Raw genomic sequence first — 64,365 nt, 5'->3', positions numbered from 1 at the left:
ACAAGCCATTGATTTATGTTATGACCGTTGGTCATTAAATCTTTTCATGACAGTTTTGTTTTTCTCTAATTCATGACAGTTACAACATCATTCTATATTCATGCCACAATTTAATAGCACAAATCAATAGCCCACAAAAATGTTTTATATGAAGCCACCAAAGAGCACTATAAAATATATATTCTTATATAGTTTTTCATGATTTGTATACTTGGTTATATATACATTATAGCCACATAGAATTAGTGGCAATGTCCACATATTTTGTCTTCTATTTCTTGTATTTTCTCTATGTGATTTTTCATCAAGAAGATCAAAGGGTTCTTCTACTAGTCTTCGTTATTGGAAGTACGTCCTTAACGAAGGTAGGCGCTATAGTCTAATCTTGAGAGGTTGCATGTCAATGGATCCGATCGCACCGAGTTATACACCCCGGGAGGCACGAATCAACCTTTAAGGACAATGCTCTTGCGTGATTCTATAGCATTGTGAGATCTTGTCATACTCTATTTTTCATCTCTTATATTTTATTTATTTTATTGTTAATTTTCATATTGTAATTATTTTATATCAATAAAAATTTGTGCACCATCCAAAATTATTTCCAACAGTACCTATAAAGAGAAAGATGAGGGAGAAAGGAGGCTACTCTTGAAGGATGGTTTCTTTAAAGCTTGGAGGACTCCTACCTAAGGGTAACTGATCTCTAATGTCTTGGTTTTTATGGCGGGCACAAGTTTATATAGCCTTTGCCCTGTGGTCAACGACAGTGGCAAAGCTAGGATCTTCTTGTTGTAGGAGCGGGTTGCTGGATTAATAATTAATATAAAATAATTTTATAATTTTATTACGGTTACTCAAAAATCAACATAAAGACTTTTTTATTTCAAACGCTTCAAAAAAACTTATTGTATGCTCAATTAATTGCTTTCAAGTATTTAATTATCTATCCATGGTATGCAATTATTTTGAAGTTATTTTTGTTCATAATAACATCTAATACCTTTTTTTAGTTTGCTTCCCTAAAGAAGAGTAAAATTATTTTAAATTTATTTTTTCAAATTTATTGTAGTCTTTACCATATCTGTTGGTAATTTTTATTTTTTTTATTTTTTGATAAAAAATCTAAGCAAAAATCACTTCAGGGAAGAGTTAAAGTGAAGTTAGTATTTTTACCTCACATTTAGAGAATATATTCTACATTTTCTAATAAACTGTAGTATTCTTTATTGCCCACTTAAAAAAATTTAGAGCAAGAAGATAAAGTGGTCGAATAAGCATTGTGTACAATATATATATATATATATATATATAAGAGTGGACAGTACTGCTGAAATGCCCAAAGATCCAGTTGCCACGTGCAGTGGATTCACCCCCAAGAAAAGAAGGAAAGTGGGTCTTCGAGATTCTTATAAAGAAACAATGGGGAAATGTGAGAAAAAGAGAGGAAAAGTATGAGAAGAAGAAGAAGGCATGAGGAGGATGATAGTAGGGGCAAGGGGATAAAAAAAATTAAAAATCGACCGGTGAAAATTTCATTTCATGATTTTTGTATGGGCAGGCAGCTTATCTCCACCATTGGTTAACAAGATTTACTTTTATTGTTTGGTATTAGGTCTAATGATTATTTGTGATGGGTTCACCATTAAAGGATACGTCACCATTACGGCTTTATGGACCACCTAATGTCATAATCGGTCGGGCTGCTATTATACAACAGTATGCGGCAATATTCGAGGCACTGGTATTGTACTACAAGTCTTTCAAAACATCAACATCCATACCAAAAAGGGTTAAGGGTTTGGATAGACCATACATATAAAAACTATTATTATTATTTATTAATACGTATATAAATATAATTCATGATTTATCTGCATTAAAGTACAAATGATTGTTATTTATTTTTATTTTTTTGCGAAAAGGTATCTGTCATTGCTTTCAATAATAGGAAATATCTAGAACCCAAAGGTCCTAAATTACAAGAGCTTGTCACTTTGCAAACATGATGTCAAAAATACAGGCCGGCAAATCATTATTCCAAATTCTAGCAGATGTTCGTTTCAGGCCTTCTTTGGCAAGGCAGTGTGCTACCCGATTTGCACCTCTTCTTACATGTTGGACCATCTAGCTGCTGCATGTACTGAGGAGGGCCCTAGCATCATCCACAATATGCCCATATGTTCTCCAATTGGTGCCCTTCTCCTTCATAGCTTGCACTACCTGTAAGGAATCACCTTCAAGAATATAAAATCCAATAGATTGAATTTGCTTGCTGCCTTACCTTTAACGTAGACTAAGACTTTGTATTTATAATTTAGTTTGTTACAAAGAGATAGAATCAAATACTAAAGCAAATATAATTTGAAAGCTATTCTATCAAGTATAATTTGAAAGCTACACAAGATAATAAGAGTTATCTATTTATCTTATTATTTGAATTACTATCATTTGAATTGTTGTGATCTTCATCTTCATTATCTTGAAGAGAGTTGGATAAGGAGATGTCTTTAACACGCCTCCTCAAGCTCAGTTGTAACGGAGTGATGTTGAGTTTGTCACGAAGAAATCCGAATCTAATTGAGGACAGTGGTTTTGTGAAAATGTCTGCTAGTTGGTATTTCTGGACAAAAATCTGATGGTGAGTTTCTTATGCGCGACCGTGTCACGTACAAAATGAAAATCGATCTCAATGTGTTTTGTGCGTGCATGAAAACTGGATTCGAAGATAAATATGTGGCTCCTATGTTATCACACCACAAGGTAGGGACTTGTGTGAATTGCAGACCGAGTTTAGAACACAAAGAAAGTATCCATAGGAGTTCAGTTGTTGTGTTTGAGAGTGCTTTGTACTCAGCCTCTGTACTAGACCGTGCGACTATCTATTATTTTTTACAATTCCATGAGACCAGATTTTTTCCAAGAAATATACAGTAACCACCGGTGGAACAATGATCATCCCGGTTGCTAGCCCAATCAGCATCTTTGTAGGCTTAAATTGAATTTGAAGATGAGTTGTGGAACTGGAGACCAAACTGAATTGTGTGTTTGAGGTGCCAAAGCAGCCGCTTCACCGATTGCCAATGAATGTCTGTAGGTTTATGCATAAACTAAGATAGTTTGTTCACATTGAAGGAGATGTCGGGCCTTGTAATACATGAATATTGAATAGCTCCAATTGTGCTACGATATAGTGTTGGATCTAAAAACAAACTGTCTTCAAAAGCTGAGAGATTCGTGGATGTGGCCATGGGAGAAGTTGCTGGTTTTGCCTCAAACATTTTTGTCCTCTTCAGAATGTCCAAAATGTAACGATGTTGGGATAACAGAACACCATGACAGCAGGGAATCACTTCAATGCTAAGGAAGAAATTTAATTTTCCCAAATCTTTGACAGCAAATTCAGTGTGAAGATTTTCAAGTAGGTTAGATATAGCAGCAGGTTTAGAAGAAGTAATCAGTATATCATCTACGTAAATAAGCACAATCATAGTATACAGTTCACTCTTGAATATAAATAAAGAGGTGTCTGATTTTGACCCATAGAAGCCGAGACTCGGGAGTTTATTGCTAAGTCTAGAGAACCAAGCCCTGGGGCTTGTTTTAAACCATATAATGCTCTTTGTAATTTACACAGGTGAGAGGGAAATTGAGGGTGTACAAACCCTGGTGGTTGGGACATATAGACTTCCTCAGATAAATTTCCATGTAAAAAAGCATTTTGAATATCAATCTGGTGTATTGGCCAGCCAGCAGAGATAGCAATAGAGAGCACAATGCGTACCGTTGTGGGTTTAATGACTGGACTGTAAGTTTCTCCATAATCCATTCCATGCTACTGATGAACACCTTTTGCTACAAGCCATGATTTGTAACAATCAATTGATCCATCCGCCTTCCTTTTCAATCGAAAGACCCATTTGCACCCAATAATGTTTTTGGCTGTCGATAGTGGAACAAGTACCCACGTTTGGTTCCTGAGAAGTGCATCAAACTCCACATTCATAGATTTCCTCCAATTTTCGTCTTTGACAGCTGATGAATAGCAAGTGGGTTCAACCAAAGATGGAGTGGATTCGGCAATGAGAGCTCGAGGAAGAGGATACCGAACAGTTCCATCTGTGAATTGTTTTGGTTTGAAGATGTTGTGTTTGGCACGAGTGATCATTTAATGAAGAGAGTTGGATTGAAAATTGGGTGAGGGTGATTCGGTGGGTATCGCAACTTGTGAGAGAGATGGAGGTGAGGCGATAGAAACAGTGGATTAATCTGGAAGAGATTGTGAGTAGGTGGGTGATGTGGGTGAAGATGATGTAGTGGATAAAGATGGAGTACTTGATGACGTAGGTGCAGGAAAATTTTGGCTAGACTCTAAGGCTGAATTTTGGCTGGACTCTAAGACTGAATTTTTGGGAGAGTGAGATGGGCCAACCGGAGGTATGAATTGGGCTATGGAAAATGGCCGGATCTCTTGATTTTGTGTGGGTAGTTCTAAAGGGGCCTCAATTTCACAAGGAAAAATTGATTCATTGAAGCGGACATCTCTGGAAATATAAATTCTGCCAGTGGATAAATGTAAGCATTTGTAACCCTTGTGTAAAAGACTATAACCTAGAAAAAGGCATTGAATAGATCGAGCTTGAAATTTGTTGGAATTATATGGACGAAGGTTTGGCCAACATGCACACCCGAAAGTGCGAAGAAAAGTGTAATCGGGAGAGCATTTAAAAAGAATTTCAAATGGAGAATTATTTTTAAGAACGGATGTTGGCATACGATTTATGAGGTAGCATGCAGTAGAGAAAGCATCATCCCAAAATTTTGAGGGCATTTTTGCATGAGATAATAAGGCAAGACCAGTTTCGACAATGTGTCGGTGTTTGCGTTCAATTGAACCATTTTGTTGGTGTGTGTGTGGACAAGAAACACGATGAGAGATGCCAAATTGAACAAGAATTTTATTTAATGGACGATATTCTCCACCCCAATCAGATTGAACAGATTTGATAGTAGAGTTAAAATAACATTCCACATTAGATTTGAATTTCAAGAAAATAGAGCTAACATCACTCTTACACGACATTGGATAAAGCCACGTATATTTGCTAAAAGCATCCAAAAAAGACACATAATATTTGGAGCCAGATCTAGAAAGAACTGGAGCTGGACCCCATACATCGGTGTATATTAATTCTAGAGGACACGTGGCTATGGAATGTGAAGAATGAAAGACGAGCTGCTTGCTTTTGGAACTTAGACAAGCGGGACAAGGAGACATCGATTTATTTGACGCAACTGGAAGACGAAAATTTGAGAGCACACGACGGACCACACGTAAGGCAGGATGACCTAGCCGGGAGTGCCATTGAGAAGTAGAGACTCGCTCACCAACATGGACAGATGCAGGGAGCTTATTTGTGGAATTTGAAAATTGATAAAGGCCATGTTTATTCAGGCCGTGGAGCAAGATTTTCCCAGATTTGCGATCCTTCAAAAGAAAGTAATGAGGATGGAATTCAAAAAAAGTATTAGTGTCTTTTGTGAATTTATGAACAGAGATTAAGTTTTTGGAGATAGCAGGGACATGTAAAACATTGAAAAGATCAAAGTTTTGAGATGGAGTAAAAATGCGAGTGTTTCCAATGTTTTTGATTGAAAGCCCATTACCATTGCCGACTCGGATTTGATCAGACCCCTTGTATTCATCAGCTGTGAGATTCAGATTGTCAATGTCTGAAGTGAGATGATGGGTAGCACCGGAGTCAGGGTACCAAGCAGGATCCATTCCACCGGAAGGAGCGGTGTAGTATGCATGTAATGAGTTGGACTGATCTCTGTGAAGATCTCTGGGATATGCTTGATTGAATCGATTATAACAGTCGAATGCAATATGACCCATTTTATTACATACCTGGCAGATTGGGCGGTGAGACTGCGACTGAGAATAATTGTTTGAGGTGCCACGGCGTGAAGATGCCCCATGTGAGGATCCACGCCCCCTACCTCGAAACGGATGTGATGATGACCCAGATTGGAAACCACGGTAGTTGTGGCGTCCTCCACGACCACGTGAGGGATAGCTACGATCAGCAACATTAACTCCAGCAATTGATAAGTCAATCGAATTGTGGTGTTGTTCTAGGCGCATTTCATGCGAGAGAAGATGGCCATAAATTTCTTCAACCGAAAGAGGTTCAATCCGTGTGGTAACGGAAGTAACGAAGGGATCATATTCAGATCCTAGACCCCCAAGGAGAAAAGATTGCATTTGAACGTCAGTGAGAGGTTGGCCGATACTAGATAACGTATCAGTGAGAGCCTGGAATTTATGGTAATAATCCGCAATGGAGGAGTTGCCTTTCTTGAGAGTATTCAGTTGATAATGCACCTGCATTGAGCGTGCCTTAGACTGAGAAGAAAATAAATTCTTCAGAGTGGTCCATGCTTCCATGGAGGTGGTGCACCGTGTGACATGGGAAAGCATCTTGCTGGATAGAGCAGATGTTATAGCACCAAGAATAAGTTGATCTTGCATATACCAATGCAAATAGGCAGGATTGGAGGATGTGGTCTCAACTCCATCTGTTGTGGTGGTAATTGTTTCTGGAGGGCACTTGTAAGTGCCATCAACATAGCCATAGAGATTTCCTCCCTTGAGATGAGGAACAACTTGAGGTAGCCATATAGGATATGTATCTTGAGTGAGCTTAATAGGATTGAAGTTGGTGAAGGTCACCAAGGGTGGCGTTTGGTGGGTTGTGATGGGTGGTATGGGTGGTGGTGTTTGTTGGGTTGGGAGGAGTGGTATTTCTGCCATTGAGGAAAGAAAGAAAAAAAAAAAAAAAAACGTAGAGCAGGGAAAAAAAAAAATTGACGTGAGTCACTAGGGCTCTGATACCATATAAAATCCAATAAATTGAATTTGCTTGCTGCCTTGCCTTTAACGTAGGCTAAGGCTTTGTATTTATAATTGAGTTTGTTACAAAGAGATGGAATCAAATACTAAAGCAAATACAATTTGAAATCTATTCTATCAAGTATAATTTGAAAGCTATACAAGATAATAAGAGTTATCTATTTATCTTATTATTTGAATCTTCATCTTCATTATCTGGAAGAGAGTTGGATAAGGAGATGTCTCTAACAAACAGGCTCAAATAACTCTTTTAACTTTTCTTGTTTTTATTTTTATATTTGGTTATTTTTGTTATTTCAGTGTTTTTTTCTAATTAATTAATTAATTTGTTATATTGTGGGATGAAGTCGGACGTAATTAACGGTGAAGAAAAAGCTATTTAGTCAAATAATTTTATTTATAATTTTTAAAGACCGAAAAGTTTTTCAAATTTATATATATATATATTTTTTTTTACATGTCTCCACAAGAGAGGGATGAGAGATTTGAGTTAATAACTTCCATTTTATGAGACGTGATCCTCAGTCGATTGAATTATTCTTAGTACTATATTATATTATTTCTTATATAAAAATAAAGAGAAACTTCATTTAATTCCTTAATTTTTTTAGCTAAAATGAAAAATAAATTTAAGGAAAAAATGCAGTTTACCCCCATGAAATTTTATGAGTTTTTTAATTTTAACCTCAAAGTTCAAAAATTGACAATCTACCCCCTTAAAGTTTCAAAAATTGGCAATTTAAACCTTCCGTTTAATTTTTTCGTTAAATTGGACGGAAATTTTTTTAAAAAAGCCTGAGGGCAATGATGTAATTTCATAGATTTCCGTCCATTTTGACGGAAAAATTAAACGGAATGTTTAAATTGCTAATTTTTGAAACTTCAGGGGAGTAGATTGTCAATTTTTAAACTTTGAGGTTAAAATTAAAAAACTCCTGAAACTTCACGGAAGTAAACTGCATTTTTCCCTAAATTTAACCAGCGGGAGCAAAAAGCTTTTCCATGGCACCTCATGGACCGTAGTAGCGGCATTGCTAAATGGATTATTAAAGCTTGATTTGATTTTGCCTTATTATATCCTTGTGGAATGTTTATTATACAAGTATATCCTCGTGGAATGTTTATTATATTAAAAATAATTTTTATCTTCTTAATAATTTAACATTTTGTTTCTATAAGTATGTTAAAAAATTTTAATTTTCTAAAACCCATCGAGGGTTCTTTTAGCTTTATATTCTTATATGGTAATTAGACTATGATTTATGAAATATTTTGTGCTTTTACATGATTTTATAATTATTGTATTTATTTCTTCTATAGCTTCATCTAATTATAAATAGATCATTCTATTATACAATTAAACACACATCAAATCTGCAACAACCGAAAAAAACTCCCCGCAGTTATTTCAAAAGTTCAGTATAGTGGTTAATGGTTAATTTGCTTCCCCTTCTTGCTTTCTTTCTGTTCATTTCATTTCATTTTTTTTTTTGTTGGTTTAAATAGATGAGATAGTACCAAAACAGCAAAATAGTGCATAATGTAATGTCGTGGATATGTTATGCTAAGGAAGAGAGCAATTGGCAACATCGTGGGTATGTATTGGACAGAGTAGAATTTGAATTATGTTGAAGTATGAGTATAAAATTATATAAAGTAATTTAAATTTAATTTATTTAATTAAATAAGTCAAACACTTAAATTATAATCCATTAATTTCGTGTCGAATTTATAAATCGTTTCAAAAATTTTTGTCTTAGACCATTTTAGTCGGAATAGTGAGTTCACTTTGTAACAATTAAAGGAAGGGGACCCCAGAAAGGTGTGATTCTGGAAATTGACAAGGAAGCCTACCGATTACCGAGGGTCTAACCAAACCGCGTTTCTTGCTTTTTGAGAAGTCAAGAAACCCACGAATTTTCTTAGCCGAAAGCTCATGTTCATCGGTCTTACTCTCCGGATGAATTATTGATTTCATCAACTCTTCAATTTCATGTTGTTCGGGTGTATCCTGTTACCCCCTCCAATGAAAATTTCCTTCTTTCCATGGCTTTTCTTGATGCCCATATGTTCACTTCTCCTCCACTTTTGTATCTCTGTGGCATCTGGTCAATATCTTGGTGATCAGCAATCCAGCTTGATGCTCCAATTGAAGAACAGCCTCGTATTCGACAGTGGTCGGTCCACAAAACTGGTGCACTGGAATCATAGTGTGGATTGCTGTTTGTGGGAAGGTGTAACTTGCAGCGAAGGGCGTGTTATTGGTGTTGACCTAAGCCGTGAGTCCATCTTGGGTACACTTGACAATACGAGTAGCCTCCTCTTCAGTCTTCAATATCTCCAATTTCTTGACTTGAGTTATAATTCACTAGAAGGAAGTATTCCAATTTCTCTGTTTTCCCTTCCATCACTGCTGGAATTACAACTTTCTAATAACCAATTTTCTGGTCAACTCAATGAATTTTTTCCAAACGTTTCTTCTTACTTGCTTGACACCCTTGATTTGAGCAGCAACAACTTGGAAGGGCCAATACCCATGTCTGTTTTTGAGCTCAAAGGTCTTAAGATCCTCTCACTTTCTTCAAACAACTTTAGCGGCTCCTTGCAGCCTAGAATGATTCAAAAGTTGACTAGTCTTTCATATCTTGATCTTTCAAACAACAGCTTTTTGACTGAATATGATAAAACTAATTTTTCTTTATCCTCCCTTCCTTGGTTATGGACGTTCAAATTGGCTTCTAACAAGTTGAAAACAATTCCTGATTTCTTGAGAAACCAATCTGAATTAGTTAATCTAGACCTTTCTGACAACGAGATTCAAGGGGAGATACCCATATGGATATGGGGACTTCATAATCTTTACTCATTGAATCTTTCTTGTAACTATCTGGAGACTCCAAATTTCCCTTTACTCAACATGTCTTTTGTGAGTGTCGTAGACCTTTCCTCCAACCAGCTCCAAGGGAAACTCTCGGTTCTCCCATCATATGCTATATACTTGGATCTCTCGGAAAATAACTTCAACTCTGTCATACCAACTAGCATTGGTAACTCCCTTACTTACACTTATTTCTTCTCTCTTTTGAGTAATAAATTTTATGGGAGTATTCCTACATCAATATGCAATGCTACAAATCTTCTTACTCTATATTTGTCTGATAATTTCTTGAGTGGCATGGTTTCCCAGTGTTTAATTGAGATGAGCAAGACTTTAGGCGTGCTGAATCTAAGGAGAAACAACCTCATTGGCGCAATTTCTAATTCGTTTCCTAGCAATTGTGGCTTACAAGCTTTAAATCTCAATGGAAACCAACTAGAAGGAAAGCTACCGAATTCTCTGGCCAAATGCACATATTTGGAAGTTTTAGAGCTCGGGAACAACCAAATCGAGGATGTCTTCCCATGTTACTTGAACAACATATCCATGTTGCGAGTCCTTAATTTGCGATCTAACAAATTTTACGGTCCCGTTGATTGTCTAGATCCTAATACCACATGGTTGATCCTTCAAATTCTAGACCTAGCCTCAAACAATTTTGTTGGTAAGTTTCCTATAAAATACTTTTCTAGTTGGAAGGCAATGATGGAAAACAAAAATAAGACCCCATCTCAGCTCAATCAACTCCGATTTAAAGGTGTTCTTTTGGATGTTTATTATGAAAATAAGGTTACAGTTACCGCCAAAGGTTTACATGAGGAGCTAGAGAAGATCCTAACTATCTTCACCTTCCTTGACATCTCATGCAACAATTTTTACGGGCCAATACCTAGAGAAATAGGAGAACTCAAATTACTATATACCCTCAACTTGTCTCATAACGCTTTCACAGGCCAAATCCCACTATCTTATGGAAAATTGAGTAATCTTGAGTCACTAGACTTGTCAAGCAATGAGTTAACGGGTGAGATTCCATTCCAACTTGCAGATGGTCTTATTTTCCTATCGGTCCTTAACCTTTCATTCAATCAATTGGTTGGAAAGATTCCACAGATAAAACAATTTGCTACATTCTTGGAAACTTCCTATGAAGGGAATATAGGATTATGTGGATTTCCTTTGAAAGAAAAATGCACACATGAAGAGCTTGGGTCATCACCACCAACATATGGAGAAACTCATTCACATTCTAAGAATGCAATTGATTGGAACTTTTTAAGTGCTGAATTGGGATATGTTTTTGGTTTAGCAATTGTTATTGGTCCTCTTATGTTTTGGAAGAGATTGAGAATATGTTACTACAAACATGTTGATGACATTTTTTTCAAGATATTCCATTGGCTTTATATTAGAATAGAAAATCACCAAAAACAAGCACACAAGAATCATGGATGGCGAGCACATAGAAATCAAGGACAGAAGCATTAGTGATCGATATGACGAGTACTTTAGTCAGGTTTGAGTTTTCTTGTTTCTTTCAACTTAAAGTTAAACGAAAAAAAAAAAAAAAAATTATCCATGCAATGGGATGTGAATTTTGTCTTCTGAAGTGACTTTGTACTTATATATAATATTGAAATACTTTTCTGACAGCAGGTGACTTGTGAGACGCTTATGGGGATGTGGAAGCAAAACGGACTATGTTGTTACACTTGCCTAAGTTTCCTTGATCACTTTTGTATGTTTGTTTTTAGCCTTTATTGTATGATTTGAAATAAATGAGCCTATTTTCATATAAGGCTACATTAATTTACACTCTTTTTTTTTTTTTTTTTTTTTTTAATTCCTTTTTTCTTTTGAAGTTTTCATTGGATTGTGTCTATATCCTTCATTGAGGATTGTGATTTTTTATAATTGGGGATATGCTGTAGTTTAAGGTTTTGTTAGTTTTTATATTTCCAATTGCGTTCAATGTGATCACTGTCTTGGAGGAAATTAATTAATCTTGGGTACTGTTAAAGTTGACACATGATTGAAAATTGTTTCTTCACTTACTCATCTGATTGGGCTTTCATTAGCTCAAATAGAAATGTAGATTACAACCGTTGGAATGAGAGATCAATTAATGAAATGCAATCTGTACATGTTACTGTGCGTGCAAGTGCGAGGTCGAACCCACAGAGAATTGTATTTTTGAAAGAGCAATTTAAATCTAAACTAATTAAATCCTAACCTAGTTTCAAAAGGGTTTTAAATTTTGGTTTTTTAAAATTAAAAGACAAACATAAACTAATTAAAATAAACTAAGAGATAAAATACTAAGGTTTGAGAATTCACACTCACTGAATCATAACAACATACTTCCATGTTTATCAATATTAATATGACGTTCTCACAATTAAAATCTTAGATATGTTTTACTATGCTTCAAACAATTAATCAAAGCCATCATATGTATCCATTCATTGCACAAATCACAAGAGGAATCCAATTAAATCATCAGATGTATCTGTAAATCATAAAAGATATCCAATCTTAATTGAAACACCAAATGTATCTATAGAACAAATCACAAGGGATATCCAATTATTTAGGCAAATAAAATCAAGTAATCAATTATGTGAAATTGTCTTAAATCATCAAATATATCCTTGAATCACAAAAGATATCCAAGAATCACTCCACACATTGAAAAGAAGTAAAACAATTGAAATATTAAACCCAATAAAATCATATAAACAAAGACTTACATGAAAGTATTGGTATTCTTCATCGGTGAGGCTTCATCCCCAACCTTAGTTGAGAATTTAGCTCCATATAAAAACAAAACCTAAATCTAAAGAAAACCTAAACTAAAAAGAGAAAAACTGTAGAATTTTGCTCTCTGGAATTCTATCTTTTCTTGAATGTAAAGGGGTCTATTTATAGGCTTAGGAAAGTCTTAAAAGCTCTATTAAACCTAGATAATTCGGAGGTTTGTCTCCCAGCCAAAATAGCAGTCTGAAATTGGAATAGGATTCGTTCAGATTTGTGTCCTTTAATTGCGGGGAGATTTTGGCATAGTAACCATCCGAATTAGGAAAATCCTATTTCACAATGAATTGTAGTATTTTTAGTTCGCTTTCCAATGCTGTTTGAATCACTTCAATATGATATTTGAGAAGAAAGTTATGGTCAAAATACTGAGACATATACAGAATCTGAATTAGAATCCGATCCGAAATCTTATCCAATCTGATCTTTTATCCAATTTAATTTGATTTAACCTTTCTCTTGGATTTGGTTGGACTTAACCACATCATCTAGGTCTTCTCAAAGTATGCTTTCTTCCAAAATTTGCATTTTTCCTTTTGAAGCTGTAGTTTTTCTTTAATGACCTACAAAACACTAAAAATACAAAACTAACACAAAATATTAAATAACTACACAGCTAAAGGATCAACTAATGTAAATAAAGGGGTTCAAATATGTAACATTTGGCATTTATCAGTGAGCTACTTATTACTACCTACGTTACTAACATCCAGCTATATACATTACAACAGTTAGAATATTTTATATTATTCTAGTTTATTATATTACCTTATATGTTCTAGGGTTTAGTCTATGGTTTTTTCCCCACTACTTCTTCTCTCTCTATAAATAGAGAGTTATGTAAACATGTCATAATATAGAAGATAATAATACAATATAGTCCATTGTATGCTTCCGCTCTCTCTCGCTTTCTTCCGCTCCAATATACTCTACAATATATTTAACATGGCATCAGAGCCACTTTCTGTGGCCTCCCATAAACGTCTTTAATGTTTTCCGGCGCTCCCTCCGGTAACCTCCCTTTTTCGGTCGTTCACCCCCTGCCAAGCAATTTTCTGCTAAAAATCTCTACCATGCCTTCAACACAACCTCATTTGGGAAATTTATCCAAGATTCATGCTTGCGAGGCATAGATCTACAGTTCTGTGGAAGATTCGCTGCCATTAACCCTCCGACGTGCTGCCATGCACCTTTGCCAGTTTTTGCCTGCGCTTCCATACGCTGCCATTACCTTGCCAAATCTACATGCTCCACTCTAGACGATAAATAAGATGCCTCCGAGTCCAGATCCAAAGAGATCTCAACCGTCCAAGCTTCCACGCGCCTCTAGAAGATTCTATTGGTCTTTCATGCACTTCCCATGGTGTCCCATGCGCTTCCACGCCCCAAGAGGGTCCCACCACACGCCGGTATCACCTCCCACACACCGGCCACCTTATAGCGCGTGTGATCCATGCACTTCACGCGGCTGCAGCCCTAGTGTGTGCACCACACGCTCCAGACACTCTTCTCCTCTCCTCAGCTGCCATGTGTCCTCTAGAGAGCCCGCCACGTCAGCCTTAGCATTTGCTACGTGTCAAAAAAAAAATATTTTAAAAATCAAACTCATTCGGATCCAATATTTTCGACCCGATTCAATGGGTTAAAACCGGATTGTCTCTTTCGGGCTAGACCGACCCATTCAACGGTCAACGGGTTTCGGCCATTTTGGTCCATGTCACCGGCCCACTTGCTAAACCGGTCCAACCGGATCCATTCAAGGCGCTCCACTGGGTTTTACAACCTGAACCGGATTCATCTAAGGCACTCCAAAACCGGATTCTAATCGGGTCATTAGGTTCAAATCCAGTCATATGCAACCTGATCCAAAACTGGAAGTCATCTCCAACCCAATCCAAAGCCAGTTTCTAACTGGGTCATCAGGTTCTAAACCGGTCCAACGAGATCAAGTTATCCAATCGGTCCAAATTAGTCAACCTGATTCAATAGGTTAGACCCGGTTTATATTATTTTGGGTCAACCATATTCAATGGTCCATGAGTTATAGCCAAATCTTGCCCTATGTAATGAGCCCAATCTAGCCTATAAGGCTTTTATCCAAGTTCAAATCCAACATTTTGGGCCCAGCTGCCTCCATCAGCCACCAACAGTCAGCTGCCGCCTCGCCCTCCGTCTACCGCCACTAGCCGCCCAATTCCGGAAACCATTCCAGCGACCAAAAAAAAAGTCTCTTTCTTTCCCTTTCTTTTTCCCAAATTCAAGCTTGCACTTCGAGTTTGAGTGGGGAAGTTAGAATATTTTATATTATTCTAATTTATTATATTGCCTTATATGTTCTAGGGTTTAGTCTAGGGTTTCTTGGATCTAGGGTTGATGTGTCGCACTAGAAGGTTGATATGTGGCAGGCAGAAAGTGGGAAATCATCTGGCGGGTGTTGTACACGCACTTTTCACTGTGCCGTGCTGTGGCACGTGAAGCCCACGCGCAGAGACTTTTGCCAGCGCGTGGAGGCGCATGCAGTGTCGGTTGGTTGATTTTCTGAAGGCTCCTGGACAGCCAGAGACAAATCTCCCGAATGGTGCGGAAACCAGGTTGATCCACCTGATGTGGTGTGCGTGGTGGAGCGGCAGCGGCGCGTGATGAGCATTAGAGATCCGGTAGTTTCTGCTGGTGGCGCGTGGAGGCGCGTGCAATGCCAAAATATGCTGAAATTGCAAAGATCCATCGATATGGGGCTGAGACACCGCTTTTGGTGGTTATTTGGCCGAGAAGAGTCACAATGGAGGCACATGGTGGCGCGAGCAGAAATTGACGGAGGCGCGTGGTGGCGCATTGACTCTTCTCGGCCAAATAACCACAAAAAGTGGTGTCTTAGCCCCAGATCGGTGGATTTGTGCAATTTCATCATATTTTGGCATTGAACGCGTCTCCATGGACGTTACAATTGAATGTCTACATTACAAGCATTCATGCCTCAACATAAAATAGGAACGCCAATAGTTACTTTGTTTATCATGCCATAATTGCCATTTGTTGTTGGTCCGCGATGACAACCCACAACTTATTTGGTCATTGTATGCTTTATATGTTGCACAGCTTTCCGATGCATAATAAAACATAGATATATGGTACACTCTCTGACTCTCGTACTACTGTCATACAACTATAATGATGTGTTAGTAAAAATTAGTTATTGTATCAATGAGGGCTTATAACAAGAAAAAAATTAATGGCTGATTTTTATTGCCACATCACCATAGTTGTATGGTAGTAGTATGAGAGACAAAAAAGAGAGACAACAAACAAATTCTTCAAAAAAATGTAAAATATGCTCTATCATTCTCTCTTCTAAACCTCCAAACCAGCCAAAATTTCCAACTATCAAAAGGTCAAAGATGTCATTATTCATCAAGAAAAATATGACATGTGAGGAAGAAACCTAACATGCAATCTCTAGGTGAAGCTTGGATCATAAGGGTTTTGATAAGTGCCGAATGTTGCACATTCAAGCCCCTTAATTTACATATGTTAATTCCTTAGCATTGTTATTTGTTTGATTTTGTTTTGTTTTTGTGTTTCAGATCTTATTTGACAAACCATTGAAAATTAGGCTTAAAAGGGCAAAAAGCGGAGCATTCTGGATTTAGGATCGAGCGCACTTGCGCTCGAGCGTCTGCAGCCAGGGATCGAGCGCATGCATGTGCTTGTGCACACAACAATTAAGCTCGAGCGCACAAGACTTCAGATCGAGCACACTTGGGCGTGTACTGCATGGCAGCAATCCTTTTCCAGCGTGGATTTGGTTTTCAGTCTCCCAATTGGACTGGGAGACTGACCTCCGGTTTTCTGAAGATTTCTAGGGTTTTTAGGGTTTTCCTAATCCCTGTAAATACGGCTCTAAACATTGCAAACAGACACACCGCTTTCTAGAGTAAAAATTCAGTAAATTGTCTTTGGAACTTAGAAGATCATGAGCGGCTAAACCCCTTCATGGGGTGTTGATGTAACCCTATCCAAGCACAATGGTTTGATTGTATTTAATTTCTAGATTTTCAATTTATGCATATTGATTGTATAACTATGAGGATTGCTACAATTGATTTCTGTTCTTCATATTAAATGCAATTGTTCTTTGATTTCAAAATCAATATTTGTGAAATTCTTCTCTTGTCTTAGAATGTATTTTACTTTTATTGATCTCAAATCATTCTTGTTTTTTGTGATTATGAGAATGATGGTTATACAATGGGTTTAATTGACATATGATCAATAGGATTTGATAGGTCATGCCTAGGGAAGATGGATTGTACTACACCCTAGTTTAGTATAATTTAGGTAGACAATCCATGCCAACCGAAGATGGGTTATACTTATTCATTGATTATATGTATCCTATTAACGAATTTGATAATTTATACCTAGGGAAGACGGGTCATTCCGCATCTGAGTGGTTAAGTGGACGATCTGTGCCAACCGAAGATAGATTATGCTTATTCTTTAATAAGGTTGTTTCTTGTTTATTTATAACATGCATAGAATGAATTTTTAGGATTAATTATGATTAACCATTGTTGTGCGGATAGAGGTGAAGTCAATACCCTACACTCTCTCTCTTATTTTAAATCTCTTTTATTTTCATGCACTTTAGTTTTAAAGAAAATCGAATCAAATATCTTTTTAATTAAGTTAGTTTTAATTTTTCAAATTTTGATAATAAAACCCCTGTAGTCCTTGAGATTCGACACCCTCTCTATACCCGTATCCTACAAAGATTCGTCCTATTGCGAGTGGTTATTTTTATAATTGATATTTTTGGTCACAAACATACCACATCAATTTTTTGCGCCGTTGTCGGGGACAACTTAACGGTTTCATTATCTCAATTTAAGGATTGATTTTAGCTTAAAAATTTATTTTTCTGTTTTAAGTGCTAAAATTTAATTAGGTTTTGTGTTTTGTTTTGTTTTTTTTTTTAAAAAAAAAAAAAATTTGCAAACAAGTCCGTAAGCTGCCTTCTCTGTGACTGCGATCGAGAGCACAGACGCATTCCAGCAGGAACCAAGTCAGCAGCGCTCGAGCCCTCTTCTCCTGCGCTCGCACCCATCTGAGGCAGTATGCTCGAGCGCACCTTGCCGTGCGATCGAGCGCACTTGCAGCAACCTGCATCCAGAACCCTAAGTGCATCTAAGGGCCGTTTGTGAGCTTTACTTTTCTGTTTTAGCTTAGTTTTTCTTTCTTTTCTGTTTTGTTTATGCTCGGTCGCCGTTCTTTGTCTTTTCCATTAATTTCTTGCGACCTTGAAATTGAATGCACTCTTAGACACAATATCCTTTAATTTCTTGCTACCTAACAAGGCAGCCTATCGAATGAATCCAAGAGAGCATGAAGAGTTACAGAGACAAGTTGATGAATTGATCACCAACGGCCTTGTGAGAGCAAGCATGAGTCCTTGTGCTGTTCCAACACTTCTAGTACCAAAGAAGGATGGTTCTTGACGTATGTGCATCGACAATAGGGCTGTGAACAAGATCACCATCAGGTATCGCTTTCCCATTCCACAACTAGATGATCTCCTTGATCAGCTTCATGGAGCCACAATCTTCCCCACTTGGGTCTTCGTAGTGGATACCATCAAATTTGCATGAGAGATGGTGATGAATGGAAGACAGCTTTTAAAACTAGAGATGGTCTTTATGAATGGATGATCATGCCATTTGGACTCTCTAATTCTCCTAGTACATTTATGCGTCTCATGAATCATATTTTTAAACCATTTATGGGAAAATTTGTTGTTGTTTACTTTGATGATATCTTAGTTTACAACAAATCTTCAGAACAACATTTGGAGCACCTTCAACAAGTCTTTCAAACTCTACGAGAGCAGAAGTTGTATGTCAACTTGAAGAAGTGTCGTTTCTTCACAAATAGCCTAGTATTCTTAGGCTATGTTGTTTCTAAGGAAGGAATCATGATGGATCCCCGCAAAATTGAGGCTATCACCAGCTAGCCTATTCCCAAGTCCCTTCATGACATCAGAAGCTTTCATGGACTTTCATCATTCTACCGGCGTTTCATCAAAGGCTTCAGCACCATTATTGCTCCCATCACAGAATGCCTTAAGGGAGGAACGTTTAAGTGGATGGAAGAAGCCCAAAAGAGCTTTGAACTTCTCAAGCAATAAGTAACAGAGGCACCAATCCTTGTGCTTCCAGATTTCTCCAAAGTGTTTGAAGCCGATTGCGATGCTTCTAATCTAGAAATTGGTGGTGTTCTCAGCAAAGAAGGCAAGCCAATTGCCTTTTTCAGTGAAAAGCTCAATGACTCCCGAAAGAAGTATTCCACCTATGACAAAGAATTTATCTACTCTCCAAAGAATTTTTCTATGCTCTTGGTCGTGCATTGGAGCATTGGAGTCATTATCTACTCTCCAAAGAATTTATACTTCATTCTAACCATGAAGCTTTGAAGTACTTGAGCAGCCAGTAGAAGCTCAACACACGACATGCGAAATGGAGTGAGTTTTTGCAAGCTTGTTCATTCTCAATCAAGCACAAGGCAGGCAAACTCAATCAAGTAGCTGATACTTTAAGTCGAAGACACTCTTTACTTAATACCATGCAAGTGCAGGTTGTGGGTTTTGAAGTTGTCAAACAACTTTACAAAGATGATCCTGATTTTGGCTGTGCTTGGAAGGAATGTTCTAATGGTCCTAACAACCATTTCTTGCTGCAAGATGTTTTTTTTTTTTCAAAAACAACCATTTATGCATTCTCCAATGTTCATTAAGAGAAGCCATTATCAAAGAAGCCCATGGTGGAGGTCTTGCTGGTCATTTTGGCAGAGCAAAACTTTAGCTCTTGTGCAGGAGAATTTCATTTGGCCCAAGATGGTACGAGATGTTGTGCGGCACGTGAAGCAATGTCGAATTTGCCACCTCACAAAGAGTCGCAAACAGAACACCGGACTATATATCCCATTGCCTGTTCCAAATGCTCTATGGGAGGATATTATTCTTGACTTTGTTGTGGGTTTACCTAGAACTCAAAGGAACAAAGATTTCATTATGGTGGTGGTTGATCGATTCTCAAAGATGGCCCATTTTGTCCCTTGCAACAAAATTCTTGATGCATCTCATGCTGCTGATTTGTATTTCAAGGAAATAGTCAAGCTCCATGGCATTCCCAAAACAATCACTTTCGACCGTGATTCCAAGTTTATTGGTCATTTTTGGCATACACTTTGGCGAAAGCTTTGGATTATCCTCCAATTCAGCTCTGCATACCATCCCCAAACAGATGGTCAAACTGAAGTTGTTAATCGAAGTTTGGGAAACCTCTTGAGGAGTTTTGTGGGAAAGAACATTCGTCAATGGGATCTTCTCCTTGCCCAAGCTGAATTTGCCTATAATAGGTCTACTAGTCAAACCACTGGTTGTAGTCCATTTGAATCTGTCTATGGCCTAAACCCCATTAGCCCTCTTGATTTGGCTCCAATTCCTACAACCATTCAATTTAGTGGCAATGCTAATGAACGAGCCAAGGAAATCAAGAAGTTGCATGAGCAGATTCGAGGTCATATTGAGAAGCAAAATGAGAAGTATCGAACACAGGCCAATAAGCATAGAAAGCCAATGGTTTTCAAAGAAGGAGATTTGGTATGGATTCATCTTCGAAAAGAACGTTTTCCAACGAAACCGAGATCTAAGCTCCTACCACAAGCAGATGGTCCTTTCAAAGTGCTCCAACGCATTGGAGAAAATGCTTACAAGATTAAGCTCCCTGGAGAGTATGGTGTATCTGCCACTTTCAATGTATGTGACTTAGCACCATATGAAGAAATTGAAGAGACCACGGACTTGAGGGCAAGTCCTCATCAACCCGGGGAGTATGACACGGGTGTGTCCAGCAAGAGTCCATTAACAATCTCCCAAACTTCAGTCCAAATAAGTCCACAAGCCCAACAGAATGCCAAGGCCCAAATTGAAGAAATCCTTATGCAGTCTAGAGAGTTCTAGTGAGTTCAAAAACATCATAGCCGTCCATTACTTCATTATTTCGAACACATGCCTAGGTCTAACTTGAAGTTCAAAATCTTATCTTTCCAACTAAAAACGTTTCAGATCATTTGGAGTTGGGAGCCAAAAGTTATGACTGTTTCAAGTGGAGTGGTCAGCCTTCTCGAGAATGCGCATTAAGGTGGTTGTTTGTCCCCTTGTCTACTGCCCCACGAATTAATGATTGTTCTATGCCACTATTACTTGTTAATTTCATTAGATGCTTATCCTATACTTAGAGGGTTGTTCTAAGCTTATATAATACTTATGTGTGCAAGTGTAGGTCAGACTAGAGTATTGTGTTAAAAAAAAACCACCCTTTAGCTTTTAAGAGGAGAGTTCTCCTTGTATCTCTGTATCTCTGTATCTCTTTGGTGTGAGCCTTAGAATGGTGAGTATTCTAGTTCTGTATCCCTTGTTATAATCCTTTGGGTGGTGATATTCTATATCCCTTTGGTGTTATCTCTTGGGTGGTGAATTTCTATCTGTCATTTGAGTGTAAATTTCTGTACTTGTTTTCCATCTTCTTTTCTGTCCTATATCAGTAGTGTCCGAGACTCCATTTTATAGACTAGATCGCTTAGGACAAGCATAGACTGTGCAGCTTTTGTTTATGTATACTGTACAACTTTTGATCTTTTGTGTACCATATAGTCCTATGTATAAGAGGACACTGACACCTACGAAGAATATGACCTCCCTATATTAGTATACTTTTGTTTGTACCTCATTTTGGAAGAACATGTTTTGTATTATGGATTCCGAGTTTATATATATTATGGATGATGGTTTAATTATATCAAAATTTTATTTATACTAGTTGCCTCTCCTACTTTTCCTTGGGCTTCCTTGTGTTTGTTTAATAAATATTTTCTTAATAATTACTATTGTGCCAAATACCCACATAAATTAATAGGCGAATACTAGGTACATTTTAACTCGCAAGTGCACAAGATCAAACGATAGTATACTGCGGCAAATACAAGATCATTTCCACGAGGATTGTTGATTTTGTTTAGAATTGTTTTTCTAAATTAAAATACCAAAATTGTCACAAAATTGATATTATGAAAAGAAATAAAGATAAATGAAAGTGTTAGGGATTCAATATCCACCACTAATCATACTCATTAAGATAACAATATGCCAATGCGCCAATCATACCGGTATATTTAATGTTTGCCAACCTAAGGGCATGGGTGTATACTCCTTAAGCTATTGATCTTCCTAAGCAACGAATTAGGCATGGGTGTATACTAAGTTGTTCCTTAAGAAAGCATAAATCTATGGAAATCGACAAACATATGAGGCCTAGGGCATGGGTGTATACTCCTGGTTCCTCATGTTGATTACGCCAAGAGCCCGCAAAGGTATCTTTTGTCACTTTATTAAGCCCAGGACTCAATCATCCAAATTGACTTAAATAACTAATCCATACCACATGCATATGTTGATCAAACACATTCATATAAGGAATTCAATTAAGCAGGAAATAATCAAGTTAAATACACCAAAATATGATTGTAGCAAAGGAGCCAATACTGAAATCCTAAAAAGACATGATTACAGCTTCAATCTAGCCCCTAACTAAAGAGTTAGTTACACATAATTAAAATAAAGACTAAAAATAAAAGGGAAAGAAGAAACCGAAAAGCTTTTGTAAGTAGCCTCCAAATTCTCCTCTCTAAAGTTGTGTCTGGAATTATGAGGCTTCGAGGTCTATTTATAGGCTTAGGAAAACCCTATAAGCCCTAAGAATCCTAGAAAAATCGTAGGTCTAAGTCCTAGTTCAACTAGGATTTGGGAAACCTAGTTTGGGAAGGACAAGGAGTCTTGCCTCATGTCTGAATTTTCTCCAGCGCCCGAGTGCGCTCGATCGCACTCCTGCGATCGATTTCTGGTGTTGGGCGCTCGAGTGCATATGCGCTCGGGCCTAGGCAATGTGCGCTCGAGCGCACCAGCTGCATGGCTTGAGTCTGGACTTCCTTGCTTCCAGAATTTCCCAAAATTTCCCTTTAAGCTTGAATTTTCCAAAATGCTTCCTTTTCCTCAAAAACTTATAAAAAGACATAAAACACAAAAATGAAGTAAAATTGCACAAACTAACAAAACTAAGGGATTAACAAATATAAATTAAGGGGCTAAAATATAAAATTACATATTCATTTCGTTCATGTTTCCCCTGTTAACCATAAACAGGAGTGTAACATTATATGACCTGGGTGAGTACAAACTCACATGATACTAGCCGTTACTTTTTCGCATTGCACATCTATTTTTGTGTACCAAAACATGCATCTATACAACTTTCATGAAATACATTTGTGAAAATGTGCTACTTAACAAGATAATAGACATGTTAGGGTTGTAAGAGTATGCATATAAAATACGGACAAGACTAATTGCATTGTATAACATGATACACCGGTATGTGAGGGATAACAGTCATGGGCTTATTATACATGTTAACTCTATAGTCAAATGTGTGTATGGATGTGTTATATGGGCCTTGGATTCAATGGTTATTTCGTGACCGGCGTAGCCTTAATTGGTGGGTCACTACAGGACGTACATCATTACTAGCGTGGGCCACCCGATGTTGGACTTGGTCGAGCTACTAGTGTTATGGGCAATAGCGTACAATGGTCGGGGCACTGACACTGTATTACAGGTCCATCGGGACAACTCCAACTCTGCTAAGAAAGTTTAATATCTCAGATAGACTATACAATTGAACTATCATTAATTCACATGGTTATAGCATGTACTATATCTATATTGCATTCATAAATAGCTAGCTATCATACCAAAATGCTGCATACTTTATCAAACGGAGTTTATCATTAACTGACATAAGTATTATGTGCATTTTCACTCACTAAGTCTTTAGACTTACCCCTTGTATCTTTCCCCCTCTATTATGTATAAACTGCGCGGTTTTTAGTTGAAGATGAATTCGAAGAACCAACTTGTAGTGGCGAGGGACTTGATTCAGGTCATCTTTGAGGATCTGGACCATATGTGGTTCAAATCCATGTGGGACAATGGAGGATCTACCAGGTTGGAGATGATCGAGATCGTAATTATGTTAGCTCTACTTAGGCCTAGGTGTTGATGTTATCTTCAAACAATTACTTATGATTTGTAATATTTGATGATTGGTCTTTGACTAGCACATTTGAGGATCTATGTATGCTATGATGCTTTCTTGTTACTCTACTTATTATGTTTATGGCTTTTAGTTATTGCTATCTTTATCTTATGGTTGAAAGTCTTCCACTATAGTCTCTCTTAGAAGAGATTATGATCCCTAAGTCTTGTTCTGTAAGGGACAAGGCTAGAAGGTGAACCATAAAGTCAATTACCAGTTAATTGATTTTCACAGGGTGTTACATATATGTTGTAAATGTAATAGGCCTTTGGATTACATTGAATATGGACTATGGGTTTAAGTAACGGGGTTATCATACATGGTCTTATTCCATAATCCTTGTAGTTTTAAACTTTGAGATAAATTCGCAGTCGGTACCAAAACTGGGCATTCTATTTGCGAACCTAAATGATCTATCTGATTCAAGTGAAGCTGGGGGCTTCAAGTTGATGTGCAGGTGTTATTCACCGAACAAATCAAAAATTTAAATTTCATGGTGGAATCAAAATTCAGGATTAAGTAATTCAAATGGATTAATTGTTTATCCTACTCATAGGTAGACTATTCCTACAGTTGATACTAGAAGATTCCAATTATTTGTTGCTCTTACTTTAGATTTTATTTGGTTGTGTAGGAACTAGTTGATCAATGATGCCATTCAACCTGATCCAGGTAAGGCAATTTTGCAGCTAAAGGTCTCACCTCTCAGCTTGGCACGATGCAAACCCTTCTTTCTCTTTGGTTTCCCCCTCGGTTAGGCAACATCAAAGGGAATTTTGACATTGCAATTTTACGTTGGCAGCTGCAGCGATCAATGATTCTTTAGGGAATATTATTCTTGTAGTTACGTTAAAACTCCACTCTTCTAATGTTCTTTTAGGTGAAGCCTTTGCTGCTCTCCTTGCCACTCGGCTTTGGGTCTTTTGCTTTTGAAAGAGATGCGCTACTAGTGATCCTTGCCATGAATGAGCCTCATCTTTTTCCTCTTGATAGTTTGCTTCTATTGTTTCTGACACTTGTCTTGGTCTCTCTTTCTTTCAAAGCTAGAGTGCTTTGAGAGTGTCTAGATATGCCAATTTTCATTCACACACACACTTTAGTTAAATGGGCTGCTACTAACCTAGTATTTGTTAGCATTCCCATAGGATCTCCATTCTCTTTTCTATCCAGATCAATAATGAAAAAGATCATTCCCTGTATTCTTTTTTCCCTTTCAATTAAAAAAAGAAAAAGAAAAAAAGTATGATCAAAACTCTTTATAAAAATACGCTAGAGCTAAGGGCCAACAAGTTCTAAGAGATTACAACCCATTTGATACCCTCTTCCTAACAATACAGGCTTCTATACTATACACACAAGCCCAATCCTTCTACCAAATCTGACAGCTCAGCTCACGTGTAAGCCCAAGCCCATTACTCACGCAAACTGCCTTCAGCCCACTTGCATTATAACAGCCCACGTGCCTCTTGTTCAACAAGGCTTTGCCATGTAATCCATCCGACACACAGACATATTACAGAAGCTCAAACCTTTTTTTCCAGCCAAAAACTATTACCAACTATATTAGACGATAGCGAGGAGACATGAATATAGAAAGATTTGTTATTTATTTATATTTTTGAACTTGTTTTAAGAAGTAGATATTAATTTTAAAGGTAAACTATTTTTTTTAGGTCAAGTTTCAAACGTTCATTAAAATCTTAATAACCCATCACTTTCTGCTATTACAATATTATGACTAAAAAGCAGGATAATCTTTCATCCATATTTACTCCAATAATTGCTAGGTTACCACATTCGCTAGATAATGAGCTGACATATTTGCTTCCCTTTTAATTTGCCACACATATCACGATTAGATACTTTAAGCATTGTCTTCGCATAATCAATCAATTGTCCATATTGATTCAAGATTGTCATTCCCTTCACAGCGCATGTAATATCTCCAAAACATCGCCCTCTAATATAATATTAGGGGTAACTTCACTTTAGATCGCTAAATTATTACGCGATTTAACAAGTCTCTCCAAACTTCAAAACCTCTCAATTTGAACCCCTCAACTTTTAATTGCAGTCAATTTGAACCTCTCTGTTAGTTCTAGTCGTTAACTTCTAATGACAGTAACTAAAAAGACCAAAATACCCCAAATTTTGGTTTTTTTTTTTTTAAAAAAAAAAATTATAATTTGGAATTGAGATTAAATTTGAAATTTTATAAAAAAGTCAGGGATATAAACATCATCTCACTTTTAACGTTTAAAATCTGACGAAAGGTTCAAATTAACTGCAATTGAAAGTTGAAGCGTTCAAATTAAGAGGTTTTAAAGTTTGAAGAAGCTTGTCAAATCACATAGTAATTAAAGGGTCTAAAGTGAAGCTTACCCCCAAATATTATCAATATCCAAACCTCTCTTAAATTCTGCATCCTTCCATGTGCATAGGCCTTTGCTTCAGTTAGGTCAATTATATAAAGTTTGGAGGAGCACATGATTGCCAAGAAATTCACTAAAAAAAAAAATTATAATTTGGAATTGAGATTAAATTTGAAATTTTATAAAAAAGTCAGGGATATAAACATCATCTCACTTTTAACGTTTAAAATCTGACGAAAGGTTCAAATTAACTGCAATTGAAAGTTGAAGCGTTCAAATTAAGAGGTTTTAAAGTTTGAAGAAGCTTGTCAAATCACATAGTAATTAAAGGGTCTAAAGTGAAGCTTACCCCCAAATATTATCAATATCCAAACCTCTCTTAAATTCTGCATCTTTCCATGTGCATAGGCCTTTGCTTCAGTTAGGTCAATTATATAAAGTTTGGAGGAGCACATGATTGCCAAGAAATTCACTAATTTTGTTGTGTTTCACACGTTAAAAAATGAAATCCCCCCTCCCTCTCTTATGTGGACATGTTAAAAAAAAACAAAAAGGGAATGGACAATGCTAGCATTAAAAAAGCAAACAAACAAAACCGCCGCTGCAATCATTGACGCTTTATTCAAATTTTCATTCTATAAATAAATATACAAAAATAAATAAATAAATAAAAAGAAAAACTCTCCTCCCCAAAAGACCCAAAGAAGGAAAACCAATGGAAATACAAACTAAGATATTACAATCATTTGAATTCTATACACAACATATCAAATTCTAGATGAAACACAATGGAACAAGTCAACTTGGTAAGGACACCCTGATGCCCCCAATGAGTCAATTGTATTGTTAGCTACACCTTCACAACGCCCTGTACACAGACTCCCCTAAATTCTCCTTCCAATTATTTGTTCCGAGCAAAGATCATATTTATACAATTTATCCAATGAATGCCTTTGAGCCAAACATTCCAAGCTACAAGCTAATTAGATACCTAAAAACTGGAAGGAAGCACATAATTCTTGAAGCAAACATTAAAATCAAGACGACACGTGCTTCATCCAGCAGCAACCTCCACAACTATTACTCCATGTTTGTTTCCTTCAAAACGAAAAGAAATTCTTAATTTTGCTTCAACTATCTTTGGGGTTTCTGCTCTTTCATCTCTATCTCCTTTACACTGTCTACTATGTATTGGATCTTCTTTGATAGGCTCTCATTGTGCTCCTCAATGTGGTCGAATATCATTTCCAGATGCCTTTTATAGGTTGCAGCTCGCTTTTTCTCTATGGCCAGTTGCTGGGATAGTTCCCGAATCTTATCATGTTCATTCTGTCAAAGCAAAATACAACAAAGGTTAGTTATGATAAACTAAAATCTGGCGACTTCAAGGAGAAAGACGATGAAGACGTGCTTGGACAGGACAAGGAAAAATAGCATCCATACAATCCATAGTGTTCATTTCATTCAAAACGAGTATTATGTATTAATGATTCAGCAAGTGTTTTTTTTTTTGGTATGTGACTTTTAACTTTTTAATGCATGATCTCCAATTGGGGCAACAACTCCATCTGAGGCATGGATTTGTGTCTTCAAAAGTTGAAATACCAACAAATATCACAAATTGCTGTAAGATAACTAATCAGTAATGCATGTTATCATCAACATGAAAAATGTCCATAATAACGCATTGATTTAACATGTTTATATAAGAAAACTGTAATAAAGAAGAACATTTGATTTTATTCTTGTCCCCTTATAAGTCTTCTCAGTAACTGCAATAACTACCTTAAGATGCCACACAACCTTTTATTCAATCTCCATTAAACATGTTATCCTGGAAAATTCTGATTTATAAAACCTTAAAGCCTATAAGCACAAACAGGATACTAACATAAGTGCCACAGATGACAATTCAGAAATTCAAAGAAAAATTTATTGAATATAATTGGACTTTGAAATGAATCCCCAAGGCTTGTACTGCCCTATGCATTAATACTAAGGTTTCCAATGCAAATCCCACTCTGCTGTACTTGTAAGTTCAACCAATAACCATATAAAGATCCTTTAAAGCAAATAACAAAAAATCCGACCTCCCTATGATACACCTTTTTTTTTTGATAATTAATGTGAATATTATTGAAAAAATGCAGAGGGGCGCAACCCTAGTGCAAATATATAGAAAACCCTTACAGAATATACAAAGAGCACATATTCAAGAACTCTTCTCTAGTCGGGATATCAATACGGTGGTGAGCCAACGCCCACAAGTATAGCATAGAGATCATATTCTTCCTCACCCCATCCACCGAACACTCCTTATCCTCAAAAGTTCGTGCATTCCTTCTCCGAGGTATGATATTAAGAAAACTCTGGGTGTGATGCTGAGGAAAGTTCAGTGTAATGTCTAGATTTTCTTTTTTCTTTTTTATTTATAGGAATTTTGTTTGCTTTCAAGCCTTAAAATCATTAAAACACAACCCTAAATCACTCATCCTAAAAAGGCTCACAAACGATCACAAAATCCAGAAAAGTAATCACATTGACACAGTAATAATGGTATTATTGACAGGGTCTTATCATACTGATATGGTATCAGGGTGCCATACGCAATATTATAAAAACGTTCTTGCTGCTTTCTATAAACATAAGAAAGCAGCAGAAACATTTTTATAGCACAATGAACAGTACCCTGATATTGTACTATCATTACTAGTACCCTGAACAGTTCTGTGATTACTATAACAGAGTGAACATTTCCTAAGAATTACAACTAGGGTGGAGTTTTGCATTACACAAACTTTAAGAGTATAATTATTGCAAAATTCTCATAAAACTTATCATATCTTTAATTGAAAAAATCGCATCAATATTTACAGAAAACTAAATTTGATTCTAATAAGTTTTAGAAACTAAACCTAATAAAACTTGGACTCCTGAAAAGACACGGGCTCTGTCTATTAAAATTCTTGTATTCTCTCTTTTGTTTTTTCTTCTCAAAACAAGAACATTAACAGCTCAAACACAAAACTCTCTTAAAAGAGAAATAATAGATACTATAATTCTATCCAACTAGGCTGACATGACACTCCCAACTAACCTTTGGATTAATCTTTGTTAAATTAAAAAAGGATTAAATGATTGATTTAGAGTGCCACATTAACATTGTTGGACAATTGTAGGATAAAAATATAATATCTAGCATTACTCATAAAAACACAAAAAACAGTTTTCACTTTAATGTCACATCAGAACATCTTTCCAAACAAAAAACAAAAAAAATCTCCCAAAACACATTAACAAACAAAACCTTGAACTCTATAGACTATAGGCTTTGACTACTAAGCCTAAACTAAATAACTAAGAAAACCCATAAATAAAATCCCAAAAACATAACAAAACTTAAAATAAGACCAAATGGATCAAAAGTACAACGCACATAAAAAAAAAAAAAAACCAAAGCAGCATATCTTTTCACTAATTGGTCATTAACAGAATTCTATACCACATGCACCTTAAAAGTGGAACCCAAAGGCATTCCCAAGTAAGACAAAGCAGGGAACCCACTTTCAGCCATATAATACAGCCCCCCCCCCCCACAAAAAAAAAACTATAGCCAAATCCTCAACCCTGACAACCTCAACAACCTCGAACTGAAACAAACTCACTCTTCCTCATATTAACTTTCTAACCAGACACAATCTCAAAGCACAAGAGAATACATCTAATATACTTAAGCTGCTCAATATCAGCAGCACAAAATAGGATAGTGTCATTAGCAAACGATAAGCGGGAGATCTTGAACTCCTCCTAGGCACTCTCCCCCGACTTTAAAGCCTGAAATAAATCCACCCTCCACTGCTTTAACTAACATTCAACAAAGAATTTCCATCACCAGAATGAGCAAAAAGCAGCAAAGGATCTCCTAGTCTCGGGCCTCTTATACTATCAAAAGGTTTCTAATTGTGCTATTAACTTGAAAGCAATATCAACCAAAACCTTAAAAAATGTAAAGTATAAGAATAAAAGAATAATAAAAAAATAAATTAAACACATCATACATTGTAGGAATTCAAGACATGAATGAATGAAGGCCTACTCCCATCTTCTAAAATTGTCTTACTGATGCTATACAAAATCAAAAGGATAATTTTCATCAATCCAAATGCAATTCAATGGTAATTAACATGTTTCACTGTCAGGAAGTTCTTATCATCATAAGGAATGCCTCCACCAAGATGAAATTGACTTAACCCAATCATTCTTCAAGTCTGAACACAGTCATTCCAATCTTGTAGAAAAAATGTCCTGTTAATGAGAGATTATTTTATTCTTCTCCAATAAATTTCCAGACTCTATCAGTGCAGTGATCATTATTTGTCTTCCAACAAGAGCAAATTAGAAAAATAAGGCGAGCATAACATGTGAGTGCCTCAATCATCTATCTTTGGAAAACCTAATTATCGATTTTCGTTTCTCCTGATCATTTAATGAACCAATTTCCACATCCTCTCACTTGAACCACCACAACTGGAAAAGTAATTCCCATAGAAATTGCCAACATGGACCATAGGCTGTCTTATTGCAACGCTAGCACGGAATCGCTACCTTTCCTGCATCTCTCATCTAGTGAATCTTACAAAATCTTCACACTAAGTTTCATCCAATTATTCCCCCAACATTAAGTAACACACCAACTATCGATCAGCACCTATGATCTTGGTGAATATCACATCCCATAATCTTTTCAAAAACAATCCAACTACCAACTCAACACATGCTAATAGCAAAAACAACTCAAATCATCTCAACTCAACTTAGCTAAGCGCCATCTGTACCAATTGAAGTTAGGCCATCCATTTTCAACTAGTGGGGCAGAAACAACAAAACACAATGGCGACAAGGGGTATTTCCCTTCTAATAGAAAAGAATGCAGTTCTCAAACTCCTAGTAGACAATGTAATAAATTTTCAGGTTTCTATTTAGGTTAGTTATCAGGAAATTTCTTTGTTGATAAATAATTTAATATCATTAAACAAGTGCAAAGGGGCCCAACCTTAGTACATAGAAAGTCTACAAGAGATATCTCCCTAATCAGGAGAAAAAGAAGAACAGTTCAAAAAATCAGAAAAAATGGAGAAAAGCAAACTATCACGTGCGGCTATCCAAGTGAAAAGGGAGTTGAATATTATTTTTCAGCTCTACTTCCGAAGTCTCTCTTTCTTCAAAGGTCTCTCCACATGCATCACATTAAACATAAAGGAGCCAATCTATATCCACCTCTCCGCCTTACTTTGAGAGAATACAATACCTCAAAGATAGAGGAGACTAAATCCACCGCCCAATCCGATACGTGTTTGGTAAAAATTATATTCCATTGAATGCTTTCTGAAACTGCATATGATCCACCATTCACGAGTCCTTACAATGTGCAATACTAAATTTGGATAAGTTATCTTCAATGGTTGTTTTCTACACCACACACCACGCTAAAAACTGACCTTTGACCCACCACTCACCACATATCTAACAAACTTTGGAAAGTTTCTCACTCCCTTCTTATATATTTCCACTCTCACCCCAAATGACCATGTTACCTCCGTAGAACACCATCCTCTCCTTAGACTATCATAATTTTCTATCACCAATCTCCACGAAGCCTTCCTTTTCGTAATATAATGCCATACCCAATTACTCAGTAGGGCTCGATTAAACTAAATCAGGTTTCTAACCTTAAACCACCTAATTCGAACGGAGTACAAATTCTTGACCAGTTTACTAAATGGACCTTAAACTCATTACGAAAAAAGTCTGTCCAAAGCCTTTCAAGCCTATTAATTACTCCCACTGGAATAGGGAAAAGAGACAAATAGTAAGTAGGCAAATTGGAAAGTGTGCTTTTTATCAAAGTCAATCTACCTCCCTTAGATAAATAAAGCCTTTTTCAACCAACCGATGGTCCATTTTTTAAATTATGCTGTTCCCAATAGATGTAGCCTTGTAATAAGCACCCAATGGCAAACCCAAGTACTTCATCAAGAAGAAACTCTACAGCCAAGAAGACAGGCCAAACAAAAGTTGGAGTTGTTCAAAGTTTGCCTCACAAAATATCAAAGTCTCATCTACAAACAATAAATGGGACATTAACAACTCTTCATTATTCCTCGACTCCACCGAAAACCCAAACAAAAGTCCCTTATGCATTGTAGCAGTCATCATCCTACTTTGCGCCTCCTTAACAACCACAAACAATAATGGCGATAATAGATCCCCCTGTCATCCATGAGAACTACTAAAGAACCCAAACGGAGAACCATTAACAAGAATGGAAAACCGGACCGTAGAAATATAATGCTCCCCTTTGTTCCAAAAGTTGCCCAGTAAAGAGACCAAATGGAGAACCATTTATAAGAATGGAAAACCGCATCGTAGAAATATAATGCGCTATCCAATCCCTCAATTTCTCCCCAAATCCACATTTCTTCAATAAATATATCAAGAACTCCCAATGAACATGATAAGAGGACTTCTTCAAGTCCAATTTACACAACACTCCAGGACTCCCACATCTAATCCGATTATCCAAATATTCATTAGCCACCAGAACTGAATCCAGAATTTGTCTACCTTTGATGAAAGCATTCTGAGAATTGTAAATAACCTTTCCCAGAACCAATTTTAGCATGTTTGCCAAAACCTTGGAGATAATTTTACATACTCCACCCACTAACCTAATGTCTACAACACCGACCTTTTTTTGGGATAAGGGATACAAAAGTTGCATTAAAACTCTTCTCAAACTTTTGTTGACTATGAAACTCCTCAAAAACTGCAAAAATGTCCTCTTTTAAAACCTTCCAGCACTTTTGGAAAAGCACCATAGAGAAACCATCAGAACGCAAAGCCTTTTCACCATTCAAATCCCTTACCACCTCCCACGCCTCATTCTCCTCAAACCCTTCCAACCAATCTCTCATCTATATCCATCCACCGAGTTATTTCTTCTATGGGAATTAGCCACCCAATGGAAAAATTTAGTGTTTTTATTCCCTCTCTCAACCACAAGGCCCTTGACTTCTACCTCTAACTCACTTCCTCAAGAAGGATGAATCTCTTCAATTTCATTGAATTCCTTAACCTATCAACCTTAGTTAAAGTGCCATAGAATCCAACTCCCGGATACCATCATAAGATCTTTCTTTTTCCTCCCTACATTACCAAACACCTCATTCCCTTTCTTTAAAATCCAACTTCAAAGCTTTCAACTTACACACCAATAGATAACTAGGAGATCCTTGAAAACCATAAGACAACCACCATGTTGTCACGACATTTGAAATTAGGAACTGATTGATTGCAAAAGAAATAATAGTGGTATGTGCTCTCCAATATTAGCCGGTGCAAGAGAGTCCTACTTGCACCTAGTGGAAACATGCGTAGTTCAAGCCCTAGCACTAGACTCAAGTAATAGGTCCAGTGCATGAGTTCTTGAAGCCATAATCTATCATGTTAAAATTGCTAATCTTCCTTCTGGAATGGTTGCTTCTATCTACTGTTTCTACAAGGGAAGGCAAAGATGGAGTTCTTAACCAAGAGAGGCAATGATAATTGAGAGGATCAATTTTTTTTTTTTTTGGATAATAAATGATAACTGAGAGGATCACAATTGGAATTCCCCTGCCTTTCATCAATGGTTCTTTTGAATATTTATATACTTCAAATTTGTTAAAATTCCAGTTTCTTCCTCTGAAAAGATTTCCTAGTTCAGATGTATTTCTTCCTTTGTCTTTGCTCAATTAGATGTATTTCTTCATGTCATGCTAAACAAATTCCTTCCTAGAATAGCCATAACAACGACAATCAAAGCAGTGCATGGAGTAAGAACAATCATATTTTAGAATCATAAGGAAATATGGGCTGAAATAATAGCCTTTTTTTTTTTCTTTTTTTTTTTTTTGATAATTAATGTGAATGGATGTTTCGAGAACTCATCTAGGAACATAGAGAACCTTGTCCACTTTTTCTTGTACACTCTTTTCACTTGGACTGCTGGTTGGCTAGCGCCCCTAGTGATTAGCTTCCATGACTTTCTTTTTATGTTCTCTTCTTCTTTTTCTTCCTCTTAGTCGCTCTCTTGTATGCTCCCTGTGTCCTAGGGTTGCATCCCTCTGCGCTATTTAATACATCTTTTTACTTACAAAAAAATTAATGTGAATATTATTGAAAAAGCGCAGAGAGGCGCAACCCTAATGTGAAAATATATACAAATAGAAACCCCTACGGAATATACAGAGAGCACATATTCAAGAACTCATCTATAGTCGGGACAACACTACAATGATGAGCCAACGCCCACAAGAGTAGCATAAAGATCATATTCTTCCTCATCCCATCCACCAAACACTCCTTATCCTCAAATGTTCGGGCATTCCTTTCCCGCCAAATACACCATGTGATGCACAAAGGAACCATCCTCCAAATGACTTTAGAGATATCCCTACCCCCCACTTGATTCCAGCAAGAAAGCAAGTCAAAAAAACTTTGCGGCATGACCCACTCAATACCGAACAAAGAAAAAACATAGTTCCATAACCGAGTAGCCACTTCACAATGAATCAACAAATGATCTACGGACTCCCTATTCTTCTTAAACATACAACACCATTCCACTACCACAATACTCTTCTTTCGCAAATTGTCATGTGTCAGAATTTTGCCGAGAGCCGCAGTCCACCCAAAAAATGTCACTCGCGAAGGCACTTTAGAGCGCCAAATACTCTTCCATGGAAACACCTCACAATCTAGAATGGACAAGGCCTTATAGAACGACTTCACCTCAAACGTACCCTTTTTAGACGAGGACCATCGAATACGCTCCACATTACCATAAGAAACCTTACAAGAGTATAGCAATTCAAAGAAAGATGAGACCATATCCAATTCCCAATCCTGGGCGGAACGCACAAAAATGATATTCCACTCAACCATCCTATTCCTCCAACTAAAATTATCCTTCACCCACGCTTCTTTGTACCTCGCAATACTAAACAAGGAAGGGAAAGCAAGCTTCAACGGTTGATCGTCACACCAAATATCATGCCAGAAGCGAACTTTCGATCCCATCCCCACCTCAAACCTCACGCCTTTTGCAAAAGTATCCCAACCTCTTCTAATAGGCTTCCACAAACCCACACCATAAGAACCCGACACCGCCTTCGAACACCACCCACCATCCTGGTCTTCATACTTGGCTTTAATTATCTTGTACCGAAGAGCCTCACTCTCTGTCGCATATCTCCATAACCATTTCCCCAAGAGAGCTTGATTAAACTTATGTACATTCCGAATGCCAAGACCGCCGGCCCGTAGGGGACGGCATATATGGTTCCAATTAATAAGATGCAATTTTTGTTCATCTCCCATTCCTCCCCACAGGAAATCTCTTTGTATTAAGATTCTAGGCAGCATACCGATAATGTAAGATATCTTTCTAATCCACCCTACCCAGACTTTGTTAAATCTTCTGTGAGAGAGAAAACACTTTGGAATAGATAATGCACCCAAGTCTTGATCTAAACCACTTTTTTAAAAAAATAAAAAAAAACAAAAAAAAAAAACATTTATACACTGATATAAGATGAGTCCTCCAGTAAACCAACCAGATACTCACAGAAAACATAAATAACAGAGATCAAAACTAAATGGATGCAATTTGAAGCATGTTATTCAAGAAACAGAGTTAAACATGGTTTCAGGTAGGAACAACCTAGGGCCCTACCCCTCCCTCCCCCCCACAACAAAGGTCTGTCCCTGGCAGCGAAGGTGATTGGATTCTCTGGTACAGACCTTCAGGGGGGCCAAGGGGATTTTATTTTAGAATTATATTAGGTCCCCCTAGATAAACATCCCGATTCCATCCCTTGTTTCAGGGCATTGTAGCTTGGTGTAAATTCCTAAACTAAATTATTTTAAAGGCCTTTGATACTATAATGCCTAACATCTTTAAAAAGTAATGTTCAAAAAAAAAAAAAAAAACTTATAACTTAAAGTATAAGTTTAAGTTATAAGTTTGAATTTTTATGTTTGAATTTTTAAGTTTAAGTTATAACGTAAACTTCTTGGGCTAAGTTTGAATTTTTACGTTTTAAATTTTGCCATCATTCGTTTGAAGGAAAAAGGCAGAAGAGTTTATAACTTAAAGTACGCCACCCTTTTTTTTTTTTTTCATAAGTACAAAATTATTCATTCCACTAACCAAACTTGGCTCAACATATAAGACCAAGACATCTCAAGAAAATCCAGTCACATGACTTGGGATTCCCCAAATTTTCCATCTATGTTATCAAAATCATTATATTTATCTTGAAATAACTGATGACACTTATGACAAAAGTTGGTCTCTTTACATATCAAACGTATGACTAAATAATAGAAATCAGAACATAACGAATACCAATTCTAAATTAAGATAGAACGAGGACTGACCGGATATTGATCATAAATGCAATCCCTTCGACCTTTTCCAGGTGTCAATGGATGGGAATGCTCCTTTACAATTTTTGTAACAACCCATTTACCAGAACTTACTTTCCTCACCAAAATCATTGCCCTGCAACCGACCCTTGTCTCTGCCCTTTGCCTCACAATTTTTTCACGCTTGTCAGGCATTCTATACCCCTCCTTATTACAAACAAGTGCCCGACCAATAGCAGATCCGTCACGCCTCGATCGAGAAAGTTTGCTTACACGGATGACAAATCCTACACGTGTGGCATATGCATTATAAAATGCATGTGCAGCTGCTTCAGATTCGAACTCCTGACCCAGATAGGGCTCATCTGATGCAACCATTGATACTGAAGGAATTGCAGTAGGAACTAAATCCGATCCAGAAGAATCTTGATTCATTTTCTCATCCCGATCCTGTGGGAATGCCCCTTCAACAGAACTTCCACCAGTTCCATTTTCATCACCAACCCTACGATCCTCCACCACAGCAGAATTTCCAACCATCTCACCATTAATATCGTCATCAACACCAAACTCCACTGCAGTAAGAAATTTTTTTTATGATTTTTCTGCATCCATGTGATATTTCACAAACCAAGACAGAATCTGGCTCCCTCTCAGGTAGCCAGGAAGAATGAGGAAATAACCTGTAAACAAGTATGGCTTCATGCATGCATTTTCACCCATTCATGCTTTCAAGAAAAAAGAAAAAGAAAAAAAAGGAAAAGAAAAAGAAACATTGCCCTACTCATCTGAACAGGGCCCAGTAAATGTACAGAACCAACCAGGTTTCTCTTTCAGATTTATATCTTGTGAAACAAAACCTTGCATAACAAGGGTTAGAAATTCCTTCGCATTTTCTTTTCCTGTGGTGTCTAAGAAACCAAAAGATCATAATTAAGAATTTCTTTTTGTCCTTTCCTTTTTTAGTTTGCTACATGATATGCCTTATAGCACAGAGGGTTTATAAACTAAAATGAAAGGCAGGCTTCAGAACTTATTTAACATAAACGAAGACAGTCAATTAATTGTCACAATTTATTTGAGTATAATTATCTTTCAGTTTTTTCCATTTCAGGTACAACATTCAAAAAATGAAAGATGCAAATTTGTGCTTCAAATTCCTACCACTGTCTGATAATTTTTACCAGATAAATTCCTTAAACTTAATTCTTTGTTTGATATGATTCTCGATTGACAAAAAAAAAAAAAAAAATCAAATTAATCACTAAATTACCAAATTCAAAATTTCTTTCAACTTTCCTTTTCCAACATATCCTGAACCACCAAACAGAGCCTAAATTCAATTTTTCTCGAGACCCAACTAAAGTCTACAATCCAAAATACCAAAAACCTGATCAAAACTTAATGCTATACCTATAGTTACCCAAAAAACAAGGTGGGGAAAAAATTTAAATATGAAATTTTCATCCCCAGAAATTCAGAAAGTTCAATTTTCAGCTTGCTTTCCGTTTCTTTATTTTTGTTGGCAACCAAACAGAGAATTCATTCACAATCTACGATTAAAAAATGATAACAAATTGGTCCAATTTGCTCTGAATAAAGCAACCATTTATTAACCGCCAAAAAAATAGAACAAAAAACCCTAAATCTCAACCAAAACATTGTCTAATTAAAAGAATAAAATATTAAATCACGAAAATAAATTATAAAAACATAAAACTTACTGAAAATTCTCAACGATCCTGGTTCGACGAGAAGACAGACACTCAAAGAGAGAGAGACAGAGAGAGTTACGCTTCGGCACCCAGAGAGTGAGAGAGAGAGAGGGAAAGAGAGAGGAGAGGTTCAGGTTGTAAATATGGGGTCCTCAAGAGTTGGTGACGTGCCGAAAAACTACTGGCTTTCCTACAAATTTAAAAGTCAATCTCTCTAGTCAAAACTAGTGTTTCTCCGCCGCGTGTCCCGTTGAGTGGACCTGGGCTCGTGGGATTATTGCTGGGACTTGTAACCCGCCCGGTCCACGACAAGCTGAACCGGTTTCATCGAATAAAGTTTTTTTCTCTGCGCGTGTACGTGTGGTGGCATGGCGAAGGCCTTGTTTCCAAACCTCCGTAGAGCTGCTTCCCTGCTCAGAATCTCATCTCCCAAGTCGTTTCTCGTCAGGTACTCTCTCTATCTATCTGTTTTGCTTCCTGGGCAATTTTCAAGATTTTTTTTTGTTTTTGTTTTTATGTTCCTTCTTCTTCTTCGTCTTCTTCTTCTTCCAACCGCCATTAAATTTGAACCCTTTAATAGTTGTGGGGAAATTAAGGTGGGAGATGGAGGAATCATAGTCCCCTTTGCCCCTTACTACACATTATGGTTTTCACTATTCTGCTTTAGGCTTTGCGGGTTCAGTCTGTCTTTCCTGCTGATTTGTGTCATTTCCAGGACAACTTTGGAAGCCCAAGAATCAATTTGTAGTGTAACCAGGCATTTTCTTCCACTCAAACAGGCAAGTCCTTCGTGGGTTTTCAGGAACTTGAGCCATGGTTCGGTGAACCTTGTGATATCACAAGGAAATCCCAGGTTTGAAACGCATGAGGAGGATCCTCCTCCGAAGCATAAATGGCTGACCAAGAAGAGGCTGAAGATGAAGAGGATGAGGGAAAAGCAGAAGAGAAATGCGGCCAATAAGAGGGACCCGCGTTGTCTAGGCGTCACGAGGAAGAAGAAGATGAGGTTTGCCAATGCTGAGGAGAGAATTAAGTACAAGCTTGAAAAGGTAATAGTGTAATCATTGATATAATGTTTTTGCTTTTTTTTGTTTTTATAATAATAATTTTGCTCAATTTAAGGTGTCTCGGTTGTTTATATTGAAGCCTGAATCATATGCTTGCAGTGTCAACATAATTCAGTTTTTAATTTTGAATTTCTCTGCAAGTTCTTCCTTTCTTTTCCTGATTTTATTTCTTACTAGTTCATGCTTTTGGGTTATATCCTTACCATATGACTTTGGGGAAAAGTGATAATCCTAGCTTCTAGGAAGAAATATAGTAGAACTTTTTCTCTGGCAAGTTTTGAAGGAGAGTGGGATAAAAAGTGTGCAGATTTAGGATATTACCGGCCAAGAAAAATTGTCTTTTTGAATTGGAATAGTCTAGTGTGTCCTCTTCTGTCCAGCAAGACATCCAAGATGTGCTTCTTGGACACCCTAGTTTTAACCATTTCGCCTGTATCCTTTTTAATTTGTTTGTTGGTTTGGATGTGCATTTGAGCAGTCTTAAACTCAAGTTCTAAAGTCAAGTGTGTATCTAAAGATGGTTTGTTTGCATGGATTTTTGGTATGGTTCATAGAAAGGTTGATTTCTTAGCCTAGAAAGGAACTTCATCCATGGATTTTTTTGGGAGAAATCTATCCTGTATTAGGATTTAGATGCTTATGCTAAGTCTTCTGTCTTTGTATTCTTTCTTTCCACTCTTTCTTGGTTTTTCCGTGGAAGATTATCCTCTTCCCCGTATCTGTACTATCTTCGTTCTTAATATTTTTTATTTCTTGTAATGGAGAATACAAAGGAAGAGTAGGGGAAATCGATGGGGAACTAGGTCAATTAGTTCAAGGAAATGATAATAATACCATCTTTTTTTCAAATGGCAAATTCCAGGAGAAGAGGTAATGCTTTCTCTTTTCATTGTGAATGCAAGAGATTGAAGATTAAGAAAAAAAAACAATTGTTTAGAAATTGCGAGAAACAATAACTAGGAATGAAAGATAAAGAAGATCTTCCTATGTCCATGGCGCCCTAAGCTTTTAATGATATCTTGATTACTTATAGAAAAAAAATGAAGAAGGAAATGAGTTTTATCAAACTTAAATGAGTTCTTATGATATGACTTGATTCTCGATATTCTTTTATGTTGCTAAAGCCTTATTCTTCCCATTGATATTAATGTTAGCTTTGGTTGATTATTTTCACTTCAGGCCAAGATTAAGGAAGCTTTGCTGATTGAAAGACTGAAGCGGTATGAAGTTCCTAAAGCTCAGGGTCCTGTGGTAAAACCCCATGACCTGACTGGTGAGGAGCGGTTTTATATTAAAAAAATGGGTCAGAAGAGGTCTAATTATGTACCGATTGGCAGAAGAGGAGTATTTGGAGGTGTTATTCTTAATATGCATATGCATTGGAAGAAACATGAAACTGTTAAGGTCATTTGTAAGCCTTGTAAACCTGGGCAAATACATGAGTATGCACATGAAATTGCTAGATTGAGTGGTGGGATCCCCATTCAGATTATGGGAGATGACACCATAATATTTTATCGAGGAAAGGACTATGTGCAGCCAAAAGTTATGTCACCTATAGATACGTTATCCAAGAAAAAGGTGTGTTTTCCAACTTCCAATCTTCTTGGATGTTTGATTTCTTTATTTTCTCAAGTATATGGTGTAGCACACTTTTAGCGGTCTTCCTTTGAGTTCCAATCCATGTGACCAGGAAACTCCACTGTAGCTATATCAAACGATACTTGTCATGCAACTATTATTACAAGCAATTTGGGGTTAATGGCACATTCTGCCACTCCAATCCAGAGAGCCATATATACTAGTATTTTGTTAAATTGTATATCTTTACTGTTCACATCCTTTTTGTTGTCTCATTGCCTTTGGGAACCTTTCTTTTATGTACAAAAGTGCACTCTCTCCTACTGCCATGGGTGTATGATAGTTATTTTGTATACATTACTTGAACCACACATGTGCATTGATTTATTAATCATGTGGAATCTAATAATAGAATGACATTTAGTTTTATTATGACTTTTTTAAGGCCCTTCAGTGGTTCTCAAAATGCTTTAAATTCTTAAGCAATGAGTTTTGTTGCCTATGCAGCCTTGGCAGAAATCCAGTTGGTTGCTCTGTAATGTTTTGTTATTGACTTTAGATATTATTACCGAGTGATCCTTTCATATTTTTACTTCTATTTAAAATTTAAATTGTGCATTCATTTTCCTTTAACACAACTATTTTCTAAGCACAGTGAGGTTTAAATAAATCTTCAGACTTTTTTTGAGAAGTAATGTTGTATATACCAAAAAGCGTAGAGGGACGCAACCCTAGTACATAGAACGTATACAAGAGAACGCCTAAGAAGAAGAAGTAAAAAGAGCAAGAAAATCAGGAAAGTTAATCACTAACAAAGCTAAATAAGCAGCTATCCAAGTGAACTGAGAGAAGAAAAAAAAAAGACTTAAGCTCCTCCAAAGACCTAGAGGTTTGTTTAGAAAAAACTTCAATTATTACTCTTATTCAAAAGAAACCTGGGACCATTGATATTAGAGGTTCAACTTATTAGCTTAGTGGGTGGTATACTTATCATCCCTGTTATGGTTGGTATACTTATCTTCCTCTTTCTCATTAAGAGTACGCTCTCTAATCTTCCAACTTACTTTTTGTCTCTGTTCCTGATTCCTATGAGTGTTACTAAAAGACTTGAGAAAGTTCAAAGAGACTTCTTATGGAGAGGGATGGGTGACGAGCCTAAGCTGCATCTTGTAAATTGGAATCAAGTCTATCGTCCCCTTCGGTACGGCGGGCTTGGCATTCGTAAGTTGCATCAGTTTAATCAAGCTCTACTGGGTAAATGGCTTTGAAGATATGCTAATGAGAGTGAGGCTCTATGGTATAAGGTTATCAAAGCTAAATATGAAGATCAGGAGGGTGGTTGGTGCACTAAGGAGGTTTCGGGTTCCCATGGTGTGGGCTTATGGAAGCACATTCGTCAAGGTTGGAATTTTTTTGCCAAAGGTATTCGTTATGAGGTGGGGGAGGGTTCAAAAGTTCGTTTTTGACAGGATATTTGGTGTGGGGATTCCTCTTTGAAGCATGATTTCCCGTCTTTGTTCAGCATAGCCAGACACAAAGAAGCTTGGGTGAAGGATAACTTGATTTGGAGGAATGGGTTGTCGAATGGAATGTCATTTTTGTGCGGTCAGTACAGGATTGGAAGATGGATTTGATTTCTTCTTTCTTTGACCGGTTGTACTCGTACAAGATATCCATAGGCTCTATGGATTGTATTCGATGGTCTTCGTCTAAGAAAGGCAATTTTGAGGTTAAGTCTCTCTTCAAGGCCTTGTCCAAATGTGACTATGAGGTGTTCCCTTGGAAGAGCATTTGGCGTACTAAGGTACCTTTGCGAGTGGCTTTCTTCGGGTGGACTGCGGCCTTAGGCAAAATTTTGACTCACGACACCTTGCGGAAGAGGAACCTAGTGGTAGTGAAATGGTGTTGTATGTGCAAGAAGAATGGAGAGTCGGTCGATCATCTTCTTCTCCATTGCGAGATCGCAAGTGTCCTTTGGCATACTATTTTTGATCAGTTTGGGCTGCTTTGGGTCATGCCTTGCAAGGTGAGGGGCTTGTTCGATTGCTGGTGGTCGAGAGGACGTTCTCGAAGCGCGGTAGTGTGGAAGATGATTCCTTTGTGTCTTATGTGGTGTATTTGGAATGAAAGGAATGCTAGATGCTTTGAGGACTCCACTAGGACTATAGAGGAATTGACTCATTTTTTCTTCTTTACTTTGTATTCCTAGACGGCCGCTTGGCTAGCTCCTATAGGGATTAGCTTCTCTGATTTCCTTTTTCATTTTTCTCCCTCTTAGGCGCTCTCTTTTATACTTCCCGTGTATGTGGGTTGCGCCCCTCTACGCTCTTTTATATTATATTTACTTATCAAAAAAAAAAAAAAGCTTAGTGGGTGGAGTGAACAAAATTGTTTTAAAAGTCCTAACTAACAGGTTGAAAATGGTAGTGGAGAAGATAATCTCCAACCCTTAGAATGCTTTCATCAGGGATAGGAAAATTCTAGATTCTATTCTCTTTGCCAATGAGTGCCTTGATAGCAAGATTAGATCTTGTGATCCAGGTGTGCTATGTAAGTTAGATATTGAAAAGGCTTGTGATCAGGTAAATTGGGATTTTTTATTGTATATGTTTAGGAGATGTGATTTTGGTTGAAATGATGTAATTGGATAGTGCATTGTCTCTCTTCGGTGTTCTGTTCTGTTTTGATGAACAGCACTATGATGGGTTTATTTAGTAGTTCCCATGATTTAAGATAGGGGTCCTTTTGTCTTCCTTTTAAGTGGGAATGATTTATGCTATGGTGAATGGGGATCTATTCTCAGGCTTTTCAATGGGATCCAGGAATGGTTGTGTCCTCAACATTTCCCACCTTTTGGCAGGATGTGTGGTGCAGAGAAGCGACTTTCAAGTCCCTTTTCCCATAACTCTAGTCTATAGCTCGAGACAAAGACGCTTTAGTGTCAGATTATATGGGCTATTCCGGCACTTATGTCCATTGGAGCCTAAATTTATTTAGGGTGGTCCAAGATTGGGAGCTTGATCCCCTTGTTGCATTGCTCGATCTTTTGCATTCTTCGAAAACCCTTCCAAGAGAAACAATTAAAATGTTGTGGTCTCCAGCTCGTAATCATAAGTTTAAAGTAAAGAGCTATTATAATATACTACGGCCTGGTGAGTCTTCCCTTTTTCCTTGGAAGAGTGTTTGGCAGGTGAAGGCTCCTCATATTGCTTTCTTCACTTGGATGGAGAACATAGGAAGTGGGATCTTGCCCTTGTTAATTGGTGTTGTCTTTGCAAGAAGAGCGAAGAGACCGTAACCACCTCCTCATCCATTGCAGGTTTACTAGCGAGATATGGCATTTGCTTCTCACCTTATTTGGAGTCTCATGGTTAATGCCTAACAATGTAGTGGAGCTACTTTATTGTTGGAAGATGCAAGGGAGGGGACTATCCAAAGAGGCCATATGGAAAGCCATCCCTACTTGACTAATGTGGCATGTGGAGCATTTGGACAAAAAAAATCGGCTTCTTTTCGAGGACCGCGAGTCTAATGTGCTTCGAGTACCCTTTTAGATTGGGTTGTAACTTTTGTTCCTAATTTCTCTTCCTCTAATCTTGTAGATCTTGTTAACCTTTTAGATTTTTGAACCCAATAGGGTGGTTACTTCTCTTGTATACTTTTGATGTTCGTGAGATTTTCTCCTCCTTGTATACTTCTCTTGCATTGTTTGTTCCTATGCTTTGAAGCAGTTTTAGGGTTGACGATTAATCTGGTTAAATCAGGGTTGGTCCCCGTTGGCAATGTCAACAATGTGGAAGATTTGGCTAGCATTTTGGGTTGTAGGGTCTCTTCTCTGCCAATGAAATATCTAGGCCTTTCGTTGGGAGCTTTGTTTAAGGTCAAATCTATATGGGATGAAATTATTGAGAAGATAGAGCATCTTTTGGAAGGATGGAAGATGATATATTTGTCAAAGGGTGGGAGTGTGACCTTGATCAAAAGTACTTTATCTAACTTGCCTGCTTACTTAACGTCTCTTTTTCCCCTCTCGGTTAATGTTGCCAAGTGCGTACAAAAGTTGCAATGAGACTTTTTGCGGGATGGTATTGGTGATGAGTTCAAATTTCATTTGGTTAGCTAACCTAAAGTGTGTTCTCCGATCTTTGAATATGGAAGCGCGTGGGGTGGATGGTGTTCTAATGAGGTTCATGGGTGGATGAGGTGGGGCTATGGAAGAATATCAGAAAGGGTTGGGGAGAGTTTTTTAGTCATACTATATTTGAACATCATGATGGCTTTAGGATTAGATTCTAGTATGACATGTCGTGTGGGGATCATGCCCTCAAGGCAACTTTTTCTGACTTGGTTAGTTTGGCACGTTTTAAAGATACTTCAATGGCATATCTTTTGGAGTTTTCAAGTGACTCTCATCAATGGAATATTAGCTTTCTTAGAACAGCTCACGACTAGGAGCTAGAATTCTTTACTTTGTTCTGCAATTTGTTGTACTCCTTCTGATTGAGACGGGGTGGCAAAGACAACTTTTGTTGGGTACCTTCCAAGAGAGGGCTTTATTATTTTATGTTAAATCATACTACAATATCCTTGCTCTCCACGAGAGCACTCCTTTCTCTGGGAGAAGTATTTGGCGGAATAAGGCTCTCTTGAGAGTTGTTTTCTTTGCTTGGTCCAGCTATCTTAGGGAAGATTCTAACCGTGGATAATCTTAGAAAACAACATATCATTGTGGTTGATTGGCATTACTTGTGTAAGAAGCGTGGGGAGTTAGTTGAGCACCTTTTACTTCATTGTGAGATGGCTAATGCCCTATGGAATTCCATCTTCAGCCTTGTAGGGTTGGCATAGGTTATGCCTCATCAAGTGGTAAATCTTTTTGCTTGCTAGAAAGGGTTTTTTGGTATGGTTCCATCTTGCTGTATGTGGTGTCTTTGGAGGGAGACAAATTATCGGAGTTTCGAAGACCGTAATAGACGGTAGCAGATCTAAAGGATTTTATCTTTTAAGACTCTTTATCACTGGACAACTGCCTTTGACTAAAATATTTCTAGCTTGCATGTTTTTCTTAATATTTTTGCTTCTGCTAGATAAGTGTTTCATTTGTTTACTTCTTGTATACTTGAGTTGCACCTTTTGCTTTTTAATTGTTAAAGTATTGATTAAGTGATTAAATTTACATCTTCTTATGAGCTTAAGTTTTTGGGACAATTGGTGATTTAACATGGTATCAGAGTCAAAGGTCTTGGGATCGAACCTTGACTCTGTCAATTTACCTCCTATTTTCAATTAAATATTTCATGTGTTAGGCCTCACATATTAAAAGAAAATTTGAGCCCACACGTGAGGGGGGGTGTTAAAGTATTGATTAAGTGATTAAATTTACCTCTTCTTATGAGCTTAAGCTTTTGGGACAACTGGTGATTTAATATTAATAAATTTTATTTACTTATTAAAAAAGAAAGAGTTCTCTAGAATGCTCATGGAATTTCTCCAGTTAAGTTCAAGCTCCACTATGGATTAGCTTTCCAGGGATAGTATACTTGCAAATTAAGGAAAACATTTCAGGAAGATGCTAGGAAGACCAGCAAAGTGTAGTTACATAAGGATGGTTTTCTCTTAAGGTTGGGGTCAAAGCAGTTTTAACTTCATAGGCATTCCTTGGAATGCTGTACAATTCAGATGGCACATTATTGAGTGTGCAGCAGTGAAGTCACTTAAAACAGTATATTCACTGTAACCTTCACACCTCTCTGCTGGTAATAAAGTCAGTACTTTCTTTTTATCAGTCTGTCAGTACTTTCTTGGTATCAGTTTGTCATGGTTTGCAACTTGTATATAAGCTGCCTTTCAAGGCATTGCTTCTAGGATCAGCTTTTTAAAGAGGTTTCTAGAGCTTGGATTTGTCAAACTGTTCAAACTAGGCTGTTTGTTCAAATGGATGTGGTAGACAATAAGATGCCTCTGATTTTTAGCTAATTTTGGGCATGAATTAAGAGGTTAACTTTATCGGATTCCCTTGTTCTTATACATTATTTACTCTTTAGATGTCTATACTGTTGCTTAAAGGGCCTGTTATGCCTCCAAAATATATAGTCTATCCTTAAGTCAGTTGTCTTCTCTGTTTACAGTTCCCACAACAGTTTTTGATGCTTAGCGTGTGAAACCATGACCTTTGGAGATGATTTATAATGGATGCTTTTCCAAGTATGGCAAGAGGCTAAAAATCTGCGCTATGAATGTTTATCAAAACATTGTTGTATCTTATTCATTCTCTGGGAGCATCTAAGGCGTGTTTTTGGATGACGTTCACATGGTGTGAGAAAAGGCATTGATGTCATTGCTGCCTTAAGGCATGCATGTTGGAAGCTCTTCCTCCACCCCTCTTTACCAAAAAAGAAAAGAAAAAGAAGTGTTTACATATATTTAAACAACCTAAGTGACAAAATTAGTTGTACAGTTTTGGTCCCCTTGGGGCAAACTTTCTTGATCTGTCCCTGGTGTGAACCAAGGTTGGTGAGCCTTTTGGTTAGTGTTTTACCTTCCACCATCCTGATAAACATGGAATCTTCCTAACCATGGAGTTGTGTGACCAACCCTCTAACGCTAAATGCGCATGTTTAGATCTTCATCCACATGTATGGAATTTCAGCTCTTACGAGCAATAGATGTTTGATGCTGAAGTTGGTGGAACAGCCCAACCGCGTGACATTTTCTTGACCCCATTTTTCAATCTTGCAGCCCAATAGCTTAGTGGAGTTGGTGAACACTAACGTGCAAAATGAGCTCTCTAAACTGGAAAGTAGCATGCAAAATGAGCTATCTAAAATATTAAATCAATGGAAGTCAGTATTCATGATAAGGTAATATGACCCTCACAAAAATCTATTATGATGCTAGAGATCTGTATATACAAGGATAAGAAATCTGCCAAATCTAATTAAGATGGACTGGCTGATTCTGGGGCCTTCAGAGAAAGCCATTTGAGTGATCTGTTCACTATCACGCGATTTCATTATCCATTGCAAAATGATTGATCTAATGGTTCCCTTGCATTAGAACTTTCAGGATCAGTAAATCAGGTGGTGGCCACCAATCAATTCCTGCTGTAAGATGAGGTCCAGTATAGACCTAGATTTGAAACTACAGTAAATATTAAATCGAATCTCTTCACCCTATACTGAGTCGTCAGCTATACAACTACCATACAACTGGGATTACGCAAAGGTGAAAATCAGTTCTGTTTTATTTTTTACAAGTGCTGATTTAATGGCTAATTTTTCACTGCCACATCATTAACTTGTATGACAGTCTACTAAATAGATTTACTCTTAATATTATCTCTAAAGACACCCCATATATTGGAAGAACTTGTGAATTGGGGATGGAGGTTAGTATTAAGCTTTTAACTTCTGGTTGACTTGATTTTTCCTTCACTGGCTATTTATTAGGCTCTATCTCACTTCTTGTTGATGGTTTAGTTTTATCTTTTCTACTCCCAAGTTTTTTCTTGTTAATTGTTTGTGTTAGTGAAGTGCTTTTGTTATTAAGCTGTAAAAATTTATGGTTGATCTTAGATAAAGCCGATTAATTCTGTTTTCTCCGGTTTTCAGGCATTGGAAAAATCCAAGTATGAGCAATCACTTGAAACCGTAAGGCACTTCATTGCTATTGCTGAGAAGGAATTAGAACTCTATTACAGGCACATGGCCCTTTATGGTGACCCAAATGATAGAAATCCCATTTCCATGTTGGACAGTCCAAGTAAAGACTCCAAGGAATCAGGGAAACTGGAAAAGAAAAGCCTTGATTCAAGCAGTGGTTGCTTTCACACAGGTCTTTCAGATTTGGAAGCTGATTCTGCAGAGATATCAGAAACTGAAGATAATGTTGAAGATGATGACTTATCTATAAATGAATCAGATTCTGAAGATGACAGCATATGTATTTCTGATGGTGAGGAAAGAGAAGAAAGATCTTCTATGATAGAAGGGAGGTCCAACACATCAATGTTTAAAAATAAGTATGATTCTGACTATAAAGATTTTTTAAAAGAACATATTATAGATGTAAAGAGATAATCTAGATTCCATATGCTTCTATCTCTTGTTAAGTAAGCTGAGGCTGTGAGGCACTCTTGGTTTGATAAGCATCTAAATGATTTTGTTTAGATAGTTTTGGGAAAGATGCCGAGTAAAGTCTCTTTCCATTTACATCTATGTGGGGTTTTAGGAAAAGATGGCTAAGAGATACTGTTATAGAAAGAGATTTTTCCATCTCACCATTTCAACTCAGATTGGAGTTGTTCAGCAAAATAGCATCTGCATGGGAATGGGCAAGTGAATTACTTGATTCTTTTCTTCATTACAAACCCTGCAAGTCACATCTTCCACCACTACCTTACACTTTCCAAATGGAGGGCCTAAGAAGGATTGAAATTCACAACAATTACTTGCTTGAATTGCTAGCAATTTGAACAAGTAATATGAGAGAATATGAGACTCGCGTGTCCAAATAAGTGGCTTAATGGCCTAAAATTTATTTGGATGGTTGAGTCTCATATGGAACATCTCACATTACTTGTCTAAATTACTAGTAATTTGATCAAATAATTGTCGTAGATCCTTATCCCGTAAGAAGATTGTACCTTATACATCCCCACAAAAAAAGTTGGCTTAACTAGCTTGTCTGTCCTAGTCCCCTCCCTACCCTTTTCTTTTTATGAGCTAAGATTCCTTGGAGCATCAAACCCCTCCACTTTATTCTATAAACTCTATTTAATGTAACAGTACCAAATATTCTCTCTGACCTGACCACCCTAAAAGAATTTGCCTAAAACTTTGTTCGTTTTCGTCTCTAACCATCCAACCATCAAGACTTCAATTTTCGGAGAACCATAGATTCTCCAAAGTACTTTTCTCTATCGTGCAATCAATAGTTGGACAACATCACAACACTTATGTTGATGTTATGTTAAATCTTTTCAGAAGTGAAATATTCTCAACTTTATAAACTTTTTTTTTTTATAAAATTTGATTAGTAAGTATTACAAATCATAAAAAAAGTACATCAAGGATCTTGCCGATTGTTTTATGTTGTTAACATTTGGTGTTCTTTTTTTTTTTTCTAGTTATTTTTATGGTGTTGAAAAGGCATAGATTGAGGAGTGTTTTAATGTGCAATTGATAATTGCAAATTTGCAATGGACTATTTTTAAAAGGAAAAATATGTATTTCAATGAGGCCACTAGTTGTGCATGCTCTGCGTGCTCAAATACAAGCCAAGGGTAGCACAGAGGTCTAGGATTTTCAGCTTTTTGCTACATTAGCTATGGACTTGATGTGGCTTTCATAGCTCTTCCAATTTAGATGTGCCTTCACTTTTAAAACAGTGTGGGCACACTGTAAATGCTCATAAAGATGCTTGTGATAACTCCGGCCCTGAGAGAGTTGTTTAGTAAGGGTATCAATTCGGTTCGATTTTTCGGTGTTTTACCAAAATCAGGGACCGGAACCGGGGTACCCGGTTTTTGGTTTTGGAAAACCGAGACCCCGGTTAACCAGGGTCCTGGTTACCGGCCGGTCCAGTAACCGGTTTTTATATATACTAGCACATAACCCGCACTATACGCGGGATTCTTCATTATAATTTAATTTCAAAAACATAAATGCATATCATCTTACTTTTCATTATAAGTTAAAATAGGTGTGTGCAAAAATCTATCACGCATCTTTTAATGAAAATGCATACTAAATGTTATACACTAGTACATTACTGAACATGTACTTTTTCTTTTTTGAAGTGTACCAAACATGTACTTAATGAAAAGTATAAAAGAAAAAAAAAATAGCAAGAAGAAAACTTGAATTCTGATTATCAAAATATTAATAAAAAAATAGTAGGAAACTCTGATATTGTTGATGTGATACTTATTATATTTCAATACAAATAAAATCCATAAAGTTCTAATCATTTCAGAAAAAATACATAGTAAAATAAACAAAATCTTACAAAGAATATATATCATTCCTTCTTTTCGAAATAGTAGTCATTATTTTCTCATTAAAACAAATCAACCATGGAATGGTATGCTCCATCGTTACAACGTCTGAGATACAATCAAAATAAAATCTTCACTCGGTAAACAAAATATTCTCTCTTCTTCTTAATACAAAATAAAACACATATTTCACTCAATATTTGATGCAATCAAATAATTCTCTTCAATACTTTCAAAAAAAAATGCTAGAAAAGTGAATCACAAAAAAAAAAAAAAAAAAATCCAATAAAATATTCAAATGAATTAAACCATAAAATCTTATTGGTGATACCTATTATATTTCAATACAAAGAAACTATCTAGAGAAACAAACATAAAAATAATCAATTTACTATCATGAAAAATTTATACATAGATACACAAAGATAAATCCAAGTAACAAAATTTTCAATTAAATAGAAACCCTAGATGGAATCAAATACAGTGCAAAAATAAACAAAATCGTTTTATTTTATAAGTACATAATAAAACAAAATATTGCTCTCAGCATTTAACGCGATCAAATAAATCCTCTCAGATTCAATGTTTAATTATCTCTTTAGTGTTTCGAAAGAGTTTCTATTCTTTTTCTTCTTCTTTTTTAGCGCACAAAAATCAAATAAACACATTATAATCTTCATTAGCCCACTAAAAATCCAAACAATTTATTATCTTAATTCAGAAGTTGCAATTTTCATCAAAGAACAAACTAAAAAAATAAACAACCTACAAACACAGTTAATACTCAATTACAATTGTTTGGAGAGAGTTGTGTTATTCTTATTAAGGGTTTGATTACAGTTTTTGAAAGGTTAAGAATAAGAATTACTTCGGGATTGAATTTTTAGGTTATTATTGTTGAAGAGTGGAGAGAGAAAAAAAAAAAAAAAACAAAACAAAACAAAAAACAAAGTTAATTCTTGAAGTTGTAGTTTTTCTCTAATAAAAAACATACACATGGAAGATAAGAAGAAGAATTACTTCGGGTTGATTTTTTAGGTTGTTATCTTTGAAGAGTTGGGAAAGAGATGTGGGAAGGAAAAAAAAAAAAAAAAAAAGTTAAATGAGAGAGAGAGAGAGAAAATCTGAAATAATTGGGAGATCTTTATTTTGTTTATGTTGTAGATAATTTATTATTAATCAAATTGTTTTTTAATGACTTATTATTTAGAAAAAAAAAACAATTCTTATTTTATAAATTATCTATTATTACATGCACAAAGTATATGTAGAAAAAAAAAATCGTCTTCTCTAACCTTTTCTAAATTTGAATTTAAAATATTAAAGTGACTGAAAGTATTAATACATAATAATTTGATTGTATTATTTGTTTCCTTATTTGATTTGGACATTAATAATATTTAATATTGTGCATTAAATGTTTGAATTTAATGAAATCACATATAAGGAAAATTATTGAAATATAATTAAATGCCTTTAATTAAGCTAATTTAATGACCGGTTTACTATTGAAAAATTAGTTCACTCTTAAAGAACCGATTCAAAAATTATGCCTTAAAAAACCGATTTATCCTTTAAAAAAAATGGTTCACGCCACATGTCGCAATATTAAGGCATTTCTGAGAGTAATTCGGCTTTTATATATATATATATATATATATATATATATATATACCCGATTCTGGTAACCCAGTAAAAATCGGGTCCCAAAAACTATGTATCAGAATCGGAACCGGCTCTCCGGTTTCTCGATAATTTTTGACACCCCTATTGTTTAGGAAACCCTTTTTGTGGGTTTCTTAAAGGCAAACCTTGATGTTGCTGTTATATATATATATATATATATATATATATATATATATATATATATTGTTGCTTCAGCTGTCATTATTGACTATTTGGGTCTTATAATGGCTATGAGCACTCATAGACTAACACTGCATGTAGAAATATATGATGGGAGAAAGAGATAAGAAAGAGCGGAAGCGTAGAGAAAGTGATGTGCTATATCTTGTATATTAAAATATATGAAACAATAGTACATATGTCGCTATAAATAGAAAGAGTATAAGAAATGAGCAAACAAACCCCTAAACTAAGGTAGAGAATACACCTAACAAGAAAACTAAATAAATAATAATATTGAGAATATACTAACATCTCCCTTCAAATTCAAGCTTTCACTCAACCTTGAGTTTGGTAAAGAAAGGGATTTTTTTTCTTCGCCGAAGGTGGTAGAGGCACTGCAAAAAATTTCGACTTTTATGACGCGTCTACAGTATCTATTTTTTTAAAATGTCACCAATTGGTGATGTGTTAATTTTTAACACATCACTAAATTTTTTCGTGGCGGGTTAAAGTTTGCACATCACCAATTAGTGACGTGTGAACTTTAAAACTTAACTAAATAGTGGCGTATTAGATATCAACACATCACCTTCTTAAAAAACCATTAAAAAATATTTTAGAAAAGGAAAAAACAAAACAAAACAAAAATAAAATACAAATAAATTGTAACGTGTGAATAGTATGTCTTCAATTGGTGACATGCACTGTGGCATGCAACAAGTAGTGACATGCCGCTATGGCACGTCACTATTTGTTGACGTGTGCTGGTTCCCCACACGTCACCACTAGGTTTGCATGGGGAACCAATGCGTGCAGGCTTTTTTCTTCCTCTCTTATTCTCCTTTTCTTTTTCTCCTTTTTTCAGCTCAGTCTCTCCCTCTCCGGCACTGTCTCTCCCTCTCTAGCCGTCACTCTCTTTGTCACTGTCTCTCCCTCTTCGGCATTGTCTCTCCCTCTCCGACGGTCTCTCTCCCCCTTCGGCGGTCATTCTCTCCCTCTGATAATCTCTCTCAGTATCTCTCTCTTCGACAGATATGTGTATATATATTTAATTATTGTATATTAGTTTCAAATTTAATTTTTAGTTTAATTTTGTTGTATGGTAGGATTGCTATGAACATGAATTCATATATAATGTTGGGCTAGGCTATTTTATTTATTTATGCATTGTTTAATTTTTTTTAAGTGTCATATAATGCTAGGTTAGGCTATTTTATTTATTTATGAAAATGAATTATTTAATTTTTTAAAGTATCATAAATAATGCTAGGGTAGGCTATTTTATTTATTTATGAACATGAATTGTTTAATTTTTTAAAGTGTCATATATAATGCTAGGCTAGGCTATTTTAATTACGAACATGAATTGTTTAATTTTTTTAAGTGTCATATATAATTCTAGGCTAGGCTATTTTATTTATGAAAACAAATTATTTAATCTTTTTAAGTATCATATTTCATGATAGGCTATTAGCATAACTTTGGAGTATTATAGGATATATATAAGAGAATAACTTATATAATGCCCCCGGCTAGTTTATTTATTTATTCATAAATGATAATGTTAGGTTTCAATATAGCTTGATGTATTCCTATGTTCCTAGACGATAACTTCTATAAGGAGCTGGTGTAAACCAGCTCCTTTATGCCCACCAATCATAATTGGACACCTCATTATATCAGAAAAAACTTAAGTTTAAGAAAGAAAACACTACCACACCAAATTATACTAAAAATGAGAAGAAAAAAAAATTAAAAAACCAATTAATTTTTTTTTTTTTTAAAAAAAAAACAAAACAAAATTTAAAGGGGTGGCTGGCTGCCACCCTATCCTCCACTTGGGGTGGCCGGTAGCAACCCCATGGCCTGTCTGGGGTGGCCAGCAAGCCACCCCATGGCCTAGGGGCTGCCCACCGGCCACCCCCAGGCCATCTGGGGTGGCTGCGCGGCCACCCCAAGCAAATCTAAGGTGGCAGGCAAGCCACCCCACTTGACTATGGGTGGCTCGCTGGCCACCCCAAACAGGCCATGGGGTGGCTACCGGCCACCTCAAGTGGGGATAGGGTGGCAACCAGCCACGCCTTTAATTTTTGTTTTTCTTTTTTTTAAAAAAAAAAAAAAAAAATTAATTGGTTTTTTATTTATTTTTTTTCTTCTCATTTTTTATATAATCTAGTGTGGTAGTGTATTTTTTTCTTAAACTTAGGTTTTTCTGATATGCTAAGGTGTCTAATTATGATCGGTGGGCACAAAGGAGCTGGTTTAACTAACTCCTTATAGAAGTTATCCTCATGTTCCTAATGTAATCACACTATGAACAAGAGTTAGATGACAAAGTTTAGGGATTCGAAAGAATACAAGGACGAATGTAAGTCTTTCGTGGGCTTTGCAATTAGGAACTATAGAAGCGCTAATAATTTAATTCACTGCATCTATAAGACGTGTCTCCTATCGCCGAGTTTGGTATATGACCACTTGACAGGAGGGAAAGGAATAATGACCTCATACATAGACTGGTTTTATCACAGTGAGAAGCCTGTACGGGTTCTTACTAAAGGCTCTAATTCGAATGCTGCAACTGCAGATGTGGGTGCAAGCACAGAATAGGGTGAAAATATGCGTGCCATGTTGCATGATGTATTCAGCATGCACGAAGTCGGGGAAGGCAACTGTGACCCTCAAGTCGTGGTGTAGGGGGATACATAAATTGTTCATGAAGAAGTCAATGAGGATAGTGTACAAAAGTACTACGATTTGATTAAAAAAGCAGACAAGCCACTTCATGATAAGATCAAACATAGCAAACTGAGTGCTACTGTACATCTGTACAACATGAAGTATGTGAGTGGACTTAGTAACACGATATTCTCGTCTTTGCTTGAATTCATCAATCAGTTGTTGCAGATGGATGATAAAGCTTTGCCAGATAATACATATGAGGCCAAAAAGTTTCTCAGGAACATGAGACTCGGATATGAGAAGATTCCGACTTGTCGTAATGACTGTATGTTATTCTGGAAGGGCAATGCAGAGTTAGATTCATGTTCAGTTTGTGGAGAATCTAAGAGGAATGATGAAATTAATTTAGACGATGATGGTCAACCCATATCATCTAAGAGACGTCTGGTGAAGGTGTTGCAGTGGTTTTCACTCATACCACAACTACAAAGGCTATTTATGTCGTAGCATACCACGCTTCATATCTCGCTTTTCTTGTAGCAGGTCTTAATCTCATGCCTTCGTCATTCAACCCTTGGTTGTAGTTTTGAACTCTGAAACTAACGAACCCAACTAAGACTGGAATGACCGACTTGGTTCCAAAGGCTAAGGCAAAAGGGGTTTCGCCCATGGGTGTTCTCTCGATAGTCCTATATGACCAGAGCACTCTTGGTAGGAACTCCACCCAAGCTCCTTTTCTATCTTCTAGCTTCTTCTTCAATGTCTTCATCAGAGTCTTGTTGGTCGCTTCCACCTGTCCATTAGCCTAAGGTTGTCCTGGTGAGGAGAAATAGTTTTGGAAGTGCAATTTTTTGCACCATGCTCGAAATGGATCACAATCGAACGATTTCCCATTGTTTGTTATGAAAGCAACAGATCACCGACTTCCAAAGGAAACTTTTGATATTCCTGGTTGTGATTGTGGCTAGGGCTTCAACTTCAGCCCACCTCGTGAAGTAGTCAACTGAGACCATCGTGAATTTGCGACCTTTTCAACGAGCAAGGGTCCCACAATGTCGACTCCCCACTGCGCGAAGGGCCATGGTGATGAGACTGGGCTTAATTCTTCTGGGGGATTAGTAGTGACTTTGTCGAACCTCTGACATTTGTCGCTGTGCTTCACTATGTCGCTGGAGTCTTTGTTCATTCTGGGCCAGAAATACCCGGCTCTAATTGCCTTATGAGACAACATGTAACTCCCGAATTGGCTTCCACATACTCCCTTATGTATCTTCTGTAGCACATATTCTATTTCCCGACCGGATATACATTTGAGTAGGGGTAAGGTGTAGCCCGTTTTGTAGAGAATGTTTTCTTCCTCTATCTCGGATCTGAGTTGAGCCAGTGCATCCGCCCGAGTGTTATCTTCCCATGGCATCTTGGTGGTCACCGTCTGCTTGAAAGCTTCCTTTAATTGTTGCACCTTGGCAAGATACTGTTTTATCTTTTCGCCTCATGCCTCGTATTCTCCCTTGATGTGCCCTATCACTACCTAGGAGTCACTCCTTACCTCGAGGATCTTTGCTCCCATTTCCCGAGCCATTTGCATCCTGGCTATCATAGCTTCATAGCTTCATACTCAGCCTCGTTGTTGGTGATGGTGAAAGTCAACCGGATTGCAGACTCGAATACTCCTACTTTCGGGTTGGTTAACACCACACCTACTCCACTCCTCTTCTTCATGGACGAGTCATCTACATAGGCTACCCATGCCTCGTCAGGGGGAAACGTTTCCTCTTCTGGAAAGTTAAAAAATTCTACTACGAAATTTGCCAATGCTTGGACCTTTATTACCATCTTCGGGTGATACTCTATGTCGAACTCCCCGAGTTCGATTGCCCAGTTGATGAGTCGGCCCGAAATGTCAGGTTTCTGCAAGATTTTCTTCAAAGGACACTCGGTTAGAACCCTGATTGTGTGGGCCTAGAAATAGGCCTTAACCTTCTTGCCAACACTAATAATGCGAATGCTAACTTCTCTATCCGTGAGTACCTCTCTTCTACTTCGTGAAGGGCTCGGCTAGTGAAGTAGACCAGTTTCTGAATTCCCTGATCCTCTCGTATTAATGAGGAAATTACAGCCGACGAAAATATTGCTAAGTAAAGGAAAAGGACCTCGCCTTTGGATGGCCGGCTGAGTAATGGGGGACTCCCGAGATACTCCTTTAGCTCCCGGAAGGCTTTCTCGCAATCCTTCCAAACGAAAGCCTTCCTTAATACCTTGAAAAAGGGCAAACATTTGCCAATGGAGTGGGAGATAAACATGTTCACAAATCTAATGGTTGATTTGTAAGATGAAATTAACGAAATATGAGAAACATATTGCCACCATTCATTTCTCATTTTAAAAGAGAAATAATTGGTGTCAATAATTTGACTATCGTTTTCCCATTTTCTCTTATAAATTCAATAGATCAACCATTAGAACAGTAATGCTTATATAGATCTCACACATGGGCCCACAGATTCAATGACAATTTTTAAAAATGGAAAGGATGGGAAAAGGACCAGGAAAAAAAATGCAATTATTTTCCTAGAACAATATTCATTTCTAAATGAGATCATTTGTGATAGGTTTACCTGAGTCAATATTCCCTTTTAAAAAATTGTTTTACATTATTAAATATCATTTGATCTTTAAACAAATCCACAAGTCACGCCTCACTTTTATTTTAATCGAATTAAACATCTTTTTATTTTATTTTATCTGGTACCCAATTTTCTATAACCCTTTAAGTTTCTTTTGGCCAAAAGACAAAGATGGACAAATAGCAAATCAATATAAAAGAAATGACTTTGACCTCGGTAAGTATCTGAAAATTTCCTAATATCATGGTTTGAAATCATTTTATAACTTCTAGCCGAAAAAAATCATTTAATCTCCTCTTAAAAACACATATATTAATATTATTATTATTATTATTATTATTATTATTTCCTTCTGGATGGCTCTTTAAGATATACGAAAAGAGAGTATGCGATAATTGGGAGGCTAATGGATTTTATTTTTATTGTTTTCCTTTTTTCTGAAATCTTGATTGATTTGATGTGTATCCTCTTGCAAAATGAACAAAATATAAAAAATTAAAAATTAAAAAAAAAATTAAAAAAATAAAAAGAGAAAATTCACTTTACTCCATGCAATTTTAGAAATTTTTTCAATTCGAACCAGAATGTTTAAAAATTGGCAATGTACTCCCTAACGTTTCAAAAAATTTTAATTCAGACCCTCCATTACTAATTTCCGTCTAACTGGACGGAAATCATCCTACGTGCGTCTCACGTGAGATTTTGATACCCTCTATTTTAATTTTGCTCTCATTAAAACCTATAAAATTACATAATTACCCTCATTAAAACCTATGAAATTGAGAGTAATTACATAATTTAATAAGTTTTAATGAGGGCAAAATAAAAATAGAGGGCATCAAAATTTCAAGTGAGACGTACGTGGAATGATTTTCGTCAAATTAGACGAAAATTAGTAACGGATAATCTGAATTGAAAATTTTTGAAACATTAAGGGGTATATTGTCAATTTTTAAACATTGAAGTTGAAATTAAAAAATTCCTAAAATTTTAAGAGTAAAGTGAATTTAACCCTAAAAGATATTATAATAATTGATGAAAATAAAGTAATGTTGGACAACATGTTTACAATGTGTCTGTCATTATGGGTCGATCGAAAAGTAAGATGATGAAATGCAGGGAAACGCGTAAAACATGTCACTTTCGAGGCTATATAAGGGGAGCTCTAATCAGGTACGAGGGACTTTTGCTTCCTCCCCAAAACTCTATACTTCATGTTTCTTACCATTTCTCTTTTTTTGAAAACGTTTTGCTAACTTAAAGTACTGAAACTATTTCTTGTCGACTCACACCGACAAACTCTTTTGCTTACATATTTATGTTTTGCAAGTTAAAACACATCGATCATTGGTGCTCACCAAGCAAAAAACTGCATCAACAAAGATGTTTAAGGGCCATCTAAGATGGAAATTAACAACTCACATATATGATCCATATATAATATATAGTTATATCACCACATATATATATAAAAGAAAAATCAAGAGTCTAAGTTCTTGTATAATTATTATTTAGTAGAGAAGCAGGGGGTTTGTTTATGAGTTGCTTTCATTAAAGCATATAATATAAAATAATATTAATTACAGCACCAACTATTTGAAGGTCCCAAAAGTGGTTAAACGTGCATATCTTCCCTTCAAAGACAGGCAAAGTGCCATCACCTCATCCAATCAACTCCTTTCATTATTCTTCCATATGCCCACATCTGACACGCCACTCATATTCAGGATAAGGATCCCTATAATTTAAAATTACCTTAATTTAGGCCTTTTTTTTTTTTACAGAATAGTTTTAAAAATATTATTTATTAAAAAGGAGGTACGTTTTTTTAAAGAAAAAAAAAAAACAATTAGTACCACTTGATTTGTAATAAGCTCTACGTAGTTTCAAAATGAACTGAAATGTTTTGAAGTATGTCGAAAAGATAATTTACTTTCTAGAGTCAAATTTTGTTTATTGACTTAACCGATTTCATTAATATAACATTAACTTAAATAGGACAGTTAAATCATTGGACGGAATTTGACTGTAAGAAGTAAATTGTATTTTTAGTAGGACTGACAAAACATGAATCTGACAAATAAATAGGTACTCGTTTATCTTATGCATGTAACTATTTTTTATAACGCCTATATAAACTTTATTATAAAAAAAACATGCATAAGATAAATAGGTCGTAAATAGGTCATATCAAATACATGTTTTGTCGGCCCTAATTTTTAGCATATTTTAAGGACTTTTAAATTTATTTAATACTATAATGAACTAATTGCAAATCATGTCTAATTTAATAACTTTTTTGTTTTTGTTTTTTTTAGTGGATTCTCGTGTTCATGCTCTTGTCAGTGGTTTGCCTTAGTGGAGCAATTCTTCATTATCTTAATATGCGTATAATGTCTAGTTTTACTTAAAATATGAATGGGGTTGACTTTATTTTTTTCAACTATAAAAGATAGAGCGTGATAATTTTACTATTTTTTTACTGCAATTATAGTTGATATATTTTATAAGAGATTTCTTTTTTCTTTCTCTTTATCATTAGCTTTTCCAGTAATATTTTTGTAATTTTTTTTTTTTTAGCTGGAATAAGTAGATTCATAAATTTGGTTGGTGACTCTTAATTAACCATAAATTCCTTAGCTGTCGTCGTAGGTAGCCCAAAAAGATAGTATGTTGCCTTAAGAAAAAAAAAAAAAAAACTTCTACTATCAGGACTATCCTGATAACACTCATTTTGCAGCCTTCAATTACTATGTTATACATCATCAATTTAAGAAAAATGTAAAAATAAAATAAAAGTGAGAACAAAAAAAAAAAAAGCTTGTAGCTAGCAAGACCCAAGCTAGATCCACAGGGTGGGTTTGGCCGGACCCACGAGTCTAGCCGGTGGTGAACACCTCAAACCCCGCCAGCCGTGACCGGTCTCAAAATCCATTTCCAATGCCTCAAAATCCGTTTCTAATGCTCCAAAACTCGTTTTTAATGCCTCAAAACTCGTTTCTAATGCCTCAAAACTCGTTTTTGGATTCAAAACTAAAACCTAGAGGTGAAAAGTTAACCTTTTAGGGATTTTATCACCCTAAAATTTAGTGTATTTTGGTCCAACTTATTTTTGTGCATTTTTTATGTTTTTGTTTATGTGTCGGTTATTGATTGGGGGTTGTAAAAGATGTGTTATCAGGATAGTCCTGATAAAAGATTTTCTAAAAAAAAAAAAGATATGGATTTAACAAGTCAAGGCTGGTTGGATCCAGTTTGAAGGTGCAGCACCAAACTCCTGATAAAAGACTTAAAAAAAAAAAAAATGATATTGATTTAACAAGTCAAGGCTGGTTGGATCCAGTTTGAAGGTGCAGCACCAAACTCCTGATAAAAAAAAAAAAAAAAAAAAAAAGCCGCTTGAGTGATTGTGAATGAAATGGAGCAAGACTGTGAAGAAAGTAGCAATTTCTTTTTGCTTGGGAAAATACATGTAAATTGCATGTTATGTGTACCTAAAGTGCGATGAGAAATTGACAAGAATTATAGATTTGGTAGGATTTTCGAGAAATTGTAAACCTCTTATAAGCAGTTAGAGGTATTTTCGACTCTTACAAACACAAATTTGATAATTTACATGACAAATACCGAAGTCTACATTGCATCTTTCACCAATTTCTAGCCACGTAACATTGCACAAATATTATCTATTAGATAAAGAATAGAAAAATAGGAGATAATTAGAATGCTCATAAGGCGTGTTACAATGGATCTCAAAACCAACTTATGTCGTTTGACTGCTTTTTTACACAAGTGAAACAACCAAGCTTAACATCCTCGGTTTTTCTATTCTAGCAAGAGAGATACTTGAATTTTAACGCAAATTGCTATTTTAACCGTCATTAAAATCTTATGATGAACCAAAAATAAATTGTATGTAAATCTTCCTCTTCTATTTATCTTATTAACCCTCCCAGCTTCTAATCTATCTATCCATCTTTCTTGAGAGAGAGATTGTTTGGGGAAGAGCTGAGGGGATTGGATAGTTAGGTGGTATTGGTGGGATTGGGAGATGGGATAGTTAGTTGTTATATATCAATGGTGGGTGTATTTCTTTGAGCCCTAGCTTATATATGATTATATGGCATCATGTTTTGTTGATATCATTGTCAAAAGTGACGTTAAAATGTCTTGTGTCATTTTAAAAATAATGTGGTTTTTAAAATTATCATTCGGTTTGTAATTAATCACTATTAAATTTTGATCAAATGTTAGTTTTAAATGACACCTCATGTTTTGAATGACATAAGAGAAACACGAGAAAGACTTGTCTTTAGGAAACCGAGAATATAATAAGAGTAATGCTACATATTATATTGTTATTCCACAACTATCTCATGATGATAACGTGTCGGTTCCAACCAACTGTTAGATTTTATTTTTTTATTTTTAACAATTACTAATCGAAGAGTCGGTTGAGACTAGTACGTCAACTCTTATAGGATAATTGTAAGATAAAAATGCTGGAAATAATAATAATAATTAAAAAAAAAATTAATGCCTACGTACTTAACTCTCATTCCACTTTGCTGATTTAGTAATGTTCATCAATGATCAACCCTTCAATCAACCATTATTAAAAAATAAAAAAAATTCAAAGGTTAATGAACATGGGCTGATCAGTCTAGTAAGATGAAAGTGGAATGTAAGTTGAGAAATTATAATTACTTATAATACTTTAAAAAATAATAATAATAATATAAGAGCCATATTCCTTAGATAGCATGCTACTACCAAAGGTTAGTACCAACTCTATTATTGATTGAACAATACTAACTCTTTGTTTTCTACGTGGTAAAATCTATATATACCTCTCAAATTATCATTTAATTGACAATGTTCCTTGTACATTTTCAATTGTAATAATATTCTCCCAAAACATTGTCAATGTCTCTCCCCAAGGCTAGCAAAAAGATAAAAATGCCCCTAAATATTTCTCACTAAGACAAAAAAACCCCTATAAATTTGAAAAAAAAAATTATAAAATGGAAATTTTAATTAAAAAATAATATTATTTTAATTTTTTTAAAACGAATTTTAAAAAATTAAAAATTAAAAAAAAAACGAAAATTTTCAATTTAAAAAAAAAAAAATTGAATTTTTAATTTTTTCTTATAAAAAGGATTTTTATTTTTTTAATTTTGCCACTCCTTGGATTTATTATTATTATTATTTTCAGTTTTAGTATTTTTGTTTGTATTTTATTGAGGGTAGTTTCGTCATTGGGGAAACATTAACAATATTTTGGTAGTTTGGAGAGGATATTATTATAACTAAAAGTTTGAAGGGAAACATTGTCAATTATGTGGTAGTTTGAGGGGTATCTGAACTTTTTTTTTTTTTTTTTTTTATATACCATTTCTCAATTTATGAAATTATTCTTCACTCATTCAAAACATTCTCCATGCATGCAAGGAACAGAACAAAGCTGTGAAAGTATCAAACCATATATATAAATATATTGCAATATTTAGTGAGATCTGATCATTTATGGCCGTGAATATCAAGCATTCTGTTTATATCCATATAAACTATTTTCCCGCAGCAAAATTTCTATTTATTATATTTTATTTTTATATATAATACATTAAAATTTGAAATAGAATCAAAGATTTGTATATTTATACTATATATAAATAAAATATAATAAATATTAATGTATTAGTACTGTATCCATACACTACTACCTCTGTGTCCCTCCTCTTTCGAAGGACTTTATCTAAACATCCTTTTACAGATAGGTTTGGATAACGACAAAATAACAAAATCTCTTTATTCTATTTTTAATTCGAATAATGCTGCGTATCTTTTTCTTTTTTTTTTTAATTGACATGATTTTTAAAATTAAATAATATTATATACAATTATTTTGTTATATAATATGTTACTCGATTTTAAAATTACGATTAAAATCTCGGTGACATTACTCTTTCAAATTATCGAAATTTAATAGTTATTTATAGTTTTATATATATATATAAATTTTTTTTCTTAATACTGTGGGCGCATCGGTAATTTTATAATTGTATTCGTTGATAATTGAGAGTCTGAGACGCAAGTGGGTCCAATAAAAAGAAAGTTAGAAAGACCCATCATGATAAAATGAGCGGTCAGGATTAAAGCAATTAGGTAGGGTAAAAAAAAAAAAAATTAATAAC

At 36.0% G+C, this 64,365-nt stretch overlaps 3 protein-coding genes across 3 annotated transcripts; 2 read left to right on the top strand and 1 right to left on the bottom strand.

Annotated features, from left to right (window-relative positions):
* The first annotated feature begins 8,975 nt into the window (after positions 1-8,975).
* On the top strand, positions 8,976-11,282 carry LOC132166868 (receptor-like protein 20). The gene has a single exon (XM_059577712.1). It carries the CDS (start codon positions 8,976-8,978, stop codon positions 11,280-11,282), a length of 2,307 nt encoding a protein of 768 aa, XP_059433695.1.
* Positions 11,283-26,891: 15,609 nt separating this feature from the next.
* On the bottom strand, positions 26,892-38,489 carry LOC132168218 (protein FAR1-RELATED SEQUENCE 7-like). The gene is made up of 3 exons (XM_059579340.1): positions 38,379-38,489; positions 36,667-37,229; positions 26,892-27,513 (listed from the first exon to the last, which is right to left on the bottom strand). Coding segments are annotated over exons 1-3 (759 nt in total). The 5' UTR covers positions 38,380-38,489; the 3' UTR covers positions 26,892-27,318.
* Positions 38,490-38,714: 225 nt separating this feature from the next.
* On the top strand, positions 38,715-49,308 carry LOC132188824 (uncharacterized CRM domain-containing protein At3g25440, chloroplastic). The gene is made up of 4 exons (XM_059603385.1): positions 38,715-38,817; positions 39,085-39,418; positions 40,616-41,017; positions 48,628-49,308. Exons 1-4 carry the CDS (start codon positions 38,738-38,740, stop codon positions 49,093-49,095), a joined length of 1,284 nt encoding a protein of 427 aa, XP_059459368.1. The 5' UTR covers positions 38,715-38,737; the 3' UTR covers positions 49,096-49,308.
* The last annotated feature ends 15,057 nt before the right edge of the window (positions 49,309-64,365 follow it).

Source organism: Corylus avellana, chromosome ca1 (assembly GCF_901000735.1).
Source record: "Corylus avellana chromosome ca1, CavTom2PMs-1.0".
NCBI classification, from domain to species: Eukaryota; Viridiplantae; Streptophyta; class Magnoliopsida; order Fagales; family Betulaceae; genus Corylus; species Corylus avellana.
The sequence above is the reverse complement of the archived record's forward strand: the minus strand, read 5'-3'. Positions and strand labels throughout refer to the sequence as shown.

Excerpts from the sequence above, each read along its gene's own strand:
- LOC132166868 (XM_059577712.1), top strand. The coding sequence starts at position 8,976 with ATGCCCATATGTTCACTTCTCCTCCACTTTTGTATCTCTGTGGCATCT.
- LOC132168218 (XM_059579340.1), bottom strand. Across the intron at positions 27,514-36,666 it reads GCATTTATGATCAATATCCG|AATGAACATGATAAGATTCG; the intron begins GTCAGTCCTCGT and ends TTGCTTTGACAG.
- LOC132188824 (XM_059603385.1), top strand. The coding sequence starts at position 38,738 with ATGGCGAAGGCCTTGTTTCCAAACCTCCGTAGAGCTGCTTCCCTGCTC. Across the intron at positions 38,818-39,084 it reads CCCAAGTCGTTTCTCGTCAG|GACAACTTTGGAAGCCCAAG; the intron begins GTACTCTCTCTA and ends TGTCATTTCCAG. Across the intron at positions 41,018-48,627 it reads ATACGTTATCCAAGAAAAAG|GCATTGGAAAAATCCAAGTA; the intron begins GTGTGTTTTCCA and ends TCCGGTTTTCAG.